Consider the following 72089-nt stretch of genomic DNA (forward strand, 5'->3'; position numbering starts at 1 on the left):
TTGTCCAGCAAGACAATGTGCCATCATGGTGACAGCAGTAAAAGAATTTGAAAATCTCTAATTAGGAGAGCTGCGGAGCAATTAACGCATGTCAAATTTTACTTCATCAAGTGCCACTCTAATTTTCCTCTAAAAATTAATGGATTTTTTTTTCTTTTGGTATGTGTGTGTGTCCCCTTAAGGCAATGTTGATTCAAATCTGCTCAAGATGCAGTGTTGCACAGCTAAGCATCTTCTTGATTACAATCCGCCACCCTTCTAACTGCGCTCATTCTCACTGCCACGGATACTTTGTCAACAGTCAAATTACACCACGCTGATAACAATGCATAATGGTGTTCCTCCTCTGAGGCCCCTGGCAGGAGATGGGGTTCATAAAAATGTGATGTTTTCTTCTCAACTGTTTCTGAAGGAAGTTTGTATGACCAGGTCATAGTCAGGCGTTAATTTTTTGAAATTAATTTGTTAATTTCAAGAAAGGGAAGATAATGATAGACTATGAAAATACCTCACTGAAAAAAAATCAGAGGAAGAATGAGGAATTGAGAATATCTGTGGCCAAAGTTTTGCTTAAACACTTTGTTCGGAGACATTTTCAAGAGCACTACTCTTGGTAAAATACCAGAGTTTTTTTTGTTTTTTTTTTTCTTTACTTATGAGCTATAAACATTGGAAGCCTCTCTTGAACAGACAGTATTTAGATTGTGAGAGAAGTTTGTTTAACTGCCATATTTGCCAGAATCTTCAAAACATCACAGGACACAGAAGATAAATGACTCTTTTTTTTTTTTTTTTTTTAGGGTCAGGACTGTATCTTCCAGATAAATGTTGATTCATTTTAACTATTTTTTATCCTACTTGCTTGTTGCCGATTCGTGTGCTTGAGTCATCAGCACATATGAGGATTATTTCTCACTGGAAAATGAGAGAAACAGCAATTAGATGATTTTACATTCAGTGTAAAATCATTTAGAGATCAGTCAGATTTCATATTTCTAAAACAATCAGATCCAAAACAAAAATGGGGAAATTAAACAAAATGCTAAATGAATCTCTTTGCAGATTCTTTCAGGGAATGGAGACCATTCACATGGATTGACATGCCAATTTTCTCATCGTGTAAGTATATTTTTGATCGGTTTCTTTAATCAGATTTATTTAGTAAAAAAAAGAAAATCTAAATTCATGGTGTATACGCTTCCTTTTTTTCTTTTAATTCACAGGTTGAATGTGGTCTTTTCATTTACCTACAACTAACTCAAAAATCTTACATTTGATATTTTGAGGTTTGTATTTCCAAATATTAAAAAACTCTTCCTTTCCTTATGGCCCCTCCCCAGCATGTTCTGAAGTGGTCTCTTTCAGACAAAAGAAAATGACATTCCCCTTTCAACTAGCAAATGTTGGATTCCCTAAACCAACTGGGGGTAAACTGGAAGTTTTGCAATTAGATTCACACGAGCTGAATATGTTCATTATCTCCAAACATTCTCCTTCGAACTTTACAAATATAACAATACTGAGTTTAGAGTTTCCTGTGGCTTGTTTACAAATAAAGGTATCTTGATAAAAACCAAGCCCTGTGTATTTTTGAAAAACAAAAAACCATGCAACAATCTCATATTAAAACACTACAAAAGGATTGTGAAGGGAAATTTAAAAGGAGAAAACTTGATTATATAATGCAATCCAGCAGTAATCAATTTTACCTTCAATATCTTGCTTTTGTTTTCAAAATGCTAAATAAACAATACATAATGCATCCCTCATCAGCCAAACCATGGAGGCTCTGTGCTCAAATAACAGGAAACATATTCAATTTTCCTAACAGAAGACAGTTCATTAAGCTGTGCCACATCAAATAAAACTTTAATTTCTCCAGCATCAGAGTCGCAATGAAAGCAATTGAAGAAGATGAGCCATATGGTACTTCTATCAGCAAACACATATTGCTCATTCCCCCAAAGTTTTCTAATTCTGCTCCCCAGACCTGTGTAATATAGATAATGTGCTCCGAGAGCAGCAACCATGAGCTATCCAGTGTACGCTTCTAATACTGTATTTAATGGGAAATAATGAATCATAAAAGCCTGGAGAAGACGGCTTTTGCTAACCTAAATCTCAGCTGTAATTTCATTGTTCTGTGCCTAAGATGCTGTTCGCCCTTTCCAAACAACAGCAGTTGAACATAATTATGCTGCTTCAAACCTGGGCTTGGAAAAGCATCCCTAATATAACCAAGTTTCTATTAACTCCTGAAATCCTGAATTTAATGAGGCACTGATGCAGACATTGATAGAACCGAGCATGTGTCATTTTAAAACCCAAATAAGCATTTTTCTCCTTCTTCTTTTGGTCAGACTGCTCAATGCATTTATGTTCCCTCCTCCACCCCCTTCTCCACCCCCCCACCCCCATGCAACAGGAGTGGCATGATTAAAAATGAGGAGATTTTCTTGTTATTAGCAAATTTGACATTTGCCTGATGAAATGCACATAAAATGTGAAAGCTACACAGTACTCAGAAGAAATGTCTCTACTCCAGTGCAAGCAACCGAGATGAAATAATTTAGGCAAAGGAAATGTAAAGACCCTCGTACGTCTCTACCGCAGAATGCTAGGATTGTATTATAAATGAAAGAACCAAATCTTGCCGAGCTTTTAGGGCAATAGTGTTTTGACACATGTGAAGTGTATAGATAGTGTTTCTTCTCTCACCTTCACCGCTTTGATTATTAACCTAAACGTAATACGTATGCTCGAACGCAGCAATTTCTGTGTCATGGTCCAGCCTCTCTCTGGCAAGATCCTGGGGCTGGGGCTTAATTCCTTTTTAGAGGAAAAATGTTCCTTTTCCCCCCAAATAGGTTGATGATTTTAGCTCTTCCATTTTTAAAGCTCATCAAATCAATATTTTACCAACACAATGCTAATTTAAAACACTATCAAATAACACTGCGGATACATATTGAAAACATATTTTAATGGTTTTGTTTGTTTTGGCATCGTATGAACCAAGGACGATTAAATTAAAAAGAGACTTTTAAAAGTTAGAGATTGCCTTTTGAAAGCTTATTAAAATCAGCATGTTCCATGCTTGTCTCTGAATTAGCTCTACACACTTGATTGCCATCATTAAAACGAGTTGTTTGGGTGCTGCTCCGTGATGGTTCAAACCCTTCCTCAAAGCCGATTCTTACTAGTTATTAACTTGAAATCTCTTTCCATTGAAATAAAAAAAAAAAAAAAAAGTCATTCTAGCCAGTGGAGGGAACAGTCACCGAAAAGTGAAATAGCATAGCGAGACAGCAACGTTAAACCCCGAAAAGACCAACAGGTAAAATAACTACAGCAACATCTAAAACACACTCAGAAAAAAAAAAAAATCACAACAACAGAAAAGCAGTCCATTGATTATATTTCATGAATGCCTTAAAACAAATGTTTAAACAGTTTTCTGAAACAGTGCAGAAAACCTCTGCATGCTCCACTGGGTTGCAATGACAATGGTCTATTGCAATGTAAAACACGCTGGAGGATAAAAAGGTGCTTTTTGTTACCATTTTATCAAAGCTGTTCATCTTCGAGCTGCAGGCAGCATTTTGCTGGAATTGCAGATATTTCTCTGTCCAGGCTCCTTTGTTTGTGCATCTCATTTGCATATATTTATCTCCAGCTGAGGGTGCTTTCTGCTCATTAAGGCCTCCCTTCACATTATTTCATAAGCCAGCTGCTAAGAGGGATTTCACCTGTGGTGACTGAGAAAAGAGGGGTGAAAAACTAAATTCTTCATAAAAAGGAAATCTTCTGAGTCTCTTCCCCTATAAATGGGCACCATTTGTGTTAAACAGCCTCTTGTCATGATAGATGCCTCCAGAGGTCAGGGGTTAAAGTTGATTTGAAGGTCAGCAGTAAAACAACAGACAAACCAGACGCCAAACTGGTTCCTTAGCTGTCGGTGGGAGCTGTGGTACAAACAGGTCTTGAACCTTTTTCAACCTCTAATAAAACAGGGGATGAATCTGAAGTGGATCAACCAGGCCCCTGAGGCAGCAGCACAGAAAAACACAAATAATATCAATATCAGGCAGCCACAGGAAACAATGGGGCATTTCTCCGTTCTACGTGCATGCTGCTATTGTTTCAAGGGCTGGGGAATTAATTCCACTTATTTATTTAAGGCGTGTCAACTCACTGCCTAAACCTGTTTCAGTGTCAAGATGAATAAAACTTTTATGGCTCATAAAATAGAGCCATTCATCTCAATGTTCTTTGTGGTGCGTGTTTTTTTTTTTTTTTTTTTTTTTTTTTTCTGGCATACTGAGCTAGGCCTCTGCTCCTAAATGGTTACATCTGAACCCACTGTTGCTATGATCCACACCATATTAGAGAAAAAATTATTTCACCAGCAAATGGATCTCAACAGAAATGACAAGGAAAGGATTTTAGCTGTGATGTAATTGTCCCAAAATTCCTCCTAAATATGCCTCATGTGATTGCATCTGTTTTGAGCATGCGTTATTTACAAAGCGGAAGTTTCATTATTTTAAAGAAAAGTTCAGACACAATAGCAATAAAATATTAGTTTCCTAGACTATTCTGTATTTCATTTTACTTTAGAAATGCAACCTGGTTAGGGTAGTCCTTCCCATTCATCTTTTTTTTTTTTTTTTTTTGCCCAAGTTTTCACTGTTACATAGTCGGCTTGCACCCAGGTAATAATCAATAGTTACCCAAGTAATAATCAAATACCTTCTTTAGCTCCAGTGCTTTGGCTATTATGTGTAATTTTTCAACATTAAATGCCAAACATCAATGGAAAGGAAAATGCATCGAAGTGCCTTTTGTGTGAGTTTTTTCAAAGTTCAGTTTTAGAATTTACTTTGGATATCTGACTGGTGATTTTAATAATCATAGAGAACATTAGAATTATACGAGATAACAAACACGTTAACATTCCTGAAGTGCCACACACAGTGCTAAGTACACGCATTTTCTCATGCAGTTATTAGTGATAATTCAGTCCAAATCACAGAAACCTATGTAGAGTGGGCTGTAAGAATAACCCTCTTCATTACCCAGAGCATAACTGAGTTAAAGCAAAAAATTCCAATCAAACAGTATCATCATTCCTGCAGATGCTTTAATAGGTAACATCACGGAAGAATGATTGAAAAGACATCAAAAGTGATGATGAGCAGAAAGACACAGTTTGAGGACATTTCACAAATTCTCCAATCACAGCACCTTGATTCATGTCTGTGACAGCCCTTTGCTCTATCCCAGTGTAAACTGATTTGTAGAGGAGTCACTTACTCTGTTGTCCCAGTCGCTTTGCTCTTGGGGGCCTCCCACGAATATGATACTTTACTTAGGATGCCATAGTATTTCTAATTTAGTCCGCTTGTGGGTCAGTTTTTCCACGTGAACTCAAGTTTTTCAGCAATTTGGGAATAGTCCAAACACAAGTTGTGCCTTCACATTTTGCCCGGGCACAAAGATGTGGCCCTGGGGAAGGAGGGGTCAGTTTTTGGGCGCCAAAGGCCGCTCAGGATTCGACCGCTCTGTACTTCCTATTTGAACTGGTGTGTGTGCCAGCGGCTTTGCACAGGGATGGCCCATTTACCAGGCGGCCCTGTCTGAAAATGGAATTGCTTTCAAGTGGCCACCAGGCGCTGAGAAAAATATTTCAACTCAAAATTGATTGGGTTTTGGTAATCTATGGCAATGTGTTCTCATTTAAGCACGGAGTGGGAGATTTTTCTTCTCTAACCAATTACAGTGTAAAAAATGCAAGCAGCCCTGCTTCGCACAAGGAGTGCAACTTGTGGTTGGAGACATTTTCCAACTTATTAAATGTTGTTTATATCCTCATTTTTGTAGACTCTCTGTCTTCCCAAAGCATTTTATAGCTCCCTCTGTATCTGACGTATCCATTTTCTTTCGGACCTTCCACATTAAATCCAACCCCACTCCTATCCACCCCCTCCCCCAACCCAGCCTAGAACCTTCAAGTAGCCAGACTAAAGCAAAAATACACAATTGACTCCCCCCAACGTCTGCACCCATATCTCTGGGTTTTCTTGCTAATCTAATCGCTAATTCTTAAGCTTGGCCAAATAGTTAAAAATGTTAAGTGCTAGCAAAGCCTTTTACCTCCCCCTCCTATCTGTCTCTGTTTATGGAATGGGCCCAGTTTCCTCCTCTTCTCTTTCAGCCCAGGGTCCTCAGGTCAGAACACTGTAAATACACACAGCCCTGGCCCGACCCATAAATCTGAGCAAAGGGCAGGCTTATATATTCAGATAAGCGTGGGTGAGGGCGGGGGCATGGAAGGCGCGAGAACCAGTGGAATCTGATGCTCCACAGCCGTGTTCAGAAAAGAGAACTAAAAAGGCCAAACATCTTTAGTGGGGAAGGAAGAAAGATTTTTGTCTCAAAATATCTCTCCTTATTTCTAATAGAAGAGGTTGGCACTTCTTTTCTCTTTTTTCTTTTTTCACTTTTTCTACATTGCTTATCTTCATATCCTTACCAAACATATTATCTTAGACACAAACAAATTAAACAATAAATTTCATTTATTTGGTATGTCCTTTTTTTCCTCTTCAGTGTATTTGTTTGTGTTTTGAACTTTGTGGGGTGTGTGTGTGTGTGTGTCAGAGAGAGAGAGAGAGAGAGAGAGAGAGAGAGAGAGAGATGTGAATTGGAGTCATTTTACCAGAAATTCTTTTCTACTGTAATTTTTCAAACCCAAGGTCTTTGACTTAAATAACCATGTTGTTAGTCACCACATTGAATCCCAAAGAAAAACATGTCTGACGAAGTTGGAAATGACAAAGTGATAAATAAATGGTTACGAATCCTTCAGTCTTCAAGGCTTCTACTTTATTCCCAAGTCCAAATCTTTTCTGCTGGATTTTTAAATCTCAAAATTGTCTGTGACTCCTGAAAGACCGTCCTCCATGGGAGATGTGGCCCTTGTGAACATGGATATTGTCACAATAGAAAATCCTGGGCAAAGGGTGCCTGGGTGGCCCTGTCGGTCTGACTTTGGCTCAGTTCATGATCTCCCTTGTTCGTGAGTTCGAGCCCCGCATGTGGCTTGCTGCTCTGCCCCCTGTCCCCTGCTCCTCCCCACTGGTTCTCTCTCTCTCTCTCTCTCTCTCTCAAAAAACAAATAAACTAAAAAAAATCCTGAGCAAGGTGACCATGGCTGACAATGTACTTTCTATCACTCCTGTCCCAATTCTCCATTATATGCAATGAAATGCACCACGAATTCGCCTGTCATTTAAGACACTAGGAAAATGTGGCTCTTGATTTGTTTTCAATCAATATTTTTATATTTTATCACATAAACATATATGTCATCCTTAGCTGATTTTTCCAGGTTTTTCTTTTGGCTAATAGAGAACTGGTTTTTCAAAAAAAGGCCAACTCATGTTCCTCAAAAGAGCTTCTTGGGTGGAAAAATTAGTGAAAATTCCATATAGGTAGGAGAATTTTATGGGAAAAATTATCAAGAGAGTAATTGGGCTGGCAGCCCAGAGCATTTTCTATAGCCTCCTCTTTAACAAACCCTTTAAATAATAATGATGACAACCATTACATTACCATTACTTGGGAACTTACTTTTGGAAAGCAATTGTACTAGGTGCTTTAGATACATATTACTTTTAATCCTACAACAAGGTGGAAAATTAAATATTGGCAGTCTTTATTTATAACTGAAAATCTCTGTTTTGAAAAGTGAAGAAACTTGTCCCAGAACATGCATCTAAGGCCAGAATTTGAGCGCGAGACTGGCCCCAGAGCGGTTTCTTCTGAGTTGCTTCTTGGGGGCTCAGGTTCTCTGTCTTCATGGTGAGGATCTTGCGTGGAATGGTGTCTCTTTAGTGGTACTCTGTGTCTGGGTTGGTTTTCTCCAGCCCACGCCCTTCCTGATGCCTGGGCCTGGTGTCTTCCACAGTCCCGGCATCTCGGCTTACCTCTCCCAGTCCTTCTGGGCCACACGACTGACGCTAGACTCATTGGTCCCTCACCCGACCTACTTCTCCTCTGTGATACACCTGCTGTTTAACTGGGAGCATCGTCACTCCACACAGCATTCTGGGCTGAGGGCTTTCTGCCTGCCTCCACTCTCTCCCACCTCATCTACCTCGATGGCCACCCAGCCTGGCAGAGCAGAGACAGGTGCAGGGGTGTTTCATTCCCACCCTCTGGGTGTGAATCCTGGCTCCTGTTTGCCAGCTGTTTGCAGCCCTGGAGAAGTGACTTTACTCCTCTGTGCCCTGATGTTCTCATCTGTAAAATGGGGCTGGAAATATCACTTATTTTATAAGGTAGCCTACTTCAGACTCCTGGTTTTGCTTGACTGAACTATAGCCGGGCTCTCCCTTCTGTAATCCAGCCTCCTTGCTTCACCAGAGTTATCATTATAAAGTAATAAACATGATTCTCTTCTGCTTTAAGAGAAGAGATTCTCTTCTGCTTTAAGACTCCTTGTTACCCTCAAGTCCAACCACTTAGGCAAATGCCCTGCTGATTGGTCTTTTCCATCATGTCCCCCTAAGCAATTTGCACTCTGGCAGCAAAAAATTATACAGGTGATACTCTCATATGCCTCCAGACTTTTAACGTGCTGTGCTCTCTACTGGGAATGCCCTTCCCTTCCTTTCCCACCTGGTGAGTACACTTATCTTGCATGGTTCAGTTCAAGTCACCTGTTTTTTAGGGCAGCATAAATGGAGTTGGTCACTTCTAGAGTACATCCCCCTGTTTGAGAACCTCAGATGTTGAATGGTCATTATATGCACTGTAATTATTTGTCTCCCGCTAGTGTGGACCCCTGTGGGCAGAGATACTGTCTTTTTCAACCTGATATCTTTTGTTCGAGAGCTTTACATATAGGTTAGATTTAGACTAATATATAAAATATCATTCTCCACTCCTAAAAAAAGTGACTTAAAGTACATGAGAATGACATGCCTGTGGATGCTAACTAGTTGAATTAACTCTTGTTAGCTTTAGATGTGTTAAAGACAGTGAACTTGTAACAAAATTAAATTAAAAACTCAAGCGCAGTTATATTGTTCTTACCACCTCTGAGATGAAACCGTCATGTTTTTTTCCTAATACACTAGTACATGTTACAATTTTCTGACACCTTAAGAAAATCTGATAATGGAAATTCTTTAGAACATCACTGGGGTCTCTCTATTTGATACAATGTTTCTTTAGAAAAGGAGCCAATTTTTTCCCCCTTATTTGCCTTTGCCCGAAGCATAGTATTTCATGGGAGGCAGTGTATTAGTGAGTAGGATCATAGGCTCTGGAGCCAGAATGCCTGGGTTTGAATCTTGGTGCTGCCACTTAAAAGCTATTGTAACTATTGGCTCATTGTCTCAGAGCCTGTTTTCTCATCTGTAAAACGGGTATCATAGGAACATCTACCACAGGCAGTGGTTGTGAGGCTCCAATGAGTTGTATCTATGAACTTAGACGAGTTATAGTAGGTGACTTCGAGTAGATGCTCAGTAAATGTGCCCTATGACTCGGTTGGTGTTTATAAGAGAGCCATCTGGAACCCTGGTAGGAAGGCGAGGGGTATTTCATCATCAGGGAACAGTGGAGAAAGATGGGAGAGCCTTGAGGGGTTGTGAGGGTGGGCCCATTCACCGGTGCAAGGATGAGCTATCCATTCAGAGGTCATTCCAACACGTAAGCAAGTTAGCAGTGCATTTCATCATTTTATACATGGAGTTAAATCTAGGAGCAAAGCTCAGTTTTTAAAACTGTTTTGTGGGGCGCCTGGGTGGCGCAGTCGGTTAAGCGTCCGACTTCAGCCAGGTCACGATCTCGCGGTCCGTGAGTTCGAGCCCCGCGTCAGGCTCTGGGCTGATGGCTCGGAGCCTGGAGCCTGTTTCCGATTCTGTGTCTCCCTCTCTCTCTGCCCCTCCCCCGTTCATGCTCTGTCTCTCTCTGTCCCAAAAATAAAATAAAAAACGTTGAAAAAAAAAAAAAATTAAAACTGTTTTGTGATGTTTACTTTGAAAGAGAAAGAGAGAGAGAGAGAGAGAGAGAGAGAGATCAGGGGACAGGCACAGAGAGAGCAAGAGAGAGAATCCCAAGCAGGCTCTATGCTGTCAGCCCAGAGCCCGACCCAGGGCTTGAGCTCACAAACCTGAGCCGAAATCAAGAGTTGGATGCTTAACCGACTGAGCCACGCCAGTGCCCCATAAAGCCTAGTTTTAATGTAGCGCTTAGGGTGGCTGGCTCTAGAACTATCCTGCCTGGGTTTGAATCAATCCCAGCTCCATGACATGCTGGTTGTGTAACCTTGGGCAAGTGTTTTCGTTTCCATAACTTCCAAGTTTTCTCATTTGGCAAGTGAGGGCAAAAAGGAATAAAGTTCACCTTCCACCTGTTGTGAGCATTAGAGTGAAAACAAAATCACACAACAGGCTTATCACAGTGCTTATTACATAGTAAGTGCTTAGTAGGCATTAACTACTATTTTCTGGTTGGAAGTATTCTTGAAATATTTTTACTACACAATGTGATTCGAAAACTTACTTTATTGTAAAATATATCATACCTATGGAAGACTGTAAAAACATTTCTGCGGATTAAAAAAAATAGGGTGAACACCTATATTCTCAGCACCCCAGACTAAAAACTAGAACACTGCCAGTATCTTAGAGTTCCCTGTAAGCCTTCCTAAGCACATTCCCGTCTCTCCCCTCAGGAGGTTACTGCTCTCCTGACCTTTGGATCATTATATACTTGCTTCACTTCATCATTTCAGTTCTTATAAATGGACTTCTTCACCATACGTTACGTGTTTTTATCTTTCAGGAATTTTATATTAATGGATTGTAGTATAATATATTCTGTGTCTTGCTTTTTGCATTCAACAGAGGCAACTAACTGTAGTGAGGTGGGCAGCTCTTGTCCATTCAGTTTCACTGCTGTATAGCATTTTATTATATCAATACCCCACCATTTATTTTATTTGAGTTTTTCTATTACGGGAATCTGGACCGTTATTGATTGATTGCTATTGCAAGCACTGCTGCCCAGAACATTCTTCTACATGAGCCCTGGCGGACACACGAAAGACTGAAAGGCTCTAGTAAGTCAAAACCAGGACCAGAGTTGCTCAGTTGTAGGATATTCGGATATCCAAATTTACCACGTAATGGTAAACTCTTTTCTTTTTTTAATTTTTTAATGTTTATTTATTTTTGAGGCACAGAGAGAGAGAGACAGACAGACTGCAAGCAGGGGGAGGGGCAGAGAGAGAGGGGGACACAGAACCCGAAGCAGGCTCCAGGCTCTGGGCTGTCAGCACAGAGCCCGATGCGGGGCTCAAACCCACAAACTGTGAGATCATGGCCTGAGCCAAAGTTGGTCGCTTAACTGACTGAGCCACTCAGGCACTCCTAAACTCTTTTGTAAGTAGAGGCACATGAAGACAGTTTTGACAAAAGATTATTGCATACACATTTTGGGTCCTCACAAAAATTGCTCTATGTGGTAGTCAGTCTCCAAGATTTTTTGGTTTCAACATAAAACCCAAATGACCCCCTTCCCTGGTATTCACACCTTCGTGTGGTCCTCTCCCACACTGTACTGAGGTTAGCCTGTGTGACCAAGAGAAGAGAGTAAAAGTGATGATACGGTTAAGTTACACAAGGCTGTAGTTTCTGTGTGGGGTATCTTCTATCTTTATGTCTCTTTTGGATCTCTCATTCTGGGGGAGGCAGTTGTCATGTCATGAGGACCTCTTTGGAGAGGCCCACAAGGTGAGAAACCAAGGCCTCCACCCAACAGCCAGCAAGGAACTGTGGTCTGCCAACTACAATTTTAGTGAGCTTAGAAGTGAATTTGAGAGACTAACTGCCGGTTGATAGCCTGGCAAGAACCTCGTGAGACACCTCCAACCAGAATTGCCCAGTAGTCTGCACCTGGACACCTGGCCCACACAAATTGTGGGAGACTATACATGTTAGTCTAAGCTAAGTTTGGGGGTAATTTGTTACGCAGCAAATAGAACTAATACATATTCTATTAAAGAAGCAAAAACTTTAAGTTCCCTTAAAGAATTTGTGAAATAAAGCAGGATATTAAAACAAATAGATTGAAGTACTTACAAATGTAGGTGTTATTAAATTAGTTGGTCGTGTAAAAAACACCATAAAGGTGGGAAACCAAAGATGATTTGTCATTCATAACCTGTAAAAACATGTATCAGTGTCTTCAAACTTTTTCCTTGATCTTGATTTATGATTATTGAGTCCTTTAGATTGTTGAGTCCTTTAGATAAGCTATTCTTAATGTAAAACATTCATTATAACATAATAGTAAAATAATAGAAGTCATCTAAATATACAGAAATAAGAAACATTGCTAAGTGATATATTCACTCGATAGAATATTATAGTCATGAAAAAAAAATTTTTTTTAAATAATGACATGGGGCACCTGGGTGCCTCAGTCGGTTGAGTATCTGATTCTTGATTTTGGCTCTGGTCATGATCTCACAGTTCGTGAGTTCAAGCCCTACCTCTGGCTTTGCCCTGACAGTGTGGAGTCTGCTTGGGATTCTCTTTCTCCTCTCTCTGCCTCTCTCTAAATAAATAAATAAATACATAAATAAAGGGGCGCCTGGGTGGCTCAGTTGGTTGAGCGACCGACTTTAGCTCAGGTCATGATCTCACAGTTTGTGAGTTTGAGCCCTGCGTCAGGCTCTGTGCTGACAGCTCAGAGCCTGGAGCCTGCTTTGGATTCTGTGTCTCCCCCTCTCTCTACCTCTCCCCTGCTCACACTCTGGGTCTCTCTGTCTCTCAATAATAAAAAAACGTTAAAAAAAAAATTAAAAAAAATAGTAACGACATGCTTCCAAAACACTGTTAAATGAAAAGCTCAGGATACACTACAATGAGGATAAAACCAACTATACAGGGACTTAACAGTAAAAGTGGGCATTTTTCAGCTGGATTATGTGGGATTTTGTTTTCTTAAATTTTTTTTTTTCAACGTTTTTTATTTATTTTTGGGACAGAGAGAGACAGAGCATGAACGGGGGAGGGGCAGAGAGAGAGGGAGACACAGAATCGGTAACAGGCTCCAGGCTCCGAGCCATCAGCCCAGAGCCTGACGCGGGGCTCGAACTCACGGACCGCGAGATCGTGACCTGGCTGAAGTCGGACGCTTAACCGACTGCGCCACCCAGGCGCCCCGGGATTTTGTTTTCTTTATTAAACTTTTTCTGGACTTTAAGTTCTAACAAGCATGTGTTGTTATTTTATTACTAGGAAACGTATTTAACACATGGAAAAATTATTCTTGATTAACTTTTAGCACTGCAAAGAAATGAGAACTATAATTTTTTCCTTCACATTGGAAAAAAATACTCTACCAAACAGACACCAATAACAGAGCATCTGCAAAGGTTCTGGTTGTTGCTTCAGGTTGGTTTCCATCTAAATCATCTTGGTCTTTAAGACATAATCATGATTTTCTATTTTGTTATAATTGCTGATGCTTTTGATTTTTCTTAGACAAATGAATGTAATCTGCCGTTTTGTTGACATCAGAGGTTCTGGGGAAGGAATCAGAGGATAAATTTATGGAATTTCTAAAATTTCATGCGACTCCAGCTTATATTCTTTGGTTTCTGCCCATGAAGTTGAGAGCTGGAAGGAGTTAGATGAGATCTCATGGTCGGGGGGTTGGGGGGGGGCGGGGGGCAACATGGAGGTGAGAGCTGCCTGAGACCTTTTTAAATTCAGAAGGGTGTTTATCCAATGGTGACTTCATTAGGTTGAATGGGGTCTATGGCCATAGCCTGAAAAATGATGCCTTGTGACAGAAGAAATCTGAAAATTTATTTTGATATTAAAAATATTTTTATCTATTTAAAATATCTTAAAACTTAGCATAGGAATAGACTAAAATATATTTTCTTTTTAGAATTCCCTTTATAAAAATATTTTTGGCCATTAAATAAAACTTGGGAAAGACCTTGAAATACAAGATTTAACTGCAAAGAGTTAACTGAAGTCCCACCACTTAGGGAGAACTGCTCCAACATTTTGATGTGTTTTCCTGGTATTTACACTCTCTTTACGCATTTCCATTGCATCCTGGGCTTCTAGCTTTTATGCTGTATTGTTACTGCATCTTCTCATGAGGACTAACCATCCTTTTCTCAGTCCTTAGAGCACAGTAGATATTTAACAAACACTTGTCGAATGGCTAAGATGTTTGGACAATACAAGGAAAAGAGAAGACCTGTGAGTAATAATTGAAGCTCCAGGATTCGGCAGAAAGACATCATGGCTTCTAGGTTTCTTTGAACCATAGTACTGGATCGCATTTGCTTCCCAAAAGAAGGAATTGTTTTGTTTTATCATGTACAAAATACTGATCACAAATATTTCAGGCGATAAGAAAAAAATATTACCAGTTACGGCAAGTGCTGGAAATTTATAATTTGGTGACTTCATAAAGATCTAATCAATCCAATATCACATTCCCAAGCCTTATTTTACTAAGCACTCCATTTATAGGGAATCTTGTAGCCAGAATTTATTGTTTGTTTAGATTTTTCCAATGCCCTCATCACTGAGGTCCTTGGTTGCATGTGTAGAAGATTAAGAGATACAATAAACTCTGAAGAATAGACCGAGTGACACATACTAGATGTAGGCCAAACTAAATAAATATGTCTATTTCTAAGTCCTAGAGTTCAGCAAGAATAAAAACAAATTCGTACATGTAAAATAAGTAAAATTTTCATAAGGAAGATATTTCAGCCTTAAATTGATTTGAATTTGCCCAAGTAAGCAATTGCTTAATCTTTAAACCAGTATTCATAACTATTTATATCTTACAATTACACTTTTCAAAACAATATGGGCCACAAGGAAGTACAACCAAGAAATTATAAATTCCCCAAGGTATAGATTAAGGACAAGTCATTTCTTTCTAACTCAGAACAAATGATTTTAACAATCCTGTTCGAATCGGCTGTTAGGAAGTTGACAAGAACAAAACACAGCTAAATGCAATTCCTCCTAATGTCAGGTTAAAAGCCAAACTCCCTATGTTCAATCTCTAGGTGTATGATGGTGGCTGACTTGCTCAATCTCTTTGTGCCTCAGTTTCCTCACCTATAAGGTGGGTCAATAATAGTATCCATCTCAATGTGTTGCCACGAGAATCCCGAGTTAATGCGCGTTAAGTTCTAAGGACAATGACTGCACATGGTAAGTGGTACATAATTATGAGCTGCAATTATTATTAGAAAGTGAAACAAACCACTTGCCTGTTGTCATCTTTATATTTGGTGAGAGAATGCCTTGGTCCAGCTCTCCAGCTTTGATCCTTCACTCATTCTCTTTTTTGTTTTGTTTTGTTTTTAAGTTTATGTATTTATTTTGAGAGAGTCAGAGAGAGTGCGAGTGAGGGAAGGGCAGAGACAGGGAGAATCCCAAGCAGGCTTCATGTGGTCAGTATGCAGAGCCTGATGAGGGCCTTGAACCTGTGAAACTGCAAGATCATGACGTGAGCCGAAATCAAGAGTTGGACACTCAACTGACTGAGCCACTGAAGTGTTCTAGTCTCAGTCATTCTTATCTTAGTTTCCTCCTTCCCTCCTTTACAAGAATGCTTCCCTTGTTCCCCTGTTGACCAGATCCCATCTTTTTCGACTTACCACTTATAAGGTAGAATGCTACAATATGCTAGGGCCAGAATGGCTCAAGGCTCATTCCTTTGGGAATTAGTCTTTGTATTTTCCTAGAATGAGGCATAGTGCTTGAGAAGACCCAATACGCTTTAGAAATCTGTAAGAAAATGTAAGTGATTTCTTAAAATGCTTCTCTTCTTAAAGTAAACCTCTTCAAATTTGTTGTTGTTACAGAGTGCAGGTGACTGAGTACCTCATTAGGCTATTATTTCGAAATGGAGAATAAAACAAAAATTCTCTGTGTGAGGATCATCGTCGACATGTCTGTGCATGAAGAAACCAAATATAGTTTTTCTTTTCTGGGAGATCTGACATGAGAAACCAGGTGTCCATTTCACTGCCTCTTCACTTGTGGCCACCTCCGTGGTGACAGCCCACGGTGGACAGAGAATGGCAGGTACATCAGGAGCTGACACCCTGGCGTTCTACCCACGATTGCAGATTGTATTACATGGACCAGTCACTTCTGTTCTCAAGCTTCAGCTGCCGTGGCTACCTTATGCCAGCTGTACAACGATGCCTGCATCGAAGCAGGGACCCTGCCTAGGTGGCAGTGTGATGTCCCACCCAATTCTTAGGTGCATAACTCAGTTTGCTTACTTTACTGGGAGGGCATTGTAACCTCTCCTATCAGTTGCAAAATCTTTAACATCCAGCAACAAAGTTGCACTTTAACATCCAGCAACAAAGAAACGTGCAGTGGACTGTCTTCTGGATTTTCTGCCTTCATACATAGGACTGCAAAGCCTATTAAAGAAGAACATTTCTCTCCTCCCACCAAGGCCCTAGGTATCTTTTTAAATGCCATTTGGATCATGTTACTTCTCTGCATAAAATCTTTCAATTGCTCTTCCTTGTGTATGGGATAATAACAACAGTATTTGCGGGGCACCCATGACCCTTTGTGGTGGGTCCCTGGGTCCACTGCCCCCATGGGTACCCTGGCCTCTGACCCTAACAAGATTGACGTTCCTCTTGTTTGCCATCCTCTTTCTTCCCCATGCCTTGCTCTTCAATGGACCATTTCCTCTGAAGTTAAGGTGCTTCTTTGCTTTCTCTGCTTTTTATACATTCAGCTGAGGCATCTTGTCCTCTAAGAAGCCTGTTATGAACCTCCAAGGCACTTGTGATGGCCCTCTTCTGTGCCCATCTGACCCTCATTGCTTCCCATGGCAGCCTTAGCTGTGCTGCGTTGTGTTGGCCTTTGGTGGTTTGTCTTGCCCTCTAGTCTGGAAGCTTTTGAAGACAGGGACTGGACCTTTCATTTTGGCAGTTTCTGCACTCAATCCAGAGCCTAGTACATGGGTAACAGGGTCAACATGTGTTTACCAAACAAGTAAATGAAGAAAGCCTACATTTTACAAGATCTCCTGTATGATAATTAGGGATACCATAAACCTAGAGATTATAATTAGGTTGATATATGGCTGGTAGAAAACTGTCTCTAAAGAACTTAGAGCAGGCCTAAATCAGACAATAAATGTGTGATGATTTATAAGAAGGAGGAAGGGTGTGAGCTGAGAAGCAGAGGCTACCGAACCTGAGTGGGATTTCTTCAACAGGTCACACCCAAATGATTCAGCTCTGAAACCAATCAGGTATAAAATTCTGCTTTTTGTACTAAGAAGTTCATTAAACGAATGCAAGTTGTGGGAGGAGAACTTATCTGAAAGTGACTCAAAATGAGCCACTATTTATTGAGCACCTACTATCTCTTGGGCTTTTTCATTGGATGCTCTAAATTCATAGCCTCATTTAATTCAACCCTCACAATATCTCTATGAAGCAGGTAAAAATAGCCTTATTTTGTGAACAAGAAGACTGAGGCTAAGGAGGATTGATCAATGTGCCAGAGGCCACACTGCTTTGAACAGACAGCACTGATTGGGCTGTTCCAAAGGTCGTGAATCAAAGGAGGAGCACCTCAGTTACTCTGTACTGAGTGCTGATTTTAAGTGCTTAAATCAGCTAGATTTACAAGCTAGAATACATTCTGAGAGGCGAAGCCGTTGAGGATTTAGAGGTGATAATTAGTCACATCTTCATCTGTTCCAATTTCTGAATCAACCAAAGAATATGCAAAGAAGTCAGATAGATATCCAGATGTCAGGGGTGCCTGGGTGGCCCAGTCAGCTGAGCGTCTGACTCTTGATTTCGGCTCAGGTCACGATCCTAGGGTCGTGGGAATCCTGTCTGTTTAACCCAACCAAACCAAGTGCCAAGTGCAGCTTCCAGAACCACAGCCCTCAGCCTGGAAGGGGCCTGCCCCCGGAGCTCACCACAGGCAGGAAGAAGTCGGACTCAGCAGACAGGCGATTCTAAAGTAGAAGGTCTTGTGTGGACTTAGCCTCAAATGTTCAGTGAAGCCTCCTGGATTCATCACTCAAGCCAACCAGTGTGACTCTACATCTCTTCAGAGAAACGTAAAGCCAAAGAGCCAAGTCTTTGCCCCTTCACAGGCCAGAATGCTAATTGACATATCAATGTGACCAAAGCAGGGGAGGACCGGTATGACGGTTCATTTTATGTGTCAACCTGGCCAGGCTATGGTGCCCAGCTGTTTGATTAAACACTAGTCTAGACATTGCTGTGAAGGTATATTTTAGATGTAATTAACATTTAAATCAATAGGCTCTGAGTAAAACGGAATATCCTCCCTAATGTGGGTGAGGCTTATCCAATCAGTTGAAGGCCTTAAGAGCAAAGACAGGTTTCCCGAAGAACAAACTTTCCTCAATACTGCAACATCAACTCTTACCTGAATTTCCAGCCTGCCAGTCAGTCTTATAGATTTCAGACTTGCCAGCCTCCACAGCTGTGTGAACCAATTCCTTGAAATTAATCTTTCTCTCAATCTCTCCCTTTAAGCGTGTGTGTGTGTGTGTGTGTGTGTGTACTTAGGTATATACACATACATAAAAAAGGATTCTGCTAATACAACTGTAATTGTTGAAAGTGCATCTGAGGTGTTAGGGTGGAGGCCATGAAAGCTGTGTTCACGTTTCTATGGGTTTCCATTGGATGAGGTATTGGCCTTAGTCAGTGTGTCCCATCAGTGTGGACTATCTGGAGATGTTTTGAGCATGTGAGATGGTTTAAATAGCCCCTGATGATGCTTGTCAGTGGTGCTGTGGAAAAGATGCTCATGTCATAAGAAGGCTGACTCAGGTGGCTTGCTGTTGGGAGTACTAAAACTATTTTGAGAGCAGCAACATTATTGTATGCTTCTATTAAATAATAATGCAATTTTTTCATGTTTTAACATTTGTGAGGTTCTTTCATGTCTATTAATTTATTGGTTTTCCCATAGGGCCTAGCACACAACTAGGCAATTCTGGAATTGAGTTGAGAGTGTAATAATGGCAAATTAAGAACCAAATGTCAACTTTAACCTGTATTTCTCTGTTTTCTTCACAATGACTTGTCCCTATGAGTTTTTTTTACAGTAGTCATTTTTTAAGACCAGCGTATTAGTAATATTCTATTATTGCATGGTTATTTAATTATAAATTAAAATGCATAGCTCATAGGATTTTTGACCAGAACTAAGCAAGAAATTAAAATACAAACGAGAAAATTACCTAATTTGTAAATAACATTTCTCTGAAATCAATTATCTTATTTTCATAGGCAGCACAATTGGAAGAGAAATCTGTCTGTTAAATTCACCCAAAAGAATAAAAGAGTTATTGGAATATAAAAAAAAATACTGCCTCTTTAAATGTTAATGAACACCAGCTTTATCATTTCTGAAGAGGATTTTGCTTTTTGTTTTCTCTTCCGGTGAAGAATTTTACTGCCTCCTGTCTGTCAAAGGGACACGGGCTTGAACCTGAGATTTGAGATCGTATAAATAGCTGATCTGGTAATTTCAAGACAAAACCATCCCTTACCCCTCAAGTGCCATTAAATTTTCTCCTTGAATTATTCTGTCAACATTCTTGGTCTTGCCAGCGTCGATATAGTCACCATGTCATGCCCAGCTGCTTAACTTTGCACTCTACAAGGAAGAGATGAGTCTTTTTGGAGCCGATACCAGTTCCCTGTTTGGATCATTTGCAGAGCAGAGAACAGGAGCCTGGGCAGAAGGTATCACAGGAAGGCAGAGGCTGAGGGTATTAACAAGGCTTGTTCTTAATATTTCATGTGGAAGACAACTCAAGCAGAGCACCAAGGTGAGACATCATCTCTTTGGAAGGGGTGTTAAGCCCTGTTGCATTGGGAAGGCATGCTTAATGGAGCCAAGATTTCCTAGACGTAGTTTATTGCAGAGGCCAAGTGCTGTCCCTGGGCCTGCAGCATCAGCACACTTGGAACTTGAAAGAGATACAAATTCTCGGGGCACCTGGGTGGCTCCGACTCTTGATTTCAGCTCAGGTCATGATCCCATGGTTCATGGGTTTGAGCCTTGTGCCTGGCTCTGGGCTGACAGTGCGGAGCCTGCTTGGGATTCTTTGTCTCCTGTATACCTCTCTCTCTGCCCCTCCCCTGCTCTCTCTCTCTCTCTCTCTCTCCCTCAAAAGTCAATAAACATTAAAAAAAAAGAAATGCAAATTCTCAGGCTCCACCCCAGACTGACTGAATCAGAATCTCTGGGAATGGGGCCCAGCAATCTGTGTAACAAGCCTCCAGGGGATTCTGAGGGACCCTCAAGTTTGAGAACCCCTAGTGCTTAGCACTTAAGCTCTCACAAACTCAGATACGTGCACGTTTGGGGTTTCCAAAATAAGATGAAAATCACATTTTCATGGAATAGTTTCTTAGTAAAGAAGGCTCTGGTCACATAAAAAATAATGAAATAGAGAGAGACAGTGTGTGTGTTGCTCGGGGAATAGAAGTGGTCACCTAGAAGGCCCAGTTCAGAGATCTTTGAGGCCCTGACTGCAGTGACTCAGGGAGCATGGGCAGAAGCAATTTGTAAGAACAGTTTTCATCAATTTATGGACTTATATGCCTGGAATATCTTCGTTCTGGATCCCTATGGCTTCATAGAGCAAGGATGGCTCAGGCTAGGCCTTGGCACAGTGTGGCCTCAGGGTGCCAGGCTGAGGGTGAGATGGGTGGCCTGCTCCTGCTTGGCTGGGACTGGGGACACTGATATACTCCTGCCCCTTCCCCATCAGGAAGGACTGGGCTGGGGCTAGAGGCCTGAGTGGGAGTCCCATACCCACAACCACTGAGCTGGCCATCTTGGGTGAGTCGGCCAGATGAGAGCCCATGTTGGGGAAGGGGTCATGATGGTGCTCAGTGCACTGGCCTCCCCTCTGCCCTTCACTTCCTGGATGCATCGAGGACTTCAGCAGAAGATATCTGTCCCCCTAGGACCTCTCCTACCAGAAAAGAGGTTTATGAGGTGAGTGATTTCTAGGTTCACTTCCAGCTGTAGAAATCGACAGGCCGGCCTTGGCTCCGCATCCTAACTTTGAAGCCCTGTGGTGATAGGTTTTATGTATTGTTTCAAAGGGCTGGAGCCCTCCTCTGAAGGTTTGTTTTCTGGTGGTGGGCTTAGCAGCTCTATTTCTTTTTTCTTAATCTACTTTCTTTTACAAAGAACAAATGCCCCAAGTACAATTTGCACCCAGATTACTAGACTCTCAACTTAAACATTACCAAAAGCTATAATTTAGAAATTCTTTTATCTATCCCAAGCTAATAGCAGTTTTGCATGTCTTTATATTGTTTTCATCTGTTTCCTCAAACTCCCTCCCCTTTGGTTATTGTCTCTGGAATATGTGCGGGCTTGTTTAATTTTCGTGCTGAATTTGGGATATGGAAAAGATTACTCTTAATTATATTACTTATTTATTGGAATGTAATACTTTTTATATGGACCTTCTGTGCTACGGAAGCAGTGTGCTCTTTTCTTGAGGACATTGGAGGAAGGTTACTGAGGCGAGGATCTTAATTAAATACGGTCTGAACTAAAGCAATTCAGGAATGATCTAGTCTTCAGTACCTTCTCGAATGCTTCCTTCATCACGAAGCATTCACCCTGGCCTAGTAGCCAGCCAGTTCAGTGCTGTGTTTCTCCAACTCAGTGAACCAGTTACGGCCCTTCTAAAAAAATCACCCCAGGGCCTAGCCAAGATTTCCCTCCCAGGAAGGTTAATGCATATTGAATTGGGTTGAGTTGATGGGGCATTTTCCCTCTTGTTGGCCTAGTGATTACAATCCGGTCTCTTGAATTGCACCAGGTCAAACCACAGCCACAATGGCTTTTAGAAAAAGATAGAATTCCAGTAAAGAATAGAGAATAAATCCTTGTCAGGCTATTACCAAGAAGAAAAAATATTCTATCTCACTGAATTTCTTAGTTAATAAAAGTATCTACCTCGACTTTCTCCATATTTCTTTGAGCCTGCTGGTAAGTCAGGAGCCAGAAATCATCAGATTTGGACATGGCGACAGGGGAGAGCAGGACCGGCTACCTGATTTGTGGGGCTCAGTGCAAAATGAAAAGGTGAGGCCCTGTGTTCAAAACTTATTAAGGATTTCAAGGTGGTGACAGTAGAGCGTTAAGCCAAACCAGGACCCTTCTGAGCTTGGTGCCTGTAAGACCACACAGGTCATGCGTTTGGGAAGGTGGCTCTGGCTCAGGGGGACACCCAGTTCAGGAGGGGAAGTGGTTGGTTGTCTCCTGCTCTCCCTGTGTTCAGTGCAAGCCACTTAGGTTTGGGTGAGTCTGCACTCAGTTCTCCCAGCTCAGTTAGCTGCCTCTCTCTACCTCGACTCCACGCTTGAGATGATCTCTGAGCTACGTGTATATTGCTGGCTGAGCAAATCACGTTGCCAAGGAGTCCTTAAAGGCCTGATGAAAGCAGTCAGAGGGTGGCGTGGAAGGGCAGCCTCACGGCTCCCCACCAAGGCTGCTGCGGTCTCCCTGAGGCAATCGGTTCGAAGAGCCTCAACTACATCTCCAACTATGGACTTTTCTCTCCCTTTGAGTCTGACAAAATCCTTTGTAATACTCTTTAAATATTCCAGGCTTTTTTGTTTTTTTTCAAGTAATTGTTGTCAATGCCTGCCAAACGCCTTAGATCTTCCCCTCCTTGTCTTTACTGTAAATACTTCCCTTACTCTGTAGCAGCAACATTATGGCTATACATAGTAGCAAAATCTGTACAGCTCTCTGTTTTTCTTTATCCTTATGTTCTCAAAGAATTCCAAGTCTTGCTCTATTGGTGTTTACGTAATTGTTCTAAGATGAATCCTCTCTGAAGGGAGCCTGATATGCACTCATAATCTCTCCTGGAAAAGGTTGCCTGCCATTCCCACTGCTAATTGTATTTCTGGTTTCTGCTCATACAAACAAAACAAAACAAAACAATATTGTGATGTTCTAAACAGGGACTCACGGTTGGCCTCGTGATACTTTGCCAAAAAACGACAGCATTTGGAAATTGCAACTTCCAAACCAAAGTGCTACCACATACCCTGCAGACTGGAGGTTGCCAGGGGAGAGGGGTGAGAGGCACTTTTATACGATATTCCTGCTGGTGGTAGTGGCCACGAGGCAATGAAGATCACAGACATTAGCAAATGGGTAGTTTAATTAAAATCATTCATAAATCAGGCTCAGGACTTCGAGAAGACCTCACCAAAGACAAATTGACAGACGCACTGAAAATGAAAATGCCAGTGTGCTGGCAGCTGTAGTCCGGTGCAGGAGGATCAGAACACTTGGGTCCACTTCTCTTACACTTTCTTGGCCCTTTAATTCCCCTGTGACTGATTTCTTGGCCCTTTAATTCCCCTGTGACCCCTTGATTTCCCTATTTTAACAATGATAATTGTATCTGTAATAGTGGGCGATTTTTTTTTTTTTTTCTTTGCAGGGAGGCGACTTACATGGATGTAGGAAATATCTGAGAACATTTATCAGTACTTGAAATTACTCTGCCTTTAAATGTGTTTTTTCCCACTGGTTTCTTTGTTCTTTTGAAGCCCAAGGCAGTGGGAGTCACTGCTTTGAATATTTTCTCAATGTGTGTAAGGAAATTTGGACTTAGAATTTGGATCCACGGCTTCCGGAAGAAGTGTCCTGGTCAGTCTCGGAGGGTGAGTTCTCGGTCTAGGAAGCCTCCTCTTTGGTGTTGTGATTCTGGTATAAGAATGTCTAGCTACCACCTTGATTTATTCTTCTTCTGGAGTGTGCTTCATTTCCTTCTACAGGTGCCCTAGGTGTGGGCCTGTGTGCTTCATTAAAAAGTGAGCCGATGGAGTTGAGGCCACTGGACTTTTATATAGATTGTTCTCTCATGCCTCATCATTGTTATGCAATTTATGCTTGATAACAAAGTTGTTCTTCTTAATGAAATGATATCGGAAGGAAATGGCCCTTTCTGCGAGGGTATACGCGGCAACAGCCTCTTACCGTTTGTGTTCCGTGGTTCTCCAGAGCATCAGTGCTCTCCAGAGCCCCGCGGAGCAGGCCTCCCTCGGCCAGACCTTCCTTCACTCCATCGCGCCACCAAATACATTGTGCTAAAGCGGGGCAGTTTCAGTTTGTTTCACTAGAAAATAAATCTTTGCTTCAAAGCTTCGCAGTGTTTCATCCTTTCCATGTTACGCCAAACACATGTTCACGGGGTTTCCATAGGCTCATCAAATAATTTCTTGCAGACTCTTTCCACTTCGTAAGATTGCTCTTTCCTGTCTTCCTTGACATCTCTTTCTTAAGCCCTTTTTGGAATTATGGAAATACTCGTTTCCTGGGAGAAAGGACTGTGTAGTAAAAAAAAGCATGCATGCGATTGGGAATTTTTAGGTTCTGGTATTACCAGCTTCTGGAACTCACTTGCTGTGAAGATGTAAACAATCTCTCAGTCTCTGATTCCTTCAGTGCAAATGGGCATAACAAATGGCACTTTCCCCGCAGAGGCACTGTGAGAGTAGCTTGAAATAATACGGGTCGAAGTTATTTTTGAGTATTTTTAAGTGTGTGCTTTGTGTTGTTTTTATTTTGATTTTTACTGTGATAGAATGTCCCAATTTAAGAAAATAATACACAACTTGTTTGTAGTTTAAATTTAAATTGTTGATTCACAAAACATGTATTTACTTTCTTTTGACATTAATTGCTGTTATCAGGCCAGGTTTTGACTTTTTTTTACCCAAGGAATTTAGAGTTGGAAATAAAAGGAAAAATTATAAGGAAGAGACTTAAGTATAGTTCAAGCCCTAAAGTATGCTAATTAACACATCTGTTTGCCTTTGGAACATCTGGGACAACAACTACATACTAATTCTCTTAAAAATGATTTATTTAAACATTTGTGGAAGATTCAGGTGTGTGACTTTAATTGCACAATTAATTAATTATTGGTAAGGTCCTTTTATTCCTTCCTAGTAATCAACATAATAAAACACTGCAGTGTAAATTATGGCAGAAAATAAAATTAATAAACATAATTACAGTTTTCATTTTTATTCCGAAAGTCTGTTTAAACAATTTATTTTTGATATTTCCTTTCCTTCCATTTCTTCCTCCTCTCTCCCTTCCTCCCTCTCTTCCCTCCTCCCTCCCTTCCTACCTTCTTTCCTTCCTTCCTTTTTTCCTTCTTTTCTTCCTTCCTTTGGTTTCTATAAACAAAAGACAACAATGAGAACAATATTATATGGAAGAACTTAATCTAAAAGTATCTAAGCTGTGAAAAGATGAAAACAAAGGAATGGATACCAATGAGCTCTACAAATTAATCTGAGCTCTACAAATTAATCAGGTGAACAGGAAAAAAAAAGATGCTTCTATTGTATATATGTGATATATATATGTATATGCATTTGTTTGGTTATTTATAGGTAATCTGGCACATTCATACCCAAAGAAAGGTTCATTCCTTCTTGACATTTTTGTTGACTGAAATGTGATTCTGTTACTAGTTATTTCTTATCTTTTTAGATCAGCTATTTTTCTCCTTTTTTTTTCTTCTTGATTTTTCCCACACTTTGAATGAACTTATCAATTTTCAGTCAATAAAATGTGAGCTTTATGTTATTATAATCTGGCTGGTGGTAAAAGTCATCCAAAGAGAACTATTTGAAAATTACATCTACTCATTTTCCAATGTACCTGGTACATTTAGAGTCCTCCCTTAGCTTTTCACTCGAGTGAAGACTTCAAAGGTTTCTGGTAAAACGCAGCTACGCTCTTGGAGAAAAGCATATCATGAAAACATGTTTGCCCATTAATAATTTAGCTTGAATGGGTATCCAGCAGCAGAAGAGTGGGATGAGGATCCAATAAACGTGAGACTATAGGAAGCTCAGAGATAAAGACATGGCTGCCATTTGGACCCAGTTCCTCTACCTTGGGTGGGGAGGGAGTTTTAGTTGAGGGCCTGTGTACCTCTACGGGAAGAGGGTTCTGGTAGTGCAAGGCACTAGAGACAAGTCTCACCCTCCACAATGTTGTTTAAAGTGATGGTAGGCTCAATAAACATGTTTATTTGAATTGAAGCTAGAGGAGCTATGTACTTCTAAGCAAGAGTTTGGAGCTAGGCCATCGCACCTCCCCTGTGGGTTAACTGCATAACCTGGACAGTTACTTAACATTTCTGAAGCTGTTTTCTCATCTGCCAGATGTATGTGGTAGTATCCATTTCGATGGCTTGCCATGAGGATTACAGGGGGTGATGCTTATAAAGCACAGTACCTGGCCAGTATTCAAGAAACATCAATAAACTGTGCATTTACCTGAGTATCTATATTTATATCTAATTCTGTGTTTCTTAAGATGCTTTAAGGAACGGCTGGGTGGCTCAGTTGGTTGGGCGGCCGACTCTTGGTTTCTGCTCAGATCATGATCTCACAGTTTGTGGGATCGAGCCCCTTGTTGGGCTCTGCCTGGACAGCCTGGAGCCTGCTTGGGATTTTTCTCTCTCCCTCTCTCTCTGCCTCTCTCTTGCTCGTGCTCTGTCTCTCAAAATATATAAGTAAACATTAAGAAAAGAATAGTTTTTAAAAAATACCTTAAATTGCATGCAACAGAAAAATATGATTCAAACTTAAGACTTAAACCATAAGGTGACTTATTGGCCAACCTAAATAGAAAGCAAAGTTGGGCAGGCCTTCAGGTTGGATTGTTTCAGTGGTTTAAAAATATCATTGAGGACCCTCGAACCAACTTTCTCTCCATCCTTCCTTTCTGGTGTCAACTTTATCCAAAGGCTGGCATTTCTTTGGGATTGGGAGATGGCCACAAACACTTCTTGGGTTTGCATGTTCCCCCCCAGGAAAGCCTCTCAAAAGAGTGAGAAATCTCTTTCACAGAGCTTTTGTGTCTTTGTGATCCAACTTGGTCTGTACCTGTCCCAGACCTGAAAACTGTGACCAGGGGAAGGGATTACATTGATGAAGTTAGGTGTGAGGCCGCATTTAGACCTTGATATCAGCTTCCCCTGGAACAAAGAAGTTGTAAAGGGGTGATGTGGATATCCAAGAAAGGGGGCATGGATGAGGAGCAACCATGGTGTCCATTACTGTGTTAATTACATTGAAAGCACTACCAGTACATCCAATGACTGGAGAATATTATCTCCCCTATAGATGTTTTTGGAGGAGGTAGGAGGTCTCTGAGATCATTTAGACTTTGAGAGACTTCATTATCACAGATCTTGTTAAGACCAGAACCCAAGTGTCCTAATGTTACACTGGATCTCTTCCCAACACACAGTCCTACCTCTTTAGATCTTCCTACAGTGTCATTTTCTAATTTTACATTCATTTCAGCATTGGTTACAATGTCAAATTCCTAGAAGCCACTTAAATGACCGCTAAAGGGGAAATGGTAACATACCTTATATTTGCAAAATTTAATACAATGATGCAGATCCATATGTGATGGAAAGCTTTATACAAATACTCACCCAGCCACAGGTTATTCAAAGGAAAGCTTTGATCAGAAGAACATGGTATCATGCCCCACTTGTGTGTGTGTTTGTGTGTATGCTCATATATACATCTTAAAATTTTTAAAGAATACTAAAGAAACTAGACAAAGGGCTGCTGGGTGGCTCAGCTGGTTAAGTGTCTGACTTCAGCTCAGGTCATGATCTCATGGTTTGTGAGTTTGAGCCCTGTGTTGGCTCTGTGCTGACAGCTCAGAGCCTGGAGCCTGCTTCGGATTCTGTGTCTCCCTCTCTCTCTGCCCCTCTCCCGTTCATGCTCGATCTCTCTATCTCTGTCTCTCAAAAATAAATAAACATTAAAATATTAAAAAAAAGAAACTAGACAATAGTTGTCTTGAGCATGGAAATCAGGGATCTGATTGAGACAAAGACATTTTCACTATGTGATTTTTAAAAATACAACTTAAGAAAGGGCTCAATCTCTTTGGTTTCAGAACTTGGGATATCAAGCCAGGATCTATGATTTTTATCATCGTGATTTTAGGCAAGGCACTTCATTTCTCTGAACCGTAGTTTCCCCTTCTGCCAAATGAAGATGATGGGTTTATCACACAAGATTTTTATGCAGATTAACTGAAAAAAAGGTCTTTGAAAGTGCTGTTTAAGCTCTCATGGGCCATCCAATTACTAGTAATTACCATGTTGCATTTTTCCTGATGATCATTTCCCTCTGCTTTTCATCCTACTGCTTCAAGGATGATACCTTTGGCATCCAAGGGTAAATAATCTCCTTAGAGTTTCTGACCAGGAGACCAGCAGGAGTACTTGCTGAGAAGAGAGATTGAGGAATTCAGGGAAGGTCTAATTAGAGTCTATCAGCCTTTCCCCCTCCACCACAACTTGATGAGCATTTTATTTATAGGTAACTGAACCCAGTTTTCCTGGATCCTCACTCTTTCTTCACCTATCCAGAAAAGATGGAGGAGAAGTTTAACTCCACTTCAGTTATTTGTTCAAATCAATAATTAGTGAGCACCGATTATGTACTAGGCACCAGGCTGGGTGCTCCCCTGGAATTTATAGTAGAGTAGACTTGACAAATACTTATTTGTACTTAGTATGCACAACTATTGTGCATGGTCACAAGCATTTATTTTAAAGAGAGATGAACAGAAACACTGATATCCAGGAACTTCTGGAGCTGCAGTTACAATAATACCCAGGAATGCCAATTTCCAGCTCTTCATTGCTAATATGAAAACAAAGCACCTTCCAGCTCAGAGTTTGCACCCACCTATACATTCATCCTGGACATAGTTTTCCAAAATGCAACAATGGTCAAGAGGCCAGTAGGAGCCAGACATGTGGGTATTCCAAGGGTTTCATCATGCCTTCTAACCTGGGTCTAGAAGTTTGATCTGATCCTTGCATCTTCAAGTAGAGGGCTGTGAAAGCTAATAAGAGAAGCAGAACAAGTAGAGACCACTCAGAGACAAGAAAGACATCTTTTCAGGACTCAACATTATTGATGAGAACCTGAGAGGAGCAACGGACCGCGAATCAACTTTGGATCTTCTTTCATAAAAAGATTGTGATTCATGTACAGGCACTTCCTTCCCTCCCGAGCCCTCCGCCACTCATCCTCCCCCACAAACTTTCCTACTTCGCAATAGAACTTCCCAGAGAGCTTGAATTCAAATAATTCAGGTCTGAAAAAGAAACCTCTTGTTAGAACACAGACATCATTGACAATTAGCCAGGATTCCAAGGAGAAAAAAAGGGAGGCCCAGGCAAGGTAAATGCATTTGTGTTTATATAGTGTGTGATGTGTTCTGAAGTTTTCCCCAAGGAGAAAGGCCCTCTCTCCTACTTCAAAAGCCATTTTCATGTTTTTGAAATTACTAGAAATTATGGGCTAAACCCCCTTCACACGTAATTTATTTCACCCAGTATCTCATATTTTGTGATAACATGCAAATACCATATGTTGCACTTTCTCTTTATGGATGGAGGAGGGAAGGAGGGAGGACTGGCAGAATTATCACTAGGCACTGCAAAACCTTCCATTGAAATCCACATTCACCATAGTGACGTTTACTAGTTATGGCAGAGTTGATCAAGTGCAGATTTTCCTGCTGCTGGAGCTAAATTGCAAGCTGCTCATAATGCCATCAGATGCTGCTGGGTTTTCAGCCAATGAGGACTTCAAGAGTGCTTCTCTCCCTCCCTACTTTCTGTTGCAGCCGAGGCCCCATGCCTGGCCCACTCTCTACTGTGTTTGAACTTGACTGACCTCATGCAGTACTCGCCTGGAATAAATGCACCTCCCATCATCCTATGGGTTCCAAATACTCAAACCAGAAATCCGAATGCATTCCCAGGGCCTTCATTTTTATTTTCCCTAACAGATACTTATTTTCTTAAATGAAATGGTCAGTATTTGGAGTATATATTATTCATAAGACTGAAAGAGGGAAAAAACAACACATTATGTATTTTCCTATTCTATTTCATCGGAGGCAAAATGTTTTACGCCAGACCAAGTGAGTCAAAAACACGAAACTATTATTCAACTCATAGCTGCTTCAATCATTTCTCTACCAACAATGGTGTAAAGATGTGATTTTACAAGCAAACAGGAAGAAAAAGCTTGAACACACCCTGGGAGTGTGTTTAAGAAGTTGATTTATGTTTCATGCTGAGTCTTACACCTGCAGTTCAAGCAAAACCCAACTTGGCTGCCCCAAAGAGTCTGGTTTATTAGGTATCAAGGAGTCGCAAGAAGCCATGTAATTAAAACTGTAATTAACTGGAAAAGGAAAGTGCCACCTGAGTTTTGAGAGGCTGTCAATTTTATTTCCATTACAGCCCTCCTGGTTCTCCTCTCGGACTCCCCCATTCCCACCCCCTTTGCTTGATAAGAAAACAATATATACATACACACTACATACATACATGTTTTTAAATATATTAAAACATGTATATAGGGCTGTTGCTTCTGGAAAAAGTCACAAGGTTTATTACCTATTTCAGCTTTTCTAGATCAACTTCTTCATCAGAGAAACGTTCTAGAAGTGCACTACCCAGTACGACAGCCACCAGCCACAGGTACCTATTGAACACTTGAACTGTGGCTAGTTCGAATTAAGATGAGCCATTAACGTAAAGCGCCTGTCAGATTTTGAAGATGTAGTGCAAAAAAGAAATGTGAGATTGCAGTGATATTTTTAATATTGGTTACTTGTTGAATGGTATTGTTTCGGATACATTCGGTTGTGTAAAATAGTATTGTTTCATTTCAGCCGTTTCTTTTTGCTCTTTTGAGAGTGGCTACTAAAAAATTTAGCATTATGTAGGTGGTTCACACGATATTTCTCTTGCACAGCGCCATTGTGGTGGTTGGGCACTGAGTTTCCTGCAGAAGTGTGGAAGAGTGCACCGGAAATGTCTCTTCTGTTCCTTCCTGCCATCCCCAGGGCCGTGAGGGCTGGAGGGCGAGGAGAAATGGGAGCACTTGGTGGCAATGTACAAGGGTGCTGGAACAAGTTATTAAGGCACATGTTTGTGATTGCCAGATTGTTCAACTCAATTTCTCAATAAAGAGCTCAAAGGGAGATGTCTGAGCAGCATAAATGGAACTTCAAGGGTCCTTTCTTCTCTCACTGCCCCTTGGCCAACGGAGGTTCAAACGCACTATGAAACGTGTTAGCGCCAGAACGAGGAGCGCCGCGAACTTCAAATGAAGGTACTGAAAGCGAGTTCAAAACCAACACGTGTGCCTTAATTTGTGAATTCAAGTGCTGATAAAACAGTCTTTTGAAAAAGGTCAATCCATTTACATTAGATTCTGTAAACATCCATCTCATGGTATTACACCATCTTTCTGAACCACATCCTTTGAGGGTAATAAAGAGGATTTGTAATAAAGACACAATTATGTAACAATGTTGAAGGTGGCTAGGGACAGAGGCTTTTTGGCACTTTATATCAGAAACAGGCACACAATTTTAGATGCCTTAGCCTTCTTTTAGATTTTAGTAATTTTGGAAGTGGGGTGGTTAGCAGAGATACTTAGTTTGGACGCCTTCAGAAAGGAAAGCAATGTCTTGTCTCTCCGTTAGCACAGTAGTGACAAACATCTTGATGGAAGCTGCCCAAGGAAGGGAAGAGACTGACAGCATCTTTCTTTGGCTGGATGGGGAAAAAAATGACTCTTCCCAGCCCGTGTTTTCCCACCTTTGCTCCAGTTGCGTATTTTTAAAGTTGCATTTGTTGCAAGGTAAGGGTCTGTGGAATCTTCCAGTTCAGAACAGAAATGTGTTGGCGCGTAATTTTGGGAAGTGAGCCTGAGATACCCAGAGCAGATGACACACGGGGCTTAGGTCCTGATTCAGCTACAAGTCAGCGGGGCACCCCAGGACCATCTGCGTCCTATAAATTACAGTAATGCCGGCACATGCAGGCTGTAAATCACTGGCGAACAGGCTTCACCTTGTGACACACGACATGAACCCTGTTGTATATTCCAATAAACTCCCATAAACCATCTGATATAAACTCCGGATTATATTTCTTTAGGGGTTGGAATACTTAGGCTTTTCTTTGCTGCTCTGATTCCCCTTCAGCATGTGAATTGAATGCATACAGGGTGTTCCCTTCTCTTTCCCCCACACTAGGCATTTTTCTGTTTTTCAAGTCCAGAATCTTACTTAGTGGCTGACATGTGCAATTTGGTGAACTTTAAAGGACAGATTTTTTTTCCCCTTCGCCTTCTTTAATAAACTTGTTTCTTTCAACACGACTGTGAATGTCAAAGTCTTGTGGTTACTATACAGGGAAAATACGATTTATAAACAGCAAATTAATGGCCAAATTGTCAGTAACCTACTTCACTGAATATAAATAAACGCGTATCATAAAGGGTCACGTCGCTAATATGGCTTTGCTGGGTTTCTGGCAACATATACAACTGCCTTCAACAATAGTTGTTTTGTGTGCAGGAGTATGAAGAGGAAGAAAAATGGGAGTGGAGATAGCATTCAACTCCATTTATGGCTCATCCATAAACATCTCCAAGCAATTGGGTTTATTTGGAACACGGTGTTAACCCTAGTCACTGAGTTCTTCCTCCATCTGTAGGGAAACCCCTTCTGAGCAGTCACTTCTTAGGGTTGTGATAGCTGACTTGCTGGCCCACAATATGGACCCAATATGGAGTCCTTCAGAAGATGCCAAGCTTTGCCTCTATTAGGAGAGATGGTAATTTTTTTTAAAACAGTAACAACAAAAATCGAAATTTTCAGTTTTCATTATGAAAGTATTTTGTCTCTTAAGAAAGTTCTTTCAGTTCAGTGTCTTTGATGCAACATTAAATTATTTACTCTATATTGCTTTTTATAGATGTACAGGTATAAACAAAAAAGGTAGATCATAACTACTCTGTGTGGAATTTAAACTAAACATAAAAAAAATTCAAAAATTTCAGTAGCTTCTAAGGAGTTAAAGTGCAAGATAATTAAGAATTAATTTTATTGGTCTGACATATCCTACTCAAATTTAGCTGAAAATTAGGTTAAATTTCCACTTTCATTGCCCAAAAAATGCTTTAACTATTATTTTATATACATACAAGCCTACATAAAGAAAACACAGTGCCATTTTTATTTATGGTTGAGTCCAGGTTTAGAGGATTCATGTACTCAATGGAAATTAGATAAATTGCATCAAAGTTTATGGGAATTTCTTGACATATAAACATACTGAATGTGCATAAAGTTTAAATATTCAGTTTCTGCTGAGAGAGTGCCCCTGAAGCTGAACACAATTGCCTTGGTGGAAAAGAGGTAAAACTAAATTTTGCTAAGATGCACAGCATTACTACTGTGAATTCAAAAATACAACTTTCAGGAACTTCTACATACATAGAAACATTCTTTAATTAATACAGTTTATCCTGTCATTTCAGGGATTTATTGATATTGGCAGAAACATTTGCAAATAACTCAGAAAATTTCATGACATATTATGCATCTCAAAGGCCTTCATTCATTTTTTTTTCTTTTTTAGCTGCAATCAATAATTTCTTTCAAAACTCTTAATATGCTAAGACAGCATAGTTAAAAGATTGTTGGAAATTCTTGAAAGAAGGATTTATGAAAATAAATATGAACAATGATGAACTTTGTAGCATTATGTTATTTTCTTTCATTCATGTAATTTTTGAACAAGTTCTGCCTCTGTTTTCCATTACACCTAAATAGTTCTCATTTTTATTCAACATCGAGATATTAATGTGGGTGCATCAAATCAGAGTTTGGGTTCTTTGAACCTATCAAACTATTTTTTTTCCAAATATCTAGGGTTTTATAAAACCCCAAATGCATACTAGAAGCACTTTTTCCATTAATTATTAAACCCATGTGCATTTTGAGGAAAATTTGATCCATATGGGTTCTGGTTCATTTATGCTTTACTCATCAAAATACTTTTTCTTAAAGTCCATGTCCAAGAAATCTTTTGAGCCCCATTAAGTTTTTTTGAGGTTTGCCAAGAACAAACAAAGTCAAACACCAAAAGATTCAAGTTGGTTTGTAACCTTATACCTATGAAACATTAGTGGGTTCTAAACTTGGAGTAAACACATGCTCTCATCCCTAGTAAGTAGTTGGATGTACCTCCAGAGGGAAGCTGGAAGCTTGGTACAGAAAGCAAAAGTTAGACATACTTCAACACAGACACCAGATAACCCCAGAATGCATCACAATTCATTAAAAAATTCCTTTGATTATATAATTTTTGGTACACATATGCACAGATGTTCCCTGAAATTTGAGCTGGAAGGTTAAGAGGCATCCCAAGTAGGTAACAAAAAAATGTATTACCTAAAATGTGAAACCCTAGGTTTTGAATAACAATTACTGAATTATGGGACTTGATTAAAAATAAATAATGGAGAACACGCAATTGCCTTTTGGTAGGGAGAAATGGGAAGAGAGCCCATGATTTTTTTTAATTTTTATATCTCTTCCTTTTCAAGTGTCTAATTAAGAGGTGAGTTTTTGTTGTTTGTTTCGTTGTCATTGTGTGTTTTTTGTCTTCTGCCTTTTCGCCTTTTTCTCCCGCTGGAACCAACAGGCCAAGTCAAACTGAAGCCTAAAGTACATGTAGATTGGATTTTAAGGTACCAGTCTTTGATTAGACTGGATTGTTAATCTCAAAAATCCAGAAAAGGACAGTCAAAGATGATTATAAGTAAAATAATATCCTATTTCAAGATGTTAGGGAAAATAAAATCTAAGGCTTGGAGTCATGTTAAAAAAGAGTCTTTATCTTCCAGAGATCCCCACTGAAATATGTGTAGATGACATGACATGACATGATTTCTCGGATTTACTTCAAAATTCAATGGGAGTTAAAGAAATCGGGGAGATACAGATAAAACAAGATAATTGTCGATGCTGGATGCTGGCGTATTGATGTTTATAACACCATTCTGTTTTCTTTAGTTTATGCATTGGGCATCTCCTATGCTACCATGCATGCTCTGGGCCCACATTAGCCATTGTAGTAGGAGTCCCTGGAGTCGTACCTGGCCCTGTTTGCACCATGCATCTCTCCTGTCACAGAAACATCTACAGAAATCTTGGATGTCATTCTGCTGCCTGAACAAATTTGAAAGTGTGAGAAAGTTAACACTCCATGGGACAATTCTTTATTAGTGGGGGACAAAATCTGCTGGACAATTCTGGGGTGCATCTTACACAGAGATCGGAGGGTTCCCTGGGGAACCCCTAGTGTGATCAACTTGATAACGTACCCTTGGTGGGTCTTTCCTTCTGCCTTGTTACACTTTTTTTGGACTTCGTCTCCTGTTCTTTAGGATTACTTCCTTAAAGAACAACCTGCATCAAATCCTTACAATAATTTCTAAACATACGTGATCTTACAGCCCAAGCCCTTATCTCAGACTAAGGCTATGGATGTTTGACATTTTTCAAAATAAGTTTTAAATAAGTTTTTACACTTTCTCTCTATATAATAAAATCTAAAATTTATTTTAAAAGGCATGAATAAGCTCTTTAACAGCTGGAATCTTATATTGCTACTGTATTATGATTTAAAACCTTTTATTGATTATTCAGTCATAATTCTGTCACAAAAATATACATATAAATTGAGGCTTTGTTATTGTCTTTTCAAATGTCCTACAACTATAGGGTTTGAGGCATTAAAATATTCTGAATTGAGTTAACATTACAAATACCTATAGCACTCAAGTAATCAAATATAATTGAAAAGTATTTCAAAGTTTAAAATATTATTAAAGAGTAAAATTTATTAGAAACACATCTATTAATGAAATGGATATAGCTTTTTTTCAATTAGTTCATGTATTGTAGAAAAATATTATTATAGAATGAGGAAGATTTCAGCATCAATTTTATTCCTACTTTTCACTGTAATAGATGTAAATTCCAACAAAACTTGTTCACCTGTATAAGTAGGTGCAAATAGAAAGAATTTTGTAATGGTGTCATTCAGTTATTTGAAATTATTCTGAGTTACATTAAAAATTATATTGTGATTTATCATCAAAACTAGTTTTTACCTGAAGATTTGATTAGTTGTTCCTGCAATTTCCTTAATAGCAAAAAGTTAGAAATCAACTTTCTCACAAAAGGATTTGTTAGGGTCATTCCGTGTATTAGGAAAATACAGTATTTTGAATCATTCCTCTGTTTGGCAATGCACCCAAGAATGCACTGTAGAAGAAGAGAATGGATGAGAGAGATGCCATTCCTTTATAAAATAAGAGAGAAGGACCACCTGGGTGGCTCATTCGGTTAAGCGTCCTTCAGCTCAGGTCACAATCTCACAGTTCGTAGGTTCCAGCCCTGTGTCAGACTCTGCTGACAGCTCAGTGCCTGGAGCCTGAGTCGGATTCTGTGTCTCCCTCTCTCTCTGCCCCTCTCCTGCTCATACTCTGTTTCTCTCAAAAATAAACATTAAAAAAAATTTAAAAAATAATAAGAGAGAAACAATTTTAAAAGAGGAGATTGTTTATTTTTTGTCATACAAGTTTTTATTTAAATTGAGATATAATTCATGTACCATAAAATTCACTCTTTTAAAGAGTATAATTCAGTGGGTTTTTGTAAATTCACAAAGTTTCACAGCCATTATAACTCTATAATTCCAGAATATTTTCATCACTCCCAGAAGAAACTCTATAACCATTAGCAGCCACACCCATTCCCCCCTCTACCAAGCCCCTGAAAGTCACTAATCTGCTTCCTGTCTATATGAGCTGTTTATTCTAGCCATTTCATGTAAATGCAATCATACAATATGTGGTTTCTTGCATCTGGCTTCTTAAACTTATAAAATGTTCGAGGTTCATCTAACTTGTGGCATGTGTCAGTATTTCATTCATTTTTATGCTAAATTATATTCCACTATCTGTATACACAATGTTTTCTTTATTCATTCATTAGTTGATTGGCATTTGCATTGTTTCCACTTTCTGGCTATTTTAAAAAATGTCGCTATGGACATTCATGTACAAGCTTTGTGCAGACATGTTTCAGTGCTCTTCAGTGTATGCCTGGGAGTGGAATTGCTGGGTAATATGGTAATATTATGCTTAACTTTTTGCAGAACTGACAAACTGTTTCCAAAGTGGCAGTAGCATTTTACAATCCTACCAGCCATGTCTGAGGATGCCAGTTCTCCATATCCTTGCCAACACTTGTTATTTTCTGGGTGCCTTTTTTTTTTTTTTTTTTTTTTTTTTTTAGTATAGTCATCCTAGTAGGTGAGAAGTGCTTTCTTACTGTGTTTTTGATTTGCATTTCCTTAATGGCTGGTGATATTAAACATCTTTTCATGTGCTTATTGGTCATTTCCATATCATCTTTGGAGAATTATCTATTCAAATCCTTTGCCCATTTTTAATTGGATTATTTGTATTTTTTATTGTTGAGTTGTAAGTATTCTTTATATATTGTGGATAATAGTCATTTATCGGATATATAATTTGCAAATATTTTCTCCCCTTTTGTGAATCTTCTTTTTTTTTTTTTTCCATTTTATTCATAGGGTCTTTTGATGTACAAAAATTTTTAATTATGATAAAGTCTAGTTTATCTATTATTTTTAGTTGTTGCTTGTCATGTGTAAGAAACTATTCTCTAATCCATAGTCATCTAATCCATAGTCATAAAGATTTATACCTATATTTTTTTCTAAGAGTTATATAGTTTTAGCTCTTACATTTGAAGCTTTGATACATTTTGGTGTATATGGTGTGAGGTAGGAGTCCAAATTTATTCTTTCACATGTGGATATCCGGTTGTCCCAGAAAAGGGGACAACTTGAACATGCAATTTTATCTCCCATTGAATTGTCTGGTCAACAATTGACCATATATGTATGGTTTATTTCTAGATGTAAATTCTATTCCATTGATCTACATGTCTAAACCCATTCCAGTACCACATATTCTTGATTACTGTGGCATTATAAGAAGTTTTGAAGTTGGGAAGAAACCCAACTTTGTCCTTTTTCACGATTATTTTGGTTATTCTGCATTGCTTACATTTCTATATAAAATTTTTGGTTCAGTTTTTCAGTTTCTGCAAAAGGGTAGCTGGGATTTATAGGGATTAGATAAAATATGTAGATGAATTTAGAAAGCATTGCTGTCTTAACAATATTGAGTCTTCCAATCCATGAACATAGGATGTCTTTTTACTTATTTAGATCTTGTCTAATTTCTTTCAACATGTTTGTAGTTTCATTGTACATGTATTGCACTTTTTTGTTGAATTTATCCTTAAATATGTTATCCTTTTTGATGCTATTTTATCTTTTAAATGTTTTAAATTATTTATTTATTTATTTATTTTAGAGAGAGAGGTCACATAAGTGGGAAGGAGGAACAGAGAGAGGGAGAAAGAGAGAATCTAAAGCAGGCTCCATGTTCAGCCCAGACAGAGCCTGATGCTGGGCTCATTCCCACGACCCTGGGATCATGATCTGAGCTGAGATTTTTGATGCTATTTTAAATAGAATTGTTTTTTAATTCCATTTTCATATTGTTCATTGCTAGCATATAGAAACACAGCTTACTTTTGTATATTTATCTTATACTCCGCAAACTTTCTGAACTCATTTATTAGTTCTACTACTTGTCTTGTGAATTTCTTAGGATTTTCAATAGACACGATATGTCATAGAGATATAAAGAGATATATTCCCCCCTCTCCCCATTTTTCCAATCTGGATTTTTCTTTTCCTTCTTTTTCTCTTTCTTTCTCTCTCTCTTTCTTTTGATTCCTTCCTTCCTTCCTTCCCTAATTGCACTGGGTTGAATCTCTCGTACGATGATAAATACAAGTGGTGAGAGAAGACATCCTTGTCTTATTCACGATCTTCGGGGGAAAGCTTTTGGTCTTTTACAATTAAGTATGATGTTCACTGTAGGTTTTTTTGTAGGTGACCTTTATCAGGTTGAGGAAGTTCTCTTTTATTCTTAGTTTGTTGAATTTTTTTTAATCACAGAAGTGTGTTGGATTTTGTCAAATGCTTTTTCTGCGTTAATTGAGATAATCATGTGGTTTTGTCCTTTATTAATATGGTATGCTACATTGATTGATTTTCATATGTTGAATCAACCTTGTATTCTTGAATTAACCCCATTTAGTCATACTGTATATTCCTTTTTACATGTTAATGGATTTGGTTTGCTTGCATTGCATTGAGAATTTTTGTATCTATATTAGGTTATATTGGCTTTTAGTTTTCCTTTCTTGGGATGTCTTTCCTTAGTTTTGGTATCAGGGGAACACTGACCTCATAGAATGAGTTAAGAAATGTTCCCTCCTCTTCTATTTTTTGGATGAGTTTCTTTTTTTTAAATATTCTCCCTATTTTATTTTTTTGATTACTATTATTAAGTAAGCTCTACACCCAACATGGGGCTTGAATTCATGACCCTGAGATCAAGAATCATGTGCTTTACTGACTGAGCCAGCCAGGCACTGCGGGTTCAGTTCTTTCTTAGGCAGATCATTTTTATAGAAGGCATGTGAACAACGTGGTTGTATGGCACTTATTACTTATGCCAAGCTTTTAAATATTTGCATATGCATCCTTTTTTCCCTACTATGTTATAAACTCATTCATCTGTGAAATACATATTCACTGAGCATCTATTATATGCTAGGCATTGTGGAAGGAGCTGCAGGTATAAGAGTGAAAAACATGATCCCTGCTTTGTTGGAGTTTATGGTCCTGTGATGATGAAGGACAAGAAACAGGTAAACAAACAAATACTATTCGCAGGGATGATATCCTGTACATCTCCACAAATACCCTTTTGAATATTTGGTATAATGTCAAATGCATTCAACAGACACTGAAGGTAGAATAATTTATTTTGATATGGTTGCTGTCCTATAACTTGGTTGGGAAGATTAGGTTATGCACACAGTAATGTGAGAATTATACAAGACAAAAAAACAATTTTATAGTTTTCCTACTTTAGTAAGGGAAAAGGATACATGGGAGTTTGAAAACCTAGCCTCAAAGCCTGATGTTGTGTAAAGACAGAAAAAAACCTAAAGCCTTAATGACAAAGCTGCCTGTTGTACATATTTATGTCTTTTACACCAGCAGCTGTCATAGGTAGAAAAATTACTTGTAGATCTTTAAAAAATTTTTTTTAATGTTTATTTTTGAGAGAGAGAGAGAGAGAGAGAGAGAGACAGAGCTTGAGTGGGGGAGGAGCAGAAAGCGAGGGGGACACAGAATCTGGAGTAGGCTCCAGGCTCTGAGCTGTCAGCACAGAGCTCAAGGTGGGGCTCGAAATCATGAACCATGAGATCATGACCTGAGCCTAAGTCATACACTTACGCTTAACAGATTGAGTCACCCAGGTGCCCCTTTGGATCTTTTTTTTTTTTTTTAATTTTTATTTATTTTTTAAAAATTTTCTGATGTTTGTTTACTATTGAGAGACACAGCATGAGCATGGGAGGGGCAGAGAGAGGGGGAGACAGATGATCTGAAGCAGGCTCCAGGCTCTGTGCAGAGAGCCTGACGTGGGGCTCAAACTCACAAACCGCGAGATCATGACCTAAGCTGAAGTCAGAAGCTTAACCGACTGAGCCACCCAGGCGCCCTCCTTTGAACCTTTTTAAAATGCAGGTTTAGATTCCACAGGTCTGCGGGACCACGAGATCCTCCATTTCTAGCAAACATCCAGGTGATGTCTATGCTGTATCAGAACGTCAAGTGATAAGGCTCTACACCCTTCCTTTCCCAAAAGTAAAGGACCAAGAGATAGCTGATGAATTAGGGAAAATTTCCTCCAGATTTTCAGAGGTAACTGAGTTGCTGCAGTACTGTTTGTTAATGAGAAGGCAGAGAAAAATCATCAGAATCTTCATACAGCCCACAGTATCCTATGAGAAAACCAGCAGAGAGGGAATAAGGGAACTCTTATCTTCCTGAATGATGTCATTTATGCTGAAACTTAATTATAAGCGAACATCCATCTTCCCTGTCAAACAATGCAGTGTACATAGGCCAAATCATTTTTAACGTAAATATAAATGGTTCTTGTGTGTAGCCACTGGGGAGATGGTTAATGTGGGGAGGGAGGAGGATGGAAAGCTAATTCTACTTTGTAAAGGAAAAATTGCCTCAGTGCCTTGATATTCTGTAACAATGAAGGAAAAAAGCCCCATAAATGTTGGTGATAGGGAATCGGCTTGCTAGTGCCCAAAATGCAAGGATTTACCTTGAATATTTTTACTGTCTTTCTGCTTTCCAGTCCGATATTCACCCTATAAATATGTGCTTTTCCTATCAGCATGATGGTTTGTTTCTTTTTTCGTTTATATGGTTGAGTTTTCTGGCACATTTCTGTTCCCACAAACAGTTCTCTAGAGTTTTATATATAAAGAAGCTTTAAGTAAAAGACAAATTTGGTAAAAACCAAAAATTACTCATTGAAACTAGTATACTGTGTTGTGAAACCAGAAAATATAGAAACCGTAAGCTCCTCTTATTGGTACATAAACTCATGTATTTGGGACTGTTGCATAGCTGAAATTGTCCAATTTCAACTGCTTGTAAAATACCAGATAACTCTGTGAATCTTGATGGGAAAAATAGACAACCAGAGCCACACAGTGTATTGAGCAGGAGACTGGAAGGAGAATGTTCCAGGGAAATAAGAGTGTGTATACTAACCAAGCAGTGCAATGGGGATGAAAGATAACTGCATATGGCACATAGATGTATGTGGAACATGGTGCGTGTATATGGTACAATTTTATACATTATAGGCAAAAATATACAAGCAATTTTGGAATTGAATTCTAAAATCAACACTTATTAACATGCATTTTTATGCCCGCTAATGTGCTTAGGACTGTATTAGGTGATGTAAAGGGTATAGGTAAAGGTATAGGGCATTGGTCCCACGTTCAGGAAACTACAAGCAAACCCTGACAAGGATACTCCTACACATGCCCCAAAATATCACTAGCGTTGTAAAGTGGTGTCCATCCCAAAAGGGGATGGAAGAAACAGAGAGAGAATTCCCTTCTGTCTGTGATGCCAAGGAGACTTCTAGACCGTGATACGGGCACTTGGGACTCTGGAACTGCCCATTCCAATGGATCCCGGGCTGTGCAGGTGTGCGCATCTTGCTGCAGATGGGCTACCTCACTGTTCTTCATTTGCAAGGCCAATGCCCATGAGCCCATAAGGCCACCTTACGTGGCTTAGTGATCCCAAGATGATTTCTGACAAGTGCTGTGAGGCCACATGGAGGCAGCTGTGTGCTCATGACAAAAGGGGATATCGTGTTGCCCAGGGTATACTTAGGCTTAAAAAAGCCTACATCAACATACTTCTAAGTTGTGATGGAAAATTGGAATTGGAACTCAAACATAGGACCCTTACTCCAGTATCTTTCCCCTTTTCTTCACTGTATATTTTCATTTTTTCCCCCAAAATAAAATTTTTAGGTTTTTTTTTTTCTTTTTGGAACAAGCACTAATGTAGAAAAAAAGAACTGGAACAACTGTCCTTCCACTGACTCTGACCATTTGTCTCAAACTCTTAATGCCATTTCTTCCCCTACATTTTTAGTTTAGAGAGAATCAGAGAGGGGAGAAGAGACAGGGAACAAGAGAGGGAAAAAGAGGGGCAAAGAGAGAAGTTTTCTCTGGAGTTGCTTGTTACTGCCAAGGAGTAGAGGTAGAGTTGCTTGATGGAACAGAAATAGGAGAAGGATATGCCTAATATCTATTATATAGAAATGGAGGCACAATAATTAACTATCTGTCTGTCTATATATCTGTCTATCCATCTGTATATTTGGCTCTTAATCCTTGCTTCCTCTAACCTCCAGAGCTGACCTAGAATTAAGATAATCTCTTTTTTAAATTGTTTTTAAGTTTATTTATTTTTTGAGAGAGAGAGAAAGAGAGAGAGAGAGAGAGCACAAGAGGAGGAGGGGTAGAGAGAGAGGGAGAGAGGGAATCCAAAGCAGGCTCCACACTGCCAGCGCAGGTGGGCTCGAACTCACAGACAGTGAGATCATGACCTAAGCTGAAACCAAGAGCTGGACGCTTAACCAACAGAGCACCAAGGTGCCCCAAGATAATCTCCTTCTTAATCCAGTGCCTGAGGCAGAAACTGGTGGCAGTAGCCGACACTTCAAGTTGGGTACATGTTCTCTGACCGTACGACATGTCTGACATGTCGGTTTTGTAGTTTGGAAAAAAATCCTTCTTCAATGACTTTCTAGATGTGACTTCCTGAAAGAAAAAGCTTCAGTTGTTTCCACAGTGGCCCTTTGCTGGCACCAATGGCCACACAGATGCCAGCAGCTAATGAGCTTGGTGAATAGGTGAGGAGGTGGCAAGGGTCACCTTCCTTTGTGATCTATTTGTCATGTTTCTACCATTATTATCTGTGTGTCAGAAGCTACTGTTTTGGTTTTTATTACCTGTTTTGTGTATCTGTTGGGTTTCTAGTTGAAAATGTCTTTCTTGTTCTTTTGTTATGAATCCACAAAATCTCAACTCAATGTCCTCTCCATAAGGATAGGCTTTCTCCAGCATTGCCAAGGTGGCTTTGTGAGAGGAGACATATTTTGGACGAAATAACCTAGGTATCCTTCAAGAATTCATTAGTCCAGTTCTCTTAGACCCTAGAGGAGCATAATATTAATAGACATTTTTAAAAGAAGGAAGATAAAAACCTGTATTTTCAGGGCATCTCTTTTAAGGGAAATTTCAACAGCACATGAATTGTACCAGCTAGTCAGTAAAAAATAACCGTCTTTAAAAAAGCTGCTTAGGCTTGGGGTAAGTTAAGAAAAAAACATAGGGTGAGGTCACTGCCCACATGGGGGCGGGAGTTGTGGTGAGAGTTGTCATAGACAAGCTACCAAAAGTGAAAGTGTTTTACCAGTTGGAGAAGTAAAATGTCTGTATGTTAGAGGAATTCTGGGACATTTTGAGGGCCAATGTGTGATCTGTAGCTTTATTCAAATGTAAAATTTCTTGAGCATAGAACCATGAATGTGTGTGCTACGGGATATTACCGATGGTAGAATGAATGGAATGGGAAGTATGCTGTTGTATTTCACAGAATCTAAGAAACCGGTGATTGTAAGATGCACCATTATTTTATGTACTACTAAGAAAGGAAAAGCACTGTTAATTAAATGATATCATGCCATTGATTGGAAGATGCAGCCCAATTTCACAGATGTTAGAGTGTAAAAAACAAATGTACATCTTAGCCTCGATAGCATTCAGTATATCTCCCCTTTTAGATTTACAACACATTTTAATAGTTCTGAAAAGCCGCACAGGAAAAAAAACCTGTTTGACTCAGCTTTCCCCTGACTTTCTAACATAAAATGCTTTTATTGGGCAAATATCTTTATGAGCTCATGCGTTAAACTATATGTGAGGGAGTTTAATTCATTGTGATTCTAACTATTGAACTTCAACTTGTTGAATCTTTGGCCATGAGATCCTCCTCCAGCCGTGTTCTGAGTCCTTTGGACATGGCCTGCTAATTATTGAGAATTTTCTGGTATATCAAGAATTTCTAACCTAATCTTCTGTATTTCCTTTCCCATTCCTGGAATCAGCCATCTTAAATATAGTTTAGTTTTATGATTAAAAAATTTTTTTCCTAGGTTTTCCTTGAGTTTATCATCTCATTTCTGAGTTTTTATTTTGGCTTATGTTTTTCTTTCATGTCTTGTATCATTTCCTTAATGTCTTTTAACTCATTAAGTTATTCATTAACTTAGTTAAGTTCATGAGTTCATTAAGTAACTCATTAACTCATCCTATTTTGGAATAGGATGCTACAGTTCTTTTTTTTTTTTATTCTTAAAGTTTATTTATTTTGAGAGAGACAGAGACAGCATGTGGGGGGGGAGGGGCAGAGAGGGAGAGAGAGAATCCCAAGTAGGCTCCATGCTGCCAGTGGAGAGCCTGATGCTGGGCTCCAGTCCATGAAACCATGAGATCATGACCTGAGCCAAAACTAAGAGTCGGACACTTAACTGAGCCACCCAGTGCCCCAGGATGCTACAGTTCTAATCTATATTTTGACTATGTCTTTCTGGCACACTCTTGTTTTCTACAACAGTAATATTCTGCTCTTTATTCTCTTTTTTCCAATACTAACTTTCTATGGAATTCTGTGGATCATTTTAACGTGAAATTAGTTTTCTTGAACTTTTATAAGAAGCCTTGATTCAGATAGCTTTTCAAACTTCATGGACCTATCTTTTCTGTTGCTTTTACACAGTGTTAAAAAATATGGTGGCTTGTTTTCAGAGATTCCTGACTCTGTTTCCCTTCCCTATTTTTATCTATACCTACTTTTCCTCATCTCTCTCATCCCTAACATACTCTAATTTGATCCCACTCCTAGCCCTTTCAGTGTGGAGCTCTGTCTGGGAAGCAAGTTATGAAAAGTCAGTTTCAACACTTTATGGTGGCCAGACTGTTTAAGTGGGCAAAATCCTTCCTAGATTCAGCTGCTGTTCTCATATTAGCCTCAAGCTTTTCTGTGAATACCTATTCGCCATTTTGGCTTTCTCCTCACCTCATTGCTTCCTTCTGCTTTTACCTGCACAGATGTGATAGCATGCTGTTCTTCAGGGTATTGGTGGTTTATCTCCACCTGCTTATATTTTGAGAATTATGGGACTACTTTGCTATCGAGTTTTGTTCTAAATTTGTCTATGAGTTTTGGTTTTGCTATTTAATTGGTCTGCCAATTTTTATGTAGGGATCCTGGGAGATCTAGCAACTGTGCTGCTACTACCACTGCCATATTTCCAGAGTCCCTTGGAAAACCTTTTTAATGGCATCACTATTAAGATCTTCCGGAGTAGTAACCTGTGGAGCCTTGGTTTGATAAATGTTATCCTGATCTATTAGGAGCTTAATACTGGTTTAGGAGTATGCTACTCAGTGCTTGAGACAAAAACATTATTTCTAGCTTGATTAAAATTTCTAATGTCAATCATAATAGTAATTATAACTTCTTCATATTGTTAATAGCTTTTCCATTTATAGAATACTTGTATAACCATTATTTTAGTTAATCCTACTAACAATCCTGTACAGTTGGTAGATCAAGTAATGATGCTTATTTTGGAGATGAGATTCGGAAACACAGAAAAGTTAACTACCTTCTCCAAGGTGGCACAGCTGAGAGGTGGGGTGGCTGAGAAATCTCTCTACAGTTCAGTGTCATAGCCACACTGCGTGTTATTAACCTGATCAAGCAAACATGCTGAGGTTTTCTTCCTTGTGTATGAACATATCTGTGTAAAACAGGGATCTTTGATCTTTGCCCTGTTTCTGAGAGAAAAAGGAAAGAAACTTCTGCTCAAGAGAAATGTTCTGGGGGAGACTCTAGACAAAAACTCATCAATTAAATATCATATTAGTCTGTTCAGGCTGCTATAACAAAAATACCACAGACTGGGTGACTTAACCAACAAATATTAATTTGTCATAGTTCTGGAGACTGGGAAGTCCAAGATCAAGGTGTGGGCAGATTCAGTGTCTGGTGAGAACCGGCTTCCTGATTCATAGATGGCTGTGTTCTTTCTGTGTCCCTAGATGGCAGGAGGGGAGCAAGAGAGCTCTCTGAGGTCTTTTTCATACGGGCACTAATCACTTCCCAAAGGTCCTACCTCCAAATGCTATCACACTGGGGATTAGGCTTCAACATAAGAATTTTGGCAGAGGTATAAAAATTCAATCTGTAGCAGATATGCAAATTTTGCCCTAAACCACGCACTGCATGGAACCTCTCATCTTGGTGTGTTGGACTGTCCCACATGAGTCTCAGATGATCTTTGATAGAGAGCAATACAGACTTAATGACATGACCACTGCCTTTATTTTCCTGGATCTTAACCTGAACAGAGGTTAGAGTTGCCTTCTTAAATATGGAAGAAATCCCGTGCCCTTCCTATCACATTAGCCTCATGGGAGAAAGAAAGGCAGGGGCCCAAAGAATAATAGCCAAATGTGAGATTTTAATGGGAGTGTGCCTCAGGTACACTTGAGATGTAAACATCCTTTTCAGTCACACTGGAAGACTCTCCACCCCACCCTTATCTTCCACTCCCAACCCTGGCTTGGTGGTGGGACATACTAGTGCCATCGGTCTGGAGCCACATCAGGGATTTTCCTCTGTAGAGTTGGGGTGGAGGCAGTGAGGAGGTTGGAGAGTGGTGAGGCAATAGAGGGAAGTTTAAGTTGACCTTTGCCCATTATTCAAAGGAAGTCAGACTAATTGGAAAATAATTTAGAAGTGGGAAGAAGCCACGTCCTCTTCTTTTTTAGATGTCTGTGCTTCCTTCTCCATATGAGTCTTTCTTGCCCAGGCTCTCCAGTGACCTTCCAGCCTTTGAACTTTCCTAGTGCTCGTGGACACCTTCCTAACTCCAGACACCTATTTGCTGTTTGTCTTCTCTCATTTGTTCTTATATACCCACTCATGTTTCTGTCAAAGAAATGCAAAGTTACCTCTTCTCATGACACTTCTAATAAAAATCTTAGCTCCTTGAGGCAAAGGCTGATTGCTACTTTCCTTTTTATTGGCTCAAGACCTAATAAAGAGCTTTTCACACATTACTAGCTAATAAGTGATATTGGTTGATGAGATTTATAGGTAAATATACATCAGGGGCTAATTTTTCTTTCCTGAAATTTCACCTACAGGACTCAACAGCTATCGTGGTTCTGAAAGGAAAGAAATATTTGGAGGGAGAAGCTAGGTGCAGGTTTGATTAAGAAAAATAAAGGTAGTAAGGTGACAGAACACAAGAAGCCAGGCAGACCGATGGCCATATCTAAGATTCAAACATTAGGCTGTATTTCTTACCAAGAGCAAGGATCAGCAAACTGATCCCATGGGCCAAATACAACCAGTCTCCAGTTTTTATAAATAAAGTTTTATCAAAACAGAGCCATGCTCAGTTGTTTACGTATTGTTTATGCCTGCTTTCATACTACAATGGCTGAACTGAATATTTGCAATAGAGACCTCATGGCTTGCACAGCCAAATAAATTAACCATCTAGCTCTTTACAGAAGTTTGCTAAGCCCTGCCCTAGATTGAGGGCACTTGTGTAGTAGTAAAGCTGGAGGGGGTCTTCACAGGGATTAACTTCTTTTCTTTCTTTGCTGCCTGCTTTTAATGCCAAGGAGAGGTTATAATAATACTTCATGGGCTTTAGTGCTCTTCCTTCTCTCCTGGAAAATCAAGTATTACATAAAAAAAAGAAGAAAGAGGGGGAGGAAGTTCATAGTGAACCTTCTCGCTCCTTGAAAACTCACATAGGCTATTGCCCCTAATTCCCTGGCAAGTGGAATGTGAAGGTGATGCTAGAATAATATATTCAATGTATCTTCTTTTTCTGGAGAAACAGCTTTTTAGGTATATCACTGCTCATACCCATTGTACATATATCTCATTAAAGGTTATATTGCTTTAAAATGAGCTTCTGGTTGAGATAATAGTATTGGATCAAGATTTAGTTTATATTGAAATGGTTTGATTGGAATATCATAGTATGAGGAAGCAAGGAAAAGGCCAAATGTGCTTACATTAGATGTAATTTAGTAAAAATGGAAAGTTCAGGCGTTTCTGGCATATAGAGAACATTTATAGCATTTTGGCTTTTCACATTCATCTTTTAAAGTTCCCAGTTACAACATTTTCTTTTCTTGGCTCCTTAAAAATAATGAATAATTTTGCTCTGTAGCCATAGCTTGAAATATTTTGGTATATGTTAATTCAGAAGATAAAATTTCTTTTGGAAATGTTCACTTTTAGTCTGCATATTAAAAATGGAAAGTCTACTAGCTACAGTTCTAAAATTACCAGTATCATTGGGTGCATACCATTAAACTGTTTTGAGAACCTTATTCAGGTTCCAGGGTCTGGAAGTAACAGCCATCCATTTGGAATATCAACTCCAGACTGGGGTTCTGATTTAAAGAGTTTCTCCGTCTGCCCATACGTTTTCATCAGCATTAGCCCTGTGCTTTAGTAAGCATTAAAAGTTAACCTGTTTGAAAAATCATGCCCACCCTTCAGCCTGGGAGGAATATATCTCTGATGACTGTTAAGAAGATCTATTTCAATGTCTACTGTCTGCAAAATCGTTGTCTTTTTCTACTTCTAGGCAGCTGGTAGGATACTTCCTTGCCTCCTTTATGTTAGGAATGGCCTTTGCTCTAACCACTGAAATGTGAGAGGAGATTTTGAAAGTCGCTTCTGGTTGTAAGCTTTAAGAGTATGCACATGAATCACCACTATCACTTTCTCTTTTCCTGAGCCTTAGCAATCAGCAACATTTAATATAGTGTGGGCTTTACACATCTGGGTTCCAGAATCAGATAATGTGAAGACAAGTGTTCAGTCAGCCTGTGCAGGATAGTCAGTGCAAGAATTACACCTTTGTGTTTTAAGCCACTGGGATATGTGGTCTCTTTTGTTACTGCAGCATAACCTGGACTTTCCTGATTGATTCAGTATGTCTGGGATAGCTTTAAAAAAGGATTTGAATTCTCTGTGGTGAGGGTTGGTTCTATGGAGAAATAATCGATTGTTTTCCAAAAATAACTTTATGTGAATGTTTGGCATAGTGTTGTAGTCAATGATGTTATATTAGCATGCCTCTGTGATACAATCTGAATATACTTCATCCTGTCTGCTCACTTTTGTTTTGCTGTTGCTCCCTATTCATGTTATTCCCAAGGAAGAAGACATTTGAAGTCCAGCTCTCCATCAGGATTCCTTGAAGAAAGCAACCCTAAGATACAATTAAATGGTATTAGACCTGGGGGAAATTCAGCTAGAGAATTGGGTTGCTTTAAACATAACTAACATAACATAACATAACATAACATAACATAACATAACATAACAAACAACATAACATAAAACATAACATAACAAACATAACATAACATGATACTATAAATATGGATTAGTATTCCAATCCAAGTTTTTATTGCAAAAGGTACAGATGATATGAGTGGAGGAGTAACTGAAACAAAGCATTAGCCAGAAAACCACATTTTTTTGTGTGTGCCACACCACTGAATCCATTTCTGCATTCATTTTTAAGCCTGGGCACTATAATTGTTAACAATTTGTCACCTTTTAAAACTCAGAGTGACTAAGATTAAGACTAAGATTAAGATTTTTCCCATACCCTGATCATACACTTGAACCATGTTAGTTGTAGTAGCCTTAGACAGAGATCTCTTTCTCTACTTCTCTTTAGTGGGCAAAAATCTCCTCCAAAGACCTTCTATTAGACCTAGGCATATCCAGATCTTTCAGAAGGCAGCTGCCAAAGGAAGGAAGCCACTTAAACTGGTCAATGTAGGTTTATGACTTCATGGAACAAAGCAATGTTCTTTGCCTATTGTTCCATCTATAGCCACATGCACATATTAGCAGCAATAATAAAATATTGCTGCATTATCCCCAAAGCATCAGCCTCTGATAAGATAAAAGCTTTTTTCCCAGAGGGGTTGGTTAGTGTCTGGGGGTGGGAGATGGGAAAGGAAAGAATACATTAACCCCGTGGTTCTGATAGAAATGGTCTCTTCTGTTATGAAGAAAATGTACACGTTAAGCATGTGTGACTAGCAAAATTATAAGAGATCGGTTACTCTCTCACTCTGCTTATCTCAGTTTATAGGACTTGTAAGTGTTTAGAATGCTGCAGACTGCTCCCTGGGAAGTGGTCTATGAAAAACATGAGTTAGATACAGAAAAAGAGAGTCAGAGCAGGAGAGGTTATTGAGGTATTAAGTGAGTGGGAACTCAGAATATATCCCAGATATCTTCGGTGTTGCTCTAGGCTCTTACAATGCTCTTGGATGAAGCTATTACTTCTGGCTTCTTTTTCTTTATCCCATTCTTCAGTGTGGGGATATATGTCACATAACATACATGTAAGGAATGAAACAGAATAGTAAAATGAATGGTTGTGGATTCACCACTCAATTTTAGAACCCAAACATGGTTGTAATTGCTTGTATGCTCCTCCCACATCATGTGCCTCTGCCTCCTCCAAGTCTGGAGATGAACTTTGTGTTGAACATTGCTTGTTGTACTAAAAATCATTCTCTCTCTTTTTGTCTGACTTTCCTATAGAGTGTTGCTTGACTTTGATGGATTTTTGAGCTTTATAAAAATGATACACCTTGCATTAGTCTGCTGGGACTTTCTATTTTTACTCAATATTTAAGATGCGCCCATGTTGTTTGTGAAATTCTATTTATTTTTCTTGCTTTGTAATTTTCTACTATGTGACTATAGTACAATTTGTTCACTTATTTTTCTGCTGGTGGATTTTTGAGTTGTTTCCCAGATTTTTTTCGGCTGTTGTGAACACAACTGCTATGGATACTTTTATTCATGTCTCCTGGGACATATGGGCAAAAGGTTCTTTGATTATTGCCCTGGGTTGTAGTGCATTTGAATATCCCACTTTACAACACACTGCCACACTTTTTCCCAGTGGTCCTACCAGTTTGCGTTCCTTTCAGCAGCAAATATGAATATAAGTTCCCATAAATCCACATTTTCAATCTCTGATATTATGTCTTAATTTATGCCAATCTAGTGTATAAACTGTCTCTCATTGTGGTCCTAATTTGCATCTCCATGATTGCTAATGAGTTTGAGCATCTTTGCAAATATTTATTAGCAATTTGTGTCATCCCTGCCTTTTTTTTTTTTAAGCTAGAAAGGTAACTATCTATCCAGTTCTCATTAGGAAAGAAAGAGAAGTCAGTTGATTAAAGTCTTTTATAATTAAATCCACAATTGGTAGATGACAGATGACCAGAAACCAAGAGGAATGGAATAGCTTCTCTTCGTGAAATCAGAACCGTGCTACAGTGCCCTTGGGAATTCCTTAAATCCTATACTTGTAAAATAATTGGTTCCTAATAAAGAACAATGAATTACATCTATAAATAATGATACATGATAATTGGGGATTTTCCGTATTCCCACAGATAAGTTTATATTTTGTGGTCGTAAGCAACAGAAACCCCCTCTGACTAACTTCAGCCCCAAAAGAATATTCATAGCCATTCTGTTCTCAATAGAAAAAAACTGGAATAACTGAAACGTCCATCAGAGGAGAATGGATGAGTGAATTGTTGGTAGTTATGGCATGTTGTGTGATGAGGCCACTGAGACTGCACATGATCCCCAAAAGAAATTTGGGCATTGTTACCAAAAGAAAGGGGAGCATGGATGCTGGGAGGAAAATACCAGCTCCCAAACCCCTTGACTCACTGGACTTTTTCTTACGTAGAAAGACTGAAAGGAGTTGCTCATTTCCAAAGAAGAGAAATGGAATTTGAATGGGGGAGGGGGGCGAGGAATAGGTGTTTTTAACATCATCCATCATAAGAAAATACTGTTAGATTATTTTTCTAACTATACTGATGTTCCTTTTGGCTGAGGTTTTCTAGGCTAAGCTAATAGCCAATAAGATAATAATTTGTGCCAAGATGTGATGATGGTAATGACTTGGCTGGGGAAGGGGGTAGGCTGCAACTCCAGTGCCTGCTGGGACCCACTCATAAGCACTTTCATGTCCCATCTTAGAAACTGTGAACCACTGGGAAAGGAACAATCTCCCTACTGACCAAGGGGATGGCTAGCTGCTACGATTTCTTTGGGTCCTGTCACTAACAGGAACCATCTCTAAATCCCATCTCTCCCTCAACGTTTGAGTTGGCACCAATTTTAAACAAACATTAAATCCTGAATCTAGAGGGTACTTTGGTTTCAGCAAGATCCCAAGAAGCTTGGGAAGCAAGAGGGGCTAAAGTTGTGAACTCCAGTTCCATACATACGGAGCAATGAGAGAAGAACAGTGCCATTTTGAAATCCAAAGGACTTGTGACCCACAGCAAAGTAGTAGGTCGTTAGGGCCACTTTGCTTTAACTTTTATGTCCAGAAGGAAACATACCAAAGCACATGACAACATAATTAAGACATATAAGTGATAACAGAATTTTAAATATGAAAAGTGTCAATAATAATGATTCCTCGTTTTTCTAGTTTGGATTATACCCCTTTGCTTTTATGAAGGACCTGCATTAGTACCTATTTTTGCTGACTGAAAGAAATCCAAAGAGGATCTTTGTTTTTATGAAAAAGCAGCATTCAACATTTGTTTTTCGCAAACTTAGGCAGTGTGCACTGTGAGCAGCAAGAGCGGCACCACCAAGCTCCTTCCCCAGGAACCACACTCAGCATCTCAGCATCCAGCCACCATAGCTTTGAACTGCAACTGTATGTGTGTGTGCTTTATCTGGATTTATTTTGTGCATCCATTAGCGATGTGCATCCTAAGGTATCAGAAAAGCCTAAGAGAGATTATTTTTGGGGTCTGGAAAAACAGAAGTTTTTTCTATATAAATTAATGGTAATAGCTTTTTCACTTTGCGTCATTTTGGTTCATGAAAATTTTCATAGGAGTGCTCTAGTTTCAGATAGCAGAGAGACCTGTAATAGTTGCCATTTATTTATTTTTCTCCTCTGCATCTTGCAAAGTGTCCTTTGTATTTTACTTCTGACCTTCATAACAATGCTTTCAGTAGGTTTCTTATTCCTATTTTACAGGTAAGGAAACTGAAGCTCAGATCACTTAAGTAATGTAGGTAAAGTAGCAAGCAACATTTCCAGGATGTTGCCACATTTGAAATTAGAATTAGAATGATGAGGGGTACCTGGGTGGCTCAGTCAGGCCTCTGACTCTTGATTTCAGCTCAGGTCATGATCTCATGAATGGTGAGATGGAGCCCTGTGTGGGGCTCTGTGCTGACAGTGCAGAGCCTGCTTGGGATTCTCTCTCTCCCTCTCTCTCTGTCCCTCCCCTGCCAGTGCATGCATGCTCTCTCTCTCTCTCTCTCTCTCAAAAATAAATAAACTTACAAAAAAAGAATTAGAATTATGAATAAAATTAATTTTTGACTTCTTGCAAAGAGAGATACGGTATTTGATAATATGTAGTATTTGATGACATTGCTTGCTATTACTGTGCAGGATTACATCAATGTACCCTGATGGTAATTGTTTATGAAACAGAATTGGAACAGTTTATTTTAAATTGGTAAAGGAAAATTATGGAACACTGGATGCTTTCTCTCTATGATAAATACCTTTTGACATTTAGCATCCCACTTGTGAAATGGCTTTAGCCAACTCCCTCTTTCCTCCTCTTTAAATGATATTGAGAAGTAGGGGGAAGCTCAGATGAGGCCCACCTTTTGAATGGGTAGAGAAAAGGGGCTGGAAAATGTTGAGTTTTTTGGGCAACAGAGTCTATGTTTGGGTCTGTTGTCATCTTCAGTCTTGGGGCAGCAGAAAATTTGACCCATTTGGAGAGCAGCACCATAACACTGTATTACAACTCTGTTTTTCACTTAAGCAAAATATCTCCACTTAATAAATTTTAATCCTTTTATATGGGAGGCAGTCTTATGCTATACAGAATCCATTCTTTCCCCCATTAATTTCCTCAATTTATTATTTGTTGGCCAGCAACACGCCCATCTGGGTCACCAGGCCTGGGCATGTCACTCTGCTTCATCCACAATGGAGTAGAGCTCAATGTCTCGTGCAGCCATTATCTTTCTGCTCTAACTATAATCAGCAGTCTTGCACAGCTTGATATCCCCTTTAATTTAGAATTTGTCTTATTTCTTGGCTGCTGGCTGCCTTCAGAAAGGAATGAGCATTCTCAGTGAGTAAATGTAACTAACTCCCCAACCCTCACCCTTTCCCACCCCAGCAATCATTAGTTGGAACATCTGTTCACTCTGCGTTTAGAACATGATAGAGCTCATACTGGGATTTTTGGTTAGGATCTTTCAACATCAATTATTTACTAGACTGAAAGCTTCTAAAAAGAAAAAAACTGTGTCCTGCACTCAACTGGATTTCTCAGCCTGAGCATAAAGCCTGGTACGTATTAGGGCCAAAGAAATATTTGTTTAATTGCGTTGAATATTTACATTTGAGACACTAACTCAAAGTGGTCGGTAGAAGAGGGGAACCGGGAAGCCACATTTTGTCATAGAGATTTATGTTATGACTTATCCTTGATTGGAAAAGAACCATGTTAATGATCTTATTCTTATTGCATCATTCTGCTTACACATTTGTCTTTTTAACTCTGAAAGGCAGTAGTGAGAGTTAGGCTCTTGAGCCAGACAGACTTGGGACAGATCCTGATGTCTCTGCTTCATATCTTGGTGCCCTTGGGCAGGTTACTTAAACATTTCAAGCCTCAATGTTCTCTTCTGTAAAACGGGTAAAAATAACCACACCTACCTTAATATAGTATTTTGAGGTAATATATTGGTAAAGTACTGTAGTATGTCCTCAATGAATGACAATTGTAATGATTAGTATTCTACAGCTAATAACAAAACTGATAATTAAGCCACCCTGGACTATAGCCAATTTTTCCATTAAGCTTCAAAGATATAGAATTTTTCACCATCTAAAATAGTTATTCAGAGAAGTAATTATTTACTTTACATATATACACTAATAATAGACATTCAATAATGACTGTAACAGCATGATTATTTTGCAGCATAAAATGGATTTTTCACCCTAGCAACTCATTTCAAAAAAATATTTTGAATTAACCATAAGTAGTTCATTCCAAAACCATTATTTTTTCTCTCTGTGGGTTCTTATTTATTCAACACCAAGTCTTATGGTGAATACCAGTCAGCTATTGCTGTATAACAAACCATGCCAAATACAAGGTGGGTTAAAATAAAAATCATTTATTCTCACCCATACAATTGTGGGTTGTGTGGGAGTTGGCTAATCTAGTCTGGGCTTAGCTGGGTGATTCTGATTCATGGCTGTAGGTCTGGCTAGGCCGAGTTCCTTATTGCTGGCTGGGGTTAGGTCTGCTCCATATGCATCCACTCATTCTGGGCCCAAACTCTTCTCATATTGATGACAGAGGCACAAGAGGGCAAGTGCATTCGTATAAGCACATTTTAAGCCATCATTTGCATCATACCTGTTAATATCTCATTGGCAAAGAAAGTCACATGACTTAATCCAAATTTAGGGAAATATATTTCTCCTGTAGAAATAAGCAGTCATGGGGCGCCTGGGTGGCTCAGTCGGTTGAGCATCCAACTTCAGCTCAGGTCACGATCCCACAGTTCGTGAGTTCGAGCCCCGCGTCGGGCTCTGCGCTGATGGCTCAGAGCCCGGGGCCTGCTTCTGATCCTGTGTCTCCCTCTCTCTCTGCCCCTCCCCCATTCATGCTCTGTCTCTCTCTGTCTCAAAAATAAATAAACATTAAAAAAAATTAAAAAAAAAAGAAATAAGCAGTCAGGAGTAAATATTTTTGAGCAATAATCAATCTAACCCTAAGTATAACAACACAAGAAATTCTAAATTGAGGCCAGCAGATCTGTGAATAATTTCTTCCCCAGGGACTCACATAGCAATAGTGATTGATAAAAGAACTCATTTTTCTAAGAGTACATCTTCAACCAACCTTGCATCACTAAGTGCTCAGAATTTAGAATGTTCAGTTCAGTATGTCTAAGAGGGAGGTATGCAACAGAGCTTTAAAAATACAGCACTTAAGAAAATAGACTGAAGTGAGTCCTAAGGGATATAGCTAAAGAGATTGCTATTACTTCTAGCAATACAATTTATGCTTCCTGCAAGAATACTATTGGGGGCCCTTTTTTTTTCTTTAGAAAGAAAAACTAAATTGTCCTTGTGCTGAGTTTGATAATTAGGCTCCTAAAATTTCAGGTAAGGCTTTGTCTATTTGGCTGAGTAGAAACTTTTATTTGGGGGGGTATGTCAGTCTCAAGGTTGTAGGGAAAAAGAAAGCATGAACACATCCTGCTCTAACACACTCTACACTTCCAAGTTTGTGGGGTAGGGGGGTGGGCTGAGGCGTGCCATGCTCTTACACTCTTGCTGGCTTTTGGTGAAGTCTTATAAAGAAGTCTTGTCTTGATGTCCACTGCTGGCCTTAGCCAGGGGCGCCTTATGCCACAAAATCTGGTGATTGAAATAGGTCCATTTAGATGTTTACCACTTGCCTGGAAAAGAAAGTATTTGGACAAGGAATTTGTAGTTTTTAACAGTACGGCTGCGCTAAACTGAACACTTCCGGAGCCGGTTTTCCTCTTCATCCTCCTCACTTCATCCTCAAGGTTAGCAAGCCGAGGACTTCTCATCTTTTGCACTTTGGAAAAACAAACACCATGATCTCAAGCAGGGGTTTCCAACCTCAGCTGCACTGTGAACTTATCTGGGGGAACTTTAAACATACTGATGTCTGGGTCCTATGTCAGAGAGGCTGATTTAGTTGGTCAGGGATGTGGCCTGGGCATCGGGATTTAAATCTTCCCAGTGAATTAATTGTACAGCCAGGGTTGTGACTCTCTAATCTTTCTTATATTTTTATCAAAAATTTTTAATGTTTATTTATTTTTGAGAGAGACAGCGGCATAAGCTGGGAAGGAGCGGGGCATGGGGGACAGAGGCTCCCAGGAGGGCTCTGTGTTGACAGCAGAGAGCCCTATGTGGGGATCGAACCCATGAACCATGAGATCACAGCCTGAACTGAAGTCAGGTGCTTAACCCACTGAGCTACCCAGGCACCCCAGGATCTCTAATGTAAAGCCTTGCTAGCTTCAGCTTTGTCATTAGAATAGCTTGCTACCTGTAGATGTATTGTGCAAAATGGGAAGGTGGCTATTAATGAATTGAATATTGTCAGTGTTCCTGGAGCTTGGCATATTATCTCACTGAACTTAATCTTCACAAAAATCCCATGAGGTGGGTATTGCTGTCCTTGCTCTACAGATGAGGAAACAGAGCTTCAGAGAGCTTGCCCTCAAACACCGAGTTTTTATTTATTTATTCATTATATTTTACTTTATTTTATTTTATTTTAGTGTTTATTTGTTTTTGAGAGAGAGAGTGCAAGTAGGGGAGGAGCAGGGAGAGGGACAGAGGATCCAAAGCCTGCTCTGCACTGACAGCAGAAAGCCTGACGTGGGGCGCCAACTCAGGAACCTTGAGATCATGACCTGAGCCGAAGTTGGACACTTAACTGACTGAACCACTCAGGTGCCCTAACACAGAGTTTTTAATCACAAAGTTGGATTCTGATCTTAACTCTCAGCTTCAAAGCCCTAAGCCCTCTCTTACTCTGAAATAGAGTTGAGTGGGTCCTGTTTTTGTCATCTTCCAACGTGCCTCCTATGATGGAGAAGAGTTTTCCATGGGCCCGTGTAGGGGGCACATAAAGTTCAGCGCAGATTTGAACAGGAAGCAGTACTTGATTCAGAGGCAGATTGAAACCAAGATGACTAACATAAAGGGAGTGGAGGAGAAAAGGACTGTGAAACCGGAGGAGGGCAGCTTTAGCCCGCGTATCTACACATACGCCGGCTAAAGAAGACTTGTCAGATGTTTCTTTGATGACCTGTCAGATGATTACAGAAGAGTGGATGGAAGAAGAATGGGAATTTCTAAACATATTTAAAAATGATGGGAGAGGCTTTTGCCCTGGACTTCTAGAGCTTGCGTAGAGAGGATGATGAGGAGATTCCAGACAAGCTGTGGTTAAGGAGGAAGCTTGGAGGTGGATTTGAGGTGAAGAGAAGGGAAGCCCTAAAGTGGCTGTTGGGTTGGAGAAGCCAGGGGCATGACACTGAGCATGACTCTGAGTGAACGCATGTGCTAGAGCCCCTATAAATGGTTTTGCACAGGAGTCCTAGCCGTGGGCCCTTGGGTGACACTCGGTGGGTAATGTGTGGGGAGTGTTCTCTCAAGATGGAATCTGTCCTCCTCATGGAGGCATGGCCTCACCGTATGACCACAAAGGAAGTAAGTATTCTGAGCGATGGCTGTGCAGGAGGCAGGACTGTCTTCAGAGCTCCATGGTTTCAACCCTTCTAGGTCCTAAAATCTTAAACCAAAATGCAAACTTCAGAAGGAAAAAACAGCAAGTGAGATGGCTGTGATGAATGTGGATCGACAACAGAGCTCATAGACAATAAGCAATAACAATGTGATAGGCTTTTCTGTAATTTTCTCTAAGATTTTTGTAGGTACTGGTGACAGGGAAATTTAAGACTGTAGATTTTACTCTGATGTTTTAGTTTAAATGTGGGTTTATTCCTCTTAGCTGGAAGTGATTCCAGGCGCTGGCTTTACTGCCCTTGTCGCTGACTTCCTGTGAATGTTTCTGAATTGGATGTGGAGGTATACACTAACCAGCTGAAGGACACGAAGCTTCCTTTGCTGGTCTCTCAAAGCTGAGAACCAATGTCTACTTTCACAGAGGAGTTAGGAAGCTGCATTTACATTCTCAATTCATGAATAATAGTCTTAGAGTAAAGAGCATTTTTTTAATTGATTGTAAAGGATTTCTTTGTCCATGTTCCCATTTTGTTCCTACAAAGTCCTTCTGAGATGGACAGAATGGGCTTTTTGGTTTCCATTTCACAGATCAAGAAACTGAAGGAGTTCACAGTAGCTGTTTGCATTGGCTTCCATGCAGGGGGGTCTCTGTATGGTCTGTGCAGTATATCATGCTCTTCAAAGCCTGCTTCCAGTGAGAGCCATGTTTGGTCTCACAGAGGAAAGGGAGGAAGGTATGTCTGGATGAGGAAGAGGAGAACCTGGATGAGAGTCATTTTCTCAAGTTCTTTGGGCTCTGCAAGGTGAAGTTCATGATGGTCTTTTGCTTTCACATTGGGACCCGTGTCTTGCATGGTGATTAAACAACACTGGTGAAAAATCACCTCTTTAAATTTTTTTTTAAGTTTATTTGTTTTGAGAGAGAGAGAGAGAGTGCACCAGCATGGGGGAGGGGCAGAGAGAGAGAGAGAGAGAGAATCCCAAGCAGGTTCCATGTGTCAGACAGAGAGCCTGACACAGGACTCGATCTCACAAACCGTGAGATCATGACCCCAGCCAAAACCAAGAATCGGACACTTAACTGACTAAGCCACCCGGAAAATCACTTCTTGATGGAAAGGAAATAAAACAGAGGGGCAGTAAGTCCTGCTGCCATGGAGAATGATATTCTCCTCACTCTTTCCTGATTCTAAGAGAAAGGACAGAATGTGGTGATTCCTATTCTTTTGGAATAAAATTCCCATTTCTAATTTAATGGTGGGTTATTTTAATTATGATGAACTTGAACTTAAGATGTGCATTTAACCACAAACTCTTCAGTTTTGCTCTAGCTTAGATCTTTCACATTTAGTCATCTTGCTTTTCTTTCTTGAATGATTTATTTTTCCTTTTTCTACTTCATGGCATTAGATTCATCCCCTTCACGTTACTTAGGAAGTGGTCTTCAAAAAAGGGAGGACAAGAGGATCTGCTGGGAGTGAGGGAACTAAGTCCTGTCGCTTCTACTCTCTTTTTTCTCATCATTAACATTTTTTTTATTATTTAATTTTTCTACTTTTGTGCGTGCTTTATAATATATATGACATATTAATAAATTAGTCTATTACATATGTTTAACGTACATGGATATGTATGTTTCTATCACACAAACACACAACAACATATTGAGGTTTGTGCCTGAATATTTTAATTACTAAGGATGTAAGTTGTGGTTTTTTAAAAATATTTTTTAATGTTTATTTATTTTGAGAGAGAGAAAGTATGCATGTGCACACATGAGTGGAGGGAAGGGCAGAGAGAGAATCTCAAGCAGGCTTCGTGCTGTCAGTACAGAGCCTGATGCAGGGCTCGAGCCCATGAACTGTGACATCACGACCTGAGCCAAAATCAATAGCCAGACGCTTAACTGCCTGAGCCTCCCAGGTGCCCTTGTCTATGTTTATTAAAGTTTGGAAACCCCTACTGTTAGGGGTTGAATTGGAAACTATAGACTGAAATCTTAACCCTTAGTACCTCAGAATGTGACCTTATTTAGGAATAAGATTGTGACACGTGTACTTAGTTAAGATGAGGTTGTACTGGAGTAAAGTGGCCTCTAACCTGTTGTGACTGGTGTCCTGAAAGATAGACATATGTAGACAGAGGTACACAGGGAAAATGTGAACATGGAGGAAGAGATTGGAGTGACACATCTAAAAGCCAAGGAATGCCAAGGATTTGCCGGCCATCACAGGAGGCTCGGAGTGGGGTGTGGAACAGATTCTCCCTCAGACAGAACCAACCCTACTGAGACTTTTGGCTTCAGACTTCTAATCTCCAAACTGTTAGACAATATATATCTGTTGTTTCAAGCCCAGTCTGTGGCACTTTGTTCTGTCAGCCCTCAGAAAGTAATGCACCTCATATATAGTGACAAAAAAAAAATCATCTGAAATATCTTAAGAAGTCTTGACAAATTTACACTGTCTTCAAGTGATGCAATCTATCACTATGATCCTTTAGTTATGAGATGTAAGCAGACAGATTTGAAGTCTGAGGAGGACACTGGGAGTTGGTGAGAGAAAAATATTCAGTGCTTCTGAAGACCTCTCATTACCAGAGGAAAACCATGAATGTCTCCACAGAAATGATGGGTCCAAAAACATGCTTGGGAGACTAAGCAATGCCACGGGGCTTTCAGAGAAAAAGGTTGAGGGGTTGAAGAAAGACATTGGGATTTTGAGAGAATCTAGAGAGGCCTGGGGCTAATTTTTGCTGGTTTATTTTTTCCCCGTTTGTTTATTTGCTATAAGTCAGATTTTGGAGCAATTAGCAAAATATCATGCAAATATTCCCAGTGTGACTACACATGAATAACTTTAATTCTGCTGAACATTTGTCTTGTTGCTACAAAATACATCTGCTATTTGCATTAACTTAATCTGTGAAGATATTGTGAACTAAACCACAGACTTCCAGAGACATTTAGGAAGCAACTTCCCATCTTTATTGGACACTTTTGACTAGCAAAATCTGCTTTTGTGGTCACATGACCCTACCCCAGGAGCACCTCTTTTCCCAGTGCTGTTTCAGACAATAGAAAAAGAAGCATAATGGAGCATTATAAGAGGGAAGTTGGAAGAGCAGGAGGGATGCTTATCAGTAACAGAAACAGACAGTGGAATAAATAATTAAAAGAAATGTTGTTAACACATGGATATGCATTCTGTGTATTTGAGACAGGGACAGAAGTGAATTGAACACCTGATATGTACAAAGTACTATGTTATGTATGTTACATCATTCATACCATGAAAGTCTCATGATCACTCCATGGGGTAGATTTTAGAGAGTCCAATCACTTGTTCTGCACTACACAGAACATAAGGAGCAGGGTCAGTGTTTTACTGACCAGGGTCAGTTAACGTTTATTCAGTACCTACTACGTGCCAGGCACTGTTCTAGTTACTCGGTATGATGGGATAAATGAAACAAAAGAAGAAAGGCCACTACCCAGAGAGCTGAGTTCTAGATAAAAGACCTATTCATATAAAAGTCAACCAACAAATAAAGAAAACACTTTCAGGTAGATTACAAGTATAAAGAAAATAAGATCGTGTGATAGGATAGCAAGTACCTGGCAGAGGACTTAACTAGACCAAGTAATCAGGGCAGGCCTCTCCAAGGAGGTTACAATAACCAAGACTTGACTGATGAGAAGACAGTTATGCAAAGAAGAACATTTCAGGGAACGAGGAGGCCAAATGCCACTGGTCAGGACCAAGAAAAGTAAGAGATGCCACTGGAGAGTTTTAAGCAAGCAGTAATGTGACATTGCAATTACTAGAAGATTGCTTTGGTTGCTGTGTCAAGAATAAGGTTGTACAGGGCAATATACAGGAATCCCTGTCTGGAGGTGATTGTGTTGTCTGGGTGAGAGCTGATGGTGTCTGGGACCAGGGTGGAGGCAAAGGAGATGGAGAAGGGGTGGGCAGATTAGGAATATATTGGGGGACAAGACTGGTAGTTCAGATGGGAGGGGGTGAATTTCATAAAAGAATGAACGATGACTAAATTTATTTTGGCTTCAGCAGTTGGTGGATTATGGTTGCATTTACTGAGATGAGGCAGGCTGGGAAGGAATGATTTTTGGGGTGTGGGAGAAATTGAGAATTCTCTTTGGGAAATACTAAGTTTGAAGTGCCTGCGAGGTATCCAAGTGACAATGCTGTATTGGGGGTAGTGGAATTCTGAAGGGAGATTGCTTGGGGTCACGTCTCACCTCCACCATTTACCACCTGTATTGCCACAGGCCAGTCACTTAAGGTATCCTAGAATAAGGAAAATAACACTTAAGCTGCTTCCTAGAATAAAGAAAATAAATAACTGGGCTTCTTTTGGTTCTGATTGGTTGTGAAGGTCAAAAGGGAATACATATAACAAATAAGAATGCCTGGCTTGTACTAAGTTATGACCATATATATTATTATCAAGTAGATATGTCCAGTATTTGAGTCAACGCTTATTGTGCATACGTCTCAAGGAAAGGATAAAGCCAATTGAAGTTTAGTACTAATGACACCAGATCTGTCCTTTATCAGTCAGCTCCCTTCTGGTTTCCTTAACTTCCCAATTATTCTGTGGCTAAAGGCCTGTGGAAACTGACTAAACTGCAAAGATCATGCCATTCCCTTGGCCTGAAGCCTACAGAGCCTCCCGTTGCTGATAACATCTAAAATCCAAGCACCTTAACCTTGTGCTCAATGAATGACCTGCATCATCTGACCCCACACTCCTGTTTTGGCTTTTTCTTCTCACGTTACTTTCCTTTGCCCAAATTAGTTTTCTCATTATAACATAAACGTGGCATCCACTTCTCCTATCCTCATAGTCATTTATTAATTCATTTATTTTATAGATGCCTGTTATGTGCTAGCACCGTGCTAAAAGCTAGGGCAATTAAATAAGAGTCATCTATCTATTGGTTCTGCTCTTGAGATGTTAGCATCCAATGGCAGAGACATATATAAAGCACACTTTATAATGCAACCTATTGTAACAGAAGTATCAGGAGTGCCAGATGGGGAGCGCCCACAGCAGGAAGTGACATAGTCATAAAGACAGTGGAGAGCCCACGTACAAGGAGAATGCAGGAATGGGGATGAAGAAAGGAAGAAAGGTTTCCCAGCAGGGGGATCAGCCTGCACAGTGGCAGGGAGGTATGATGGTCATGGCGCATTTAAGGGGATTATGGATTCATTCTCCTGTCTTCATACTGGCCTCTCACTTAGTTATGTGACCTATTCTTCACTTTTACTGCCACTTACTTGCTCCCGCTGCAACTCAAGGTCTCTCAAGTTCACAGAGTGACACCGTGATTCAAAGAGTTGGGGTCAAATGTGCTGTGATTTTGGCCCCACCAATGAATATCTGCTCGACCTTAAGAGAGTTCTTTATCCTCCCAGGCTTGGTTTCCTCATCTGTGAAGTCAGGGATAACGCAAGAGCCTACTTCACAGTGGCACTGTGAGAAGTGAATGAGGTAAGGCGTGGAGGTCACTCACTACAGTGCTTTCTTGGTGTAACTGCTGCTTTTCCACATCTTGCAGGCTCCACGCATTCCCTGCGTGTGGCCTGCACCAGTCCTCAGTGAACTTAGTAGGTGAATACATGTCTGACGTTATTAATTTTCTGACTTCCTATCCTCAACCCACGGTAAAGGCTTTAATTCCATTGCAATAAGTGACAAACTATAGAGATGTAGTTTCCTGCTTTTTTGAAACATTTTAAATGAAATTAATTATTATTATTTTTTAACTTCTAAATCCTTATTCCCGAGGAATGTCTGCTTTGAAGTTCCTTTCTTTCCCCAGAAGAGAGCAATTTATCAGCTTTTAGAAGATTATGATTCAGCAGGGAGCCTGTTCAAGTCCATTTTGAGACATGGGTCCCTTTGAGGCTTCAATACAAGGAAGGCACATTTAAGGCCTTGTTAACAGAAGTATTAATATTCATAATACATCCCTTAGTCTCTTTTGTATCTCAGACTCATTCCTCTTCCATAACACTGTGATCGGTATCACTTTATCTGCCGCACACTAAGGGAATTTGCTAATAATTCACAAAACAAATAAATCTGCTCCTTGGCCCCTCTTTCCCAATTAGCCCCCCAGTTTATCTAGGATCACTTTCCTCTTTTTCTTTGGTTTGGATTTCTCAGTGCAGTGGCATGTGGTTGATGCACAGGCCTGGTTCATCCACAGCCAGCATTGCTGATATAATCTGGAGAATGCAGTCCCGCTTCAGGCCGGTCCCATGCAAGGAGCAGAACGCCTCTTTTCACCAACTTGCCATTGGGAAATGTCTTTGTAGAGTGCCATTTAATAAAAGACCCATTTGGGTTTATTTCTCACGCTACCATGCAGCAAATGTCAGTATATCGTATGGAGCTGGAGTGATTGGGGTTTACTGGCAAAACAAACAAACAAACAAACAAATAAGCCAGCCAATGAATATATGAAAGTAAACAGAGGGTTTGGGTGTATCTATGCTTGCAGATACAAATGAACATTTTAGAAGCAATATCTGATTCCATTAGTTGATTTTTCTGGTTTTTGGCCTGCGGGGTGGTAGAGGTGGTCATATAAAATGAATTTGTAGCTTTGTAAATACACACACACACACATTAACTTGACTCTGTGTATGTGTTTTCTTTGTGATATTTTTGAGCCACATATTGACTTCTCCCCTTATTTGTTTAGTGACTACTGAAGTAGCTTATTATTTATTTCTTCAATCAAATCAATTGCAGGTATGATCATATTCTATTTGTGATTATAATTGGCATTTGAGACACCCACTGCTCCCTTCCCTTTTCACTCCCCAGACATCTGAAAAACACTGAGATATTTCAAACAGTTGCTTTCTCATCATTCAGATTATAGCACACTTGCATAAAATCTCTGATCTCCACTTTGAACTCCCCTTTAATCTCCTTCCCCAGGAATTCTTGTTCAGACCCCAAATCAAAGTTGAGTAACTGGAGAGAAGACCCAGTGCTGCCTTTAATGTGAGATCGGTAGGCTGTCTGCTTGGGAAATAAAAATGGTTGCACATATGGGTTCTTGGAATTGTGTTGCCTCCTTTCAAGAAGACTGGGGGAGGTGTCAGTGTGTGTGCGTGTGCATGTTTGTGTGTGTGTGTGTGTGTGTGCTTGTGCGCGTGTGCGTGTGCATGTGTAGGAGCTGAAGTCTCCACTCCTTCCTTCTCAGAAAAGACAAGAAATACCACTTCTTGGTTTTCCATGAAGGTGACAAGACTGATTAATTCATGACTTTGAACTTAAAAAAAATTTTTTTTTAACGTTTTATTTATTTTTGAGACAGAGAGAGACAGAGCATGAACGGGGGAGGGGCAGAGAGAGAGGAAGACACAGAATCGGAAGCAGGCTCCAGGCTCTGAGCTATCAGCCCAGAGCCCAACGTGGGGCTTGAACTCACGGACCGCGAGATCGTGACCTGAGCTGAAGTCGGACGCTTAACCGACTGAGCCACCCAGGCGCCCCATGACTTTGAACTTTAAAATCAACAAGTTGTCCCCTTAAAAGAGCTCACAACCACATGAAGAGACAGGTGTGCTGGATAAGAGCATTTCATAAGAATGAACAGGACTCATGGAGAGGAATCCTAAGTGTAACTTTATTTTTGTCCCCACCTCTCCCTTTAAACCTGCTCAATGAGGAATGGTTTTTCCCTACCACTTGATAAAAACTGAATCCTGTGGCCTTTGTACATACTTTCAGATGGTAAATTTCAATGTCCACTTTAAGAAAAAAAAAAAAAAAACCCAACCGTATCAACTTAGAATTAAGATGGCCAATCCAAATCAAACTTTCAAGTTCACAAAGAGTAAGTGTTCATCCCCCCGCTCCAACCTGCCCACCTGTCCACTGGCTCCTTCTCTGCTCCTCGTGTGGTTCCTCCTCCACTGTCCAGCTGCCATCAGAGACCCCACTGGGGTTGCAGAAAGAAGTAAGGAAAGTTCTTTCATGACTGATACCGTTGTAAGCTGGCTTTGCTTTCTCTGGACTGGACGTTCTAGCAGAGGGTTAAAGATGACTCTGTCTCTCCTGGAGAAAGTTCAGGCTTGTACAGACATCACCTGCCCTTCTCTTGATGTAAGTAAGTGCTATCGGTTTCTGCACTTGCCCTCCTGATTCCCGCGTTTAGCTCTACCCCATCTCCTGTAGCGTTTACTCCTGATTCCCCTTATACCATCAAGTCAGGCCTTCTTTAGGACTCCAGTCTTGTTTAAAATGACCTCACACTAATTCTCTCGGGGACAAGTTGAACATTGGGTCCTCAGGACTTACCACATTTGGCCAGGATTGGAGGGGAGTTTGGTCTGCTCATAGGCTACTTTGACATTCGCACATAACAAGCTTCCCATGCCGCTTGCTGTTGCCCTTCTTGCTTGGCGTTAATAGGGAGCACTCTCCCCCCCCCCCAACAGGGGAGGTTTGAGGCTGCTGAACAGCTGTTACAAAAATACTCTCCCACAATTCCAGGTCTCTTAATTCCTTTATATTCTCCTTGTGGGAAAGAAGTTTGTTGACTTAGGAAACCTGTTCTTAGTTATTTCTTTTGAAAATTTGCATCTGGCACTTCATGTAGGAGTTTCATCAATACTGAATTTTTGTGAATCATTTTAAACCTTTATTTTATCATCCTGATACATGTGTTACGCAGATGATTAAGGTCCTAAGAGTTTATCTCCTGCTATGTGTCTGCTGTACAGTGATTATGACTCAGAGTTGAGACTTAACTAAAGTGGGAAATTGAAAGTGTTCTCTGCATATGGTGACAGTCTTACAGGAGGCTTTCAAGAAGAGGGGCCTATCTCAGGCTAAAGGATGTAGAAATTTTGGATTAACACACAGGGAAGAAAAGACTGAATATAAGAGGGTGTTGTATCGGTCAAGCCATAAGAGAAGTTGGAGCTTGGGTATAGACATGATAAAGCAAAATGGCCTCCTGTGATAGGCAGGATTCCAAGATGACCCCCCAGTAACTCATACCCTTTATAATCTCCTCCCCTTGAGTGTGGCCAGGACCTATGATATGATGGAATGTCACTTCTGTGATTATGTTGTATTATATGCAAAGATGGAAGAAGCTTTGCAGATGCAATTAAGTCTCCGATCAGCTGACTCTGAGTTAATCAAAAGGGAGATATTTATGGTGGGCCTGACCTAAATAAATGAACCTTTACAGGAGAGAGATTTGTTAGCTAGCGTGGAAGAAATCACACAACCACATTGTTATCTGCCTAAGGGGAAAGATGGCCTTCAGGAACTGAGGGCCTCAGTCCTACAGCCACCAAAACCAAAATCCTGTCAACAACCTGGATGAGCTCAGAGGAGGACCTCAGTCTTCAGATAAGACCATAGCCTTGGCCAACACCTTGACCACAGCATTTGGATCAGAAGCCTTCTGAGAGGGGCCATGCCGGGACTCCTGACCTGTTGAAAACTGAGATGTCAAACGGTATTGTTCTAAGCTGCTAAATTTGTGGTAATTTGTTACACAGCCATCAAAAAAAATGAATAGACCTCTATTTCATGTTGGAGCATGTTGAGAAATAAGGATAAGGAAGCTAGCAGAAGACTTAACTAGGTAGGATTTAGGATGCTAGATTGATGGGAGTAGACCAGTACAGATCTAGGTATACTATGTAAAAATAAGTCTGGTTTGCTCATGCTCTGTATTCTTTGCACGTTGACTGGGGCTGCTTCTCTGCATTATCCTGACTTTGGAGCCCAGGCGGATGGGCACCTCTTCTATAATGTTGCCATTGGCCATGGCAGAAAACAAATAGGAGAATAGAATGAATTGCATAAAGGTGTTTACAGCTTCAGCCTGAAGGTGCTACTTTTTACTTTTACTCACATTTCATTGGCCAATGCAAGTCACATGGATACACGGAACATCAAGGGTAGAAAGAATGAAAGAGAAATATGTGGTGAATTTCATTAGTCAGTGTACAATGGTCGTAGATTCCAAAATAAGGAGGTGACTTGATGGCAGCCCAGCTTCCTAATTTATACCCAAATTCCTCTCAGATTCTGAGAAGGTAGCAAGGGTTCACTGCAAGCTTTTTTTGCATTAGATATTTGACACTAGACAGAACTGTCAACAACATTAAGAAACAGGTGTCTTTTTTTGTATCAATGCTTCCTACCCCAGTATTCCTACTAGATATAAAAGTGTTTTGCATCCATATTTATACTAGAATTCCCATTTTTGTGTCTGTTCTATTCCTTCATTATGCCATCTCTCATCTATCCTGAGACTCAGTTTTCTAGTGAATTCAGGGTCCGACAGGGACTACTCAACAGGTTTTCAGAGATGTTAGGGAAATTTTTGAGAGGTATTCTAATCAAAACTTGTTGTTCCTTGGCTCAGAAGAGAGTGTAAGGCTTGAGATGCACGAGCACTTTCTCAGAGTAAAAACTAGTTGTACGCAGGCCAGTTAGTAATACTAATGTTATAGTTAAACAATTTTTAAGACATGTTGATCTCTCTGATGGCTGATGTAAGGACACTGTTATTATCCCACTTGGGATACGTGAAAAATTGAGGAATAGAGAATGTTTGACTTTCCTCTCCTCTTCCCCTACCATCAAAATGATCTCTTAGGAAAGAATTTGCTGGAATTTTACGCCTCCAAGAATTTTGTGCATTTTAAGCTTTAAAGTGAGATGGGGGGGGAGGCACCTGGGTGGCTCAGTAGGTTAAGTGCCCAACTTCGGCTCATGAATTTGAGCCTTGCATTGGGCTCTCTGCTGTCATCCTGAAGCCTGCTTTGGATCCTGTCTCCCTCTCTCTTTGCACCTCCCTCACTACTGCAAGTGCTCGCATTCTCTCTCTCTCTCTCTCTCTCTTTCTTAAAAATATATAAACACTTAAAGTGAAATGGGATCTATGTTTCCTGGGAAATTATTTCATGGGCATAAACAAAGTTGTGGCTGAGACAGGGACAACGTGGCAAAGTTACAGGTGGTAAACACCATCACCCATAGTGTCAATCATTGTGGAAGCTGGGCCCAGAGGAGGGAGCCAGAGGAAAGTACACTTTTCCCAGAGGAAAGTACACTGAGAAAACATAGGAACATGAAGAGGGTGACAAGTCCATGACAAGCTGGGTGAAAGAAGAGGCAGGAAAGCTGTATACAAGTAGCCAGAGAAATAGAAGGAGAAATAGGAGAGAAGGCCCTTCAGGAAGTCAAAGGAGGAGAGTTTCCAAAAGGAAGTCTGAAGCTCCAGAGGGAAGGCAGCTGAGGGAAGGAAGGAGGAGGGTTCTGTGGCTGTAGTCAGTCAAGGCTCTTACTGACCTGGGCAAGAGTCCAGTTAGGAGAGGGGGATGGGAGCTAGATTATTGGGGGGATGGTCTGCTCTCCAAGAAGCTGTAAGGGAATGGGGGAGCAGGGCAATAGATACTGTAAGACACACGACCTCAGGGACTTTGAAAACGTGTTACTGTGGAGAGATCCATATCATAATGTAGATCCACATTATGTGTAGAAGAGAACATGCTAGCAAAGAGGAAAGGTTCATCATCATGCAGGTGACAGATGGCACTGTTGTTGGAGAGCAAGGTGCCTTCCAAGGCTGAATCCCAGGTGGACAGAGGAAGGCAGCTGTCTTCTTTGAAGCCAGAGGGGAAAGAGGAAGGGTGGGACCCCATAGGGATGAGGTGGGGTAGGGCCATAGGGTGAGGACCACTTCTGGAGGTCTCTCTTTGCTTTATAGGAAATTCACATGGAGTTTTGAAAAACAAAACAAAACAAAACCCAAAGCCATTGTGCCCATTTGGGACAGTGATGCAGCATTTAGGGAAAGCTCCATAGAGCACTAGGCTGCTTTTGGACAAGGCAAGTGGGATATGGAGTCCAGGAAGTTCCCTTGAACCAGCTCTCTCTTCACATATCTTTTCACATTCCTGGCCAGTCTTGAAATACCATCACCAGGGGCAGGGAGATGGTAAGACCAAGTTATCTTTGTTCAGGTCTGAATGGAGCATGGCTTTGGACAGGGCACTTTTGTGCATGTTGTCAGGGCACCAAAACAAAATTTGAGTTGACCTTATTAATCTGGGACATCTAAATCATGAGGAATACAATTTTGATGTCTCTTTTCACATTTGTATCTGTGAGAAAGATATTTTCAAACTTGTGAGGATTTTGTGGTTCGAGTGTACTGCTTTTTATTTGTGAGAAATCTGTTTTATGTTTGGGGGGATTTTTCATTTGTTCCGTTGAAGAGTGCCTCATAAAAGACACTTGTTTTTGGGGGGAGGAGGCAGCTGTTATCAGTAGAACTGGAGGAGGGGTTTTCATCTGCATGGATTAGGTTGATGTACCAATCTCTTTCTTCTCTAGGGTTTTTAAGGAATCTTCCATGATTGGCTGAGCATGAGGAATCTCCCTGTGACAGCTCTATAAAGAATGAAAGACAATAAAGACAATCTAACAGGCAGTCAGTCGATGAGGATTTTTGTCTGGAATAAATTTAGCGCATCTCATAAAGTTTTTATAGATGCTACCTTTCAGATGCTTAGAATATTATTATCTAGCCCAACATTTTTCTGTTCCTTGCCTGAAAAAAAAAGCACTTTTAGGATGTTCTTCTGTGTCTATTTTAAGCTCTTAGCAGAGTTGTTTAAATGACTGATTTTTCTTTTTCCATTGCATGGTGTTCTTTTCCTATGGGATTTAATTAGAGTCTTCCACAAAAATCTGACAATTAGTGGGTTTTGCAATGGAATTCATGATTTGTATCTTTACTTGGCTTCAACATATAATCCTCAACAGGTCCTTCTTGAGCATAAGATTTTGGTGCATTGGGGTCAAAATGGAAGAAAAATGAAATTCAGGTAAAGATAAAATA

This window comes from Panthera pardus, unplaced genomic scaffold (assembly GCF_024362965.1).
Source record: "Panthera pardus isolate Hobbes unplaced genomic scaffold, ASM2436296v1 HiC_scaffold_25, whole genome shotgun sequence".
NCBI lineage: Eukaryota > Metazoa > Chordata > Mammalia > Carnivora > Felidae > Panthera > Panthera pardus.